Here is a 72,089-nt window from a genome sequence, read left to right as displayed (position 1 = left end):
CTTTTTCCTTAACTTACATTTTTATGCTTTTATATTTGCATGCATGTTACATAGATCACCAAAATGATAAATTATGAGATAATTTAATTTTATTAGAGAATCTAATATGGATCTATGATCTTTCAAGTGGTATCAGAGCTTAGGCTTGTAATTTGCATGTTGATTTTAAGCATATTAATAAATTATGAGATAATTTATAAAAACTCAAAAATTGTGTTAGAAGAGGTTTTAGCACGAAATTTTTGGGGCATGCACACCTACTGATCTCAAAAGATTTGTGGTAAAGTTTGGTGATTTATGAAGTTATTTTGCTATTTTTAATGATTTTTTGGTAGAAAACCGAGTCAAAATGCCGTAGTTTAGTTATAAATTGACTAAAAATAGTTAAATGATGATTAGGGCCATGGAATTTTTATGGTGTTTCATGCATGTTTTCTACTGATTGTATGCAAAATGTTGAAGGTTTGTTTGAAGTTTTGCATGTTTATTGATTTTATGAGATAAAAGTCGATAAAAGTGAAATAAATTAATCATAATTTTGAAACCTTTGTTCCTGCCCATGATAAATTTATGTACATTTTAAAATATTATTTAAAAGTTAAAAGTGAAATTTAAAATGTGATTTCACCTTGTTTTGATGTTTATTGGTTTTAGTGGTTAAAAACCGATAAATATCGATTTTTTTCTTCATATATTTTATCCGGATTTCTGGGGCAATTTTTCTGACATTTTCGTTTTCTTGGGAGTGTTCTAGAATACTAAAAAATTTTATTTCAATTTTTTGGGTAATTTTTCAATTATTTTGGATTTTTACTTAAAAATTATGATTTTACCGATTAAATTAGCAAAATATCACCAAATCAAACTAATTATTCATCATAAAATTAGCGAGGACTAATTTTGAGGTCCAAAACAGTTTGGACAGTTAGTTTGGACTTAAATGAGATTTAAGAGTTGATTATTGATTTTTACATGTTAAAAATCGATTAAATCCACAAACACCGAGATGGATACCAACGATTGATGGATAGGGCGATTTTGGCATCTTTTTACAGCATTTTAAGCATATTTATTTAAGTTTAATGAATGATTGTCATTTATTTAAAGTATTTATCTTGTTGTACCTAGTATGGCCTAGTTTATTTTAATCGTTATTACCCGAAATGAATGGGAATAGCGATTTGTTTGTAATTAAATACGATCTCGTATCGCCGGTTTGTAATTAATTAATAGTTTTATTTATTTTATTAATTAATGTATAATAGGAATAGCTATGTAATTTAGTTGTAATAGTTATTCTTACCGGCGTTTCCAAAAGACTGATTACATCGAGACGGAATCTATTTTTGGAAGGTGTTCCAAATCCCACAAGAAGGAGCCACTTTTGGAATGAAGAGGCAAGGGACCAAGGAGTTGGTTTCCGAAATGTAATAATCTACCTTTTATTAACTAGGTGGCCATACTAGGACTTTTTCATATGCTTACTTGCTTGCATGTTTTTATTTTCGCGCATGCCAAAATCGCCATTTACATGCATTTTATTTTCGCGGTTGTCAATTCACGTCATTTACATTCACCGACTTAGTTCACTTATAGGGAATTTATGACTAAATTGACAAGATCTCTCACATAACTAAAATTGAGATTAGCCTTACCAATTAGTAACACCTATGAATCTCTTGTTCATTAGAGCCACGCTCGCCCAAGCGGGGTGTTCTCTTTTTACCTTGGGTAAGTAGGGCGGTAAACGGTTATCACACGCTAAAATTGGTTGGACTCAACGGGATATAAGACGGTCTTGTGTTCCGGGGCTAGTAGTTGAATTTAAGGAAATTCGTCGACCAAGAGTTCTAGAGGTAGAATTAGTCAACGTGACTTACCAAATTTACACAATTATGGGATGTTTCGCCCAAGCGATGCTCATTTTTGTTTAAAATTTGGGTCTTGGAATCATTTATATAATTTAGTGGGAGATCATTATATAAATGCTAAAACTTGTTAAACATGTTTTCACAAGTAATTTTTAAAACAATGGATGTTAATTTTTCCTTTTTGTTGTAGTATTTTAATTCGCAATGACAACTTCTTCAACTCCATCGACTACTTCACTAGGCAAAGACTCATGGCTAAGGTCCGTAATGGACAAATGTATCTTAAAAGATGACGGTAGTAACTTTCTTGAATGGGAATCCAACATCAAAAGTGCCGCGTTGTCCGACAATGTGCTCACTTACTGACCGATGCTCCTCCCATCGAGCCCGGTCCAAGGGCTTCATGTTGGAATATGTGTCCTCCGACAATAATGCGATCACAACTGTTGATCATGATGATCACATGTTTAAGTCTCATTAAAATGAATACAATTGGGAAGTAATATTGTTACTGTCAACTGGTCAACATATATCGGTAATGATTGGCTTACTAGAGTTTGACATTACTGTCGTGTGACGGTGGTGATCAGTTGACCCCCTAGGTCATACCTAAAGGGCAACCCTCTTAATTGATTATTTAATTAATCGTATAATGTTACGAGTTAATTAAATTACTTGAAAATTGACGGACGATTTTGGAAGTAAAATTTACGTATCATATTGAAATGTGATTAAATAAGATACGGTCTGAGTAATCAAATTGTATAATTACTCGGATGAAATAAATTGTTTAATGTAACAATTAAATTTGAATGAACTATAAATACAATCATTGTGATTTATAAATGGTAAAATATTTTTGGCACAAGTAATCATGAAATTACTAAGTCAATTTTTGTATGTGACGTATTTTATTAATACGTTGATTTTTATATGATAAAAATTACATAACAAATATATGTGACATGTGACATGTAACATATAGACAATTGACAAAATAATATGGATACCATATTATCATATGGGCCGAAAATTAGAAGAGATTAAGCTAATTATATGTTATTTGTAATTAGTGGAAAACACAATGATTAAAAAGCCACCTAGCCATGCAAGGCTATTGTTCCTTGTGAAGAACAAAAACTTCATGCATTGGCTCCCCTATTGCCTCCTCTTACACGGTTTTGAGAAGAGAAAAGTGATCATTGTTTTTCTTTAAATTTTGCCTAATAATATACTAAAGGTAGTGTATTATTTTCATTCCAATCCATCATCCAAAATATAAGTTTTCTAGAGAAATAAAATCCTCCCTTTTATCTCTCATCAAAACCGAAAATATTCAAAGTGTTAACAATATTTTTGGTTCAATTTTCTCATAGATTAATATTATAACTAGTATTTGTAATATTAATTTAATTAAGAGGAGCCTTGGGTATTATATTTAGGGAGAGATCTTACTCTTAGATCTTTGTTCTTCCATTGGAATAAGCTCAAGAACAAAAGAGGAAGGTGACCTCTTTTGTGCCCAAATATCCGAAATTTAATATGTAAGGACATAATTTCTCCTCTATTCATTTTATTGTTTGCATGCATAAGATCCGTTTTAATTTATGACAAATTATTTTGACATATATGAGTATGTTATAATGTATATAAATCTACATTTCCTTCAATTGGTATCAGAGCCACGGTTGTTTGCATGCAAATTGGTTAAAAGTTTTTCCGAGTTATATGAATAACAAAATAAAACTTGTAAAATTTGTGTTATTATGATATATCACGAAATAATCACATGCATGTTAATATTTCTGGTCCTAAAGTGTTTTAGGATTTTTTGGTTAATTTTTCGGATTTTTATTGTTCATATTTAATAATAATGACATTTAAATGTGATTTTATGAGTAAAAATGTCATTTTTGGTCGAAAATTAGCTATACTTCGAATTTTCACTTGGTTTTTGGATATGTTGTTACATATATTATTTTGAGATAACCTGTAAATTTTCATAATTTTTGCACTTGTTATGCTCGGAAAATGAATTTTTCATTATTAAAATCGGATTTAAGAGAAAAAAAAATAGGTTAATAAGAGTTAAATTTCGAATCTGGTCATAGAAAATTTATATGTTGTCACATGCAATTTTACAAGATGTGTGTAAAATAATTGGCTATAAAGAAGTCTTTTAGCATGATTTATGAATTTTTGAAGAAAAATGACATAAATAGTGACATTATTAATGAAAATTAATAAAATATATTCTATGACTTAGGAGAAACGTCTAATGTTGCATTTTATTGTATTTTTCAGATATAAAATTGAAAAGTTAATGAAAATAATTTTTCCATGTTTTTATGATTATTTTATTAATTATCGATAAACCGCAACATTGTTTTTCCGGAAAATTTTCGAAATTTTTAACCTAAGATTTTGAACATTATGAGTGTCATGGAATTTTTCCAGAATGTTCATGAATTTAAATTTCAAATTTTGAATTTATTTGGAATTTTTGGATTTATTTGAAGTTTAATAGCTTAATTTTGTATTTTTGGCCCATTTATGAACAATTTTGTAAATAAAAGTTAATTATGGTCAAATTATTAGTGAAGACTATATTTTGAGTCCTAAGAGGTTAGGGTAATTAACTTATGCATAAATATGAGTTTATGTATTTTTGTGATTATAAACGTTGAAATCACACAAATCCGTAAAACCGAGTAATATACGATATTGGCTAATTAAAAGGCGATTTAGCATAAAAATTGAGCATGTTCATACATATTATAATGCTGCATTTTCTTTATGATTGTCATAATTTTAATTTATGTAATTTTGAATTATGTAATTTTACTTAGTATGGCCTTAGATTTTAATTGGTATTTCCCAAAATGTATGGGAATATCGATTCGGTTGTAATTTTTATTGTGATCTCGTATCACCGTTTTGTAATATTTAATAGATTTATTTTATTTTAGTTACAAATGTATAATAGGAAATTATGTAATTTATTATGTAATTTTATTCATTCCGGAGTTCCAAAAGACGGATTTCTTCAAGAATGGCGATACATAAAGACGGTGTTACCTAGAGATGCGTGCCACAAATCAAGTTCAAGGGACCAATGGAGTTGGTTTCCGAATATGTAATAGTTAAAGAGTTTTTCTATTTTAGGAAAGGCCATACTAGGATTTATTTATTTTATGCTTGCATTTTATTTTATGTCACATGCATCGCTAAATCGCCATAACTAAACATGCATTGTCTTTTATCGAGTTTTTCGACCATGTCAATTAGAATTATCGTAGTTCACCGCTTTAGTTCACTTAAAACGTGATAGATAATAAATTGACATGACCTCTCGCTAAAACTATCAATTGAGACATAGCCTTACCAAATAGTAGAAACCATGAAAACCTATTTCGTGAGGGAGTGCACTCGGCCACACCGGGGTACAAACCTTGTTACGTAGGGGAAGTGGGTGATGAATGTTAATCCACCGAATTCATGTTGATGAGGGATGTATCGGCCCCACCGTGCCCAAGTTAATGTGGGTTTGGATCATGGACACATTTATTCGAAATTTGGATTGAACTCAACAAAAGTATTTGATAAGGGATGTATCGGCCCCACCGTGCCCTTGTCGATGTGTTTTGGGCTATAGATAATTGTTAATGTAATATTATCGACCAAGAGTTCTAAAAGTAGAATCGATTAAACGTTAATCCACCGAGTTATATTGATGAAGGATGTATCGGCCCCACCGTGCCTAAATCGATATGAATTTGGGTCTTGGAATCATTTATCTAGTTGGGTAGAGGTCACTAGAAAAATGCTTATAACTTGTTTAAATCATACATTTTTACGAGTATAATTAAAACGACAATTGTTTTACTCCTTATATTTTGTTTTGTAGACCACTTCTTATTTATAACAATGGCAACACCAACTCCTAATGCTACACCACTCGCTACTTCATCTTGGCTCCGATCCTTTATGGATCGATGTAAACTTGAAAAGAATGGGTCAAATTTCTCCGAGTGGGATGCCCAACTCAAATTAGCCGCCGAGGGTGACGACAAGCTTCGTTACCTTACCGAGGCCTCTCCACCCGAGCCCTCCACTAGGTCCACCGCGGCCACTAGGGAAGCCTATGAGACTTACCAAAAGGAGTCCGCCGCAATGAAAAATGTATTAATATTTGCGATGGAGGCGGAGCTCCAAAGGAGAGCCTTCAAAATGGGCAATGCTAATGAGATTTACTCCAAACTTGTGACCATGTTTTCACAAACTCCGCGGATCGTCCAATATGAGGCGGCGCGGCATTCTTTGATCTCGACTTCAAAGAGGGCCAAAAGGTTAGCCCTCATGTGCTCAAACTCATGGAGCTTGTCGAGACCTTGAAGATTCAAAAAGTTGAAATCCCCAAAGAACTCATCGTAGATAGGATTCTACACTCCTTGTCTAAGGTTAAGGCATATGTGCAATTCCGGGTGAATTTCAATATGCAAGACAAGGATGTGTCTCTTGAGGAGTTGCACAAGTTACTTGTGCAAGCCGAAAGGGACATGGGGTTAAATGTGAACCCTCCCAAGGATGTGCTTAACATAAGCACAAAGAGTAAGGGGAAGTTCAAGAAGAATGGGAGAAAGGGCAAAAAGCAAGCTCCCACATTCACCAAAGCTAAGTCTTGTGAAGCTAGCACATCCAAAGTCAAGAAGGGTCCTCTTGACAAATGCCATTATTGTAATGGCATGGGACATTGGAAGAGGAATTGTTCCAAATACCTTGGTGATATCAAAGCTGGAAAGATCACTCAAGTAGGTAAATGACTAACCTTCTTTTATGTTTCTAATTCAACTATTGTATTATGATGCAAAGTTGTGATAATGTATCTCCCTTTTATTGTAAATAGGGCCTCCACCAAGCAAAGACAAGGGAAAAGAAAAACAAGCATGATGAACCATGGAGAAGCTAAGGATAGCTTTTATGGAGCTTTGTTTTTCATTGTCTTATTTTAAGTCGTGTTTTGAATTTTAGAACTTTAAGTTTCCGTGTTCGACATGGAAAGGTATTTTGGATAATGGTTTGTATTTTGGATGATGGTGACTTGGTTTGCAACCCAAGTCACCCGTTTTATCATTTATCCTTATGTTCTAAAATTTCATCCTTAAATGCTTGCGTTTTGAAACATAAGATAATTCACTTAAAAGTGATCCAATAGACAATTATAATGACGGGTTTCATTATATATCCACATGCTTAAGGCTTGTGTATGATCATTTATAAAGTGATTTTGAGTCTATGAACTCTCTTAAAGGTATGTCAATCACCAAGTACACATATGAAATCAATAACAATTAGTCAACCTATGAGGTAGTCCTCCTTATACTTCAACATCATTAATGTGTGTCTCATATGCTATCTTTGAATGCTTAGTGTATTCATTCTAAAGATAGAGTGGGAGAACAATGAGGACACAACACACAAGGCAAGATATAATTGTGTACTTGTGTAAATGAAGATCTACGCAAGAGAGAATGATTTGAATGAAGGTATATCTATTTACATAGTATACCAAATAGATGAGATCTATAGTCTCAAGTTAGTTCCAAATGACTTAAGAGACCAAGTGAAGTTATCATAAGAGTTTATTCTCAAGATTACTACACGAGGAGACCAAAAGAAGTTTTGGAAGAAAAATGACTAATGTAAAGTCTTAACAAGCTTTTGACTAAGGTTATGAATCATTTGACCAATAGTTTCAATCATGAGTTTTACTTAAGAGCCTAAATGAATCATAGAAACATACTAGTTATGATCAAGTTGCAAAGATTGATATTCCGATATCTTCAATAGCCAACGTTTTAACCACGCAAATGTCATTGTTTAACCTCGCTATGAAATGGTTAAACCTCCTTCCGAAAGGGTATTCCTAAGGACCTATTCTAAATATTATTTGTATTTGAATAATGACATTGCTACACATCATTATGACATGAGTGTGTTAGAGATTTAAAATCTCTTTCCGTAAGGTTGAGATGAGACCACTTCAAAATAGGCATTTTGAAAGGATATGATGGGAACATATATGGTTTTATCCTAGTAACTTGGCAAAGCGATTTATATTTATATTCTTGACAAACTTCGATTGAGAAGTCAATTTCGAAATATGTAGAATTGAGTGGGAGTTAGGAAATTCTCATGTGAAGACATGGGATTTAGTGGGAGCTATCATCCTTGAATGTATAAAACTCATTACTCATTAAAGAATGACGAGCTAATACCTTCTTTCATAAAGAAGCTTTCGAGTTTTCAATTATGGATGAAAATGGACAATGATGAATCCAATTACATCTTGGGATGTTGGATTAGTATTAAGAGATACACATCACATCAACAAACGCGTAGGTTATTCGTATGAATGAAAATGGGATTACCATTAGCAGTCATGGTAGTTCATTGAACCTAAGAACGGTTGATCTCATGATTATTAGTAACTAATGTTTCCGCCATTAGAATAATCATGTACATGTCAAATTTTGAATCGTATGCATAAGAGCATGATGATTGGTTGGTGAGCCATAACAGAAACGTCATGAATTCTCGAGTAGAATCCGATGAGCGATTTCAGTGATTGACGGAATGTTCCATTATGTGTTAAGAGGTTGCACATACTGCAGAAAATCCGAGCACATATGAGGATTTATGAGAATCCCAAATCTTTCAAGCCTAGAAAGAGAAATAAGAAGTTTAGGAAAGATACTTGGTTAAATAAGAGGTTATTCAAAACAATCTTTCCTGGTTAAGCTAGGACTTGTGAGAAGTACTAAGCTAATAATCTTGTCAATTGTTACAAGATTCTACGAAACATAAACCTAGTGCATTGTGTGTGGATGAAATACTTGATCGGTGCAAGTTGTATCATTCATCACAAATTCATTCGTTATGAGATGAGCAATGAGAAAGTTCTTTCAAGTTAAAGAACCAAAACCAAGGTCAAGAACCTTAATGTGTACTTGGTAAGATTCATGCTATGAGAACATGAATGTGAAGGAAATTGCAAGTGCAAGAAGTTTGAACACATGGACACATGGGATGTTAAACTTCTATTGCAATCAATGAGTGTTTACACCTAAGATATACATCACAAGGTTGTAATATGATATTGACTACCCGAGTGTGATGTCGACATTTGTCGTTTGAGTTATTATTAACTCACTTGGACATTGTTATATCCAAACGGGTTGTAGAGACAATTGAACCCCGTTAAAGTGAACATGGATTAACATTGTTTTTGCCCATAGTTACTTATATGAGGTGACGTCTCGAAGTGACTAGAGTGTGAGGCGATTGATGGCAAGTTCAAATGCCATAGAGTCATGTGAGATGACTAGTCGATCACATAGGCAGATTGTTAGGAACATTTTGTCGGGCCTTATGACCGCTTATAGAGTTCTGGCAAATTTATATAGCCTGGTCGTGGCGAGAGCTACTATAGTATTCAAATGAGTCGATTCTTTTGACTAAAGACTATTCGCCTAAGATGGCACAGTTTGATTAACTTTGATTTGTGTTACTACGACCTTCGTAAATGGGGTCAAATGGGCATATTTTGGGTTATGATGGCTGTGGCTAGTCGAAGGAATGAGTGCGATAGGAATTGTCCACCCCTAGTCAGGGTTATAACAATATCTCAGGGCCACTCGAGGAGTAATGAACTGGAAATGCGTGGCCACGCTCGGAAGGTATCCAGTGTGGATAAATCCGGTCAATCAGTTATTCTCCAGATCGAGGAAACCACTCTCGATATGATCACTTGCAAGTACGACCTGAAAGACACCTTGCATTGAGTGGGAGATAGTAATAGGACAAGAGAATTGGTGACGCACACTTGTCGAGGACAAGTGGGAGATTGTTGGAATATGTGTCCTCCGACAATAATGATCGATCACAATGTGATCATGATGATCACATGTTTAAGTCTCATTAAAATGAATACAATTGGGAAGTAATATTATTCTTGTCAATCGTCAACATATATCGGTAATGATTGGCTTACTAGAGTTTGACATTACTGTCGTGTGACGGTGGTGATCAGTTGACCCCCTAGGTCATACCTAAAGGGCAACCCTCTTAATTGATTATTTAATTAATCGTATAATGTTACGAGTTAATTAAATTACTTGAAAATTGACGGACGATTTTGGAAGTAAAATTTACGTATCATATTGAAATGTGATTAAATAAGATACGGTCTGAGTAATCAAATTGTATAATTACTCGGATGAAATAAATTGTTTAATGTAACAATTAAATTTGAATGAACTGTTATAAATACAATCTGTTGTGATTTATAAATGGTAAAATATTTTTGGCACAAGTAATCATGAAATTACTAAGTCAATTTTTGTATGTGACGTATTTTATTAATACGTTGATTTTTATATGATAAAAATTACATAACAAATATATGTGACATGTGACATGTAACATATAGACAATTGACAAAATAATATGGATACCATATTATCATATGGGCCGAAAATTAGAAGAGATTAAGCTAATTATATGTTATTTGTAATTAGTGGAAAACACAATGATTAAAAAGCCACCTAGCCATGCAAGGCTATTGTTCCTTGTGAAGAACAAAAACTTCATGCATTGGCTCCCCTATTGCCTCCTCTTACACGGTTTTGAGAAGAGAAAAGTGATCATTGTTTTTCTTTAAATTTTGCCTAATAATATACTAAAGGTAGTGTATTATTTTCATTCCAATCCATCATCCAAAATATAAGTTTTCTAGAGAAATAAAATCCTCCCTTTTATCTCTCATCAAAACCGAAAATATTCAAAGTGTTAACAATATTTTTGGTTCAATTTTCTCATAGATTAATATTATAACTAGTATTTGTAATATTAATTTAATTAAGAGGAGCCTTGGGTATTATATTTAGGGAGAGATCTTACTCTTAGATCTTTGTTCTTCCATTGGAATAAGCTCAAGAACAAAAGAGGAAGGTGACCTCTTTTGTGCCCAAATATCCGAAATTTAATATGTAAGGACATAATTTCTCCTCTATTCATTTTATTGTTTGCATGCATAAGATCCGTTTTAATTTATGACAAATTATTTTGACATATATGAGTATGTTATAATGTATATAAATCTACATTTCCTTCACTTCATCGGCGGTGCGGACCGCCTATGATGACCATGTGAGGATGTCGAATGATATCAAAAATGTGTTGATATGGTCGATGTCCCCAAAGCTCAAGCTATCATGCATTTCTTTAAATGCGTACGAGATATTCACTCGTATGATTACTATGTTTTCACAAACACCTAAAGTCCGTCAATACGATGCGGCGGCACGCTTCTTTGAAGCTAAGCTTGAGAGGGGCCAAAAGGTTGGTCCCCATGTACTCAAAATGGTCGAATATGTCGACATCCTAGAGCGTCTAGGGTGTAAGATTCCTAAGACTCTTGGGGTGGATCGAATCCTCCACTCACTTCCCACCAAGTTTGACCACTTTAGGGTGAACTACAACATGAATGGCATGGATAAGAGTTATCATGAAATTCATGCACTCCTCACCCAAGCGGAGAGGGATATGGAAGCTAGTGGGAGTGACAAAGGGGATGTTTTAACCATGAAGTTAAAGAACATGTCCCTTGGAGTTAAGAAAGGAAAAGGGAAGGAAAAGTCCCAATTCAAGAAATCGTCAAAGAAACATGACAAGGGAAAGGAGAAGGCCGTTGAGAATGGCAATCCCAAGGCAAAAAGTGTCAAACTCTCCGAGGCCGAATGTTTCCATTGTAATGGGAAGGGGCATTATAGGAGGAGTTGTCCCAAATATTTGGAGGATCTCAAGGAAGGGCGTGTGACGCCTATTGGTATGATTTCCTCTCTCTATGTGATAGACGTTAATTATGCTTGCACTTCCACTTGGGTACTTGATACCGGATGTGGCTCTCACCTTTGTAATCATTTGCAGGGTTTAAGGGACGTGCGAGCACTAGCAAAAGGTGATGTGGATCTCCGCATGGGCAATGGAGCTAGAGTAGCGGCCGTTTCCGTGGGGACCTATGTGCTCACTTGAGCTAGTGGTCTAGAGTTGTATTTCAATAAGTGTTATTTTGTACCAACTTTAACCAAGAACATCATCTCCATTTCCGCGTTAGACATGGAAGGCTTTTGTTTTATGATTAAGGACAATAGTTGTACTTTTTCTTTAAATGACGTGGTTTATGGCAAGGCCATTTCAATTGGAGGCATTTATGTTTTAAATGATGTTAATGACGTTTATCATATAGAAACTAAAAAGCTCAAAACGGGTGATCCAAACGAATCCTACCTTTGGCATTGTCGTTTAGGCCACATAAACGAAAGACGCATTAAGAGACTTGCTTCATCAAAAGTACTCAAACCATTTGGTTTCGAATCTTATGGTACATGCGAGTCTTGCCTTCTAGGCAAGATGACTCGTGCACCTTTTGCGGGAAAAGGGACACGAGCTAGTGAGGTTTTGGCTCTCATACATACGGATGTGTGTGGACCATTAACCATCACCGCTAGAGGAGGTTTTCACTACTTCATTACTTTTACTGATGACTTAAGTAGATATGGGTATGTCTACTTAATGAAGAACAAGAGTGAAGCCTTTGACAAGTTCAAAGAATTTCAAAATTAAGTAGAGAACCAATTGGATAAAAGGATTAAGACACTACGATCCGATCGTGGTGGTGAATACCTAAATTCTGAATTTGATTCACACCTGAAAGATTGTGGTATAGTATCATAATGGACTCCTCCTGGCACACCACAACTAAATGGTGTGGTCGAAAGGAGAAACCGAACTTTACTAGATATGGGTCGGTCTATGATGAGTCTAACCGAGCTTCCTAGTTCATTTTGGGGTTTTGCCCTCTTGTCTGCAACATTTTCATTAAATCGAAGCCCGACTAAAGCGGCCGATAAGACTCCATATGAGATATGGACAGGGAAAGTCCCTCATTTGTCATTCATGCGTATTTGGGGTTGCGAAGCGTACGTCAAGATCAAGTCTGACAATAAGCTTGCACCCAGGTCTGACAAATGTCTTTTTGTAGGATATCCAAGGGAAACACGTGGCTATTACTTCTACAATAAACACGAGAACAAAGTGTTTCTGGCTCATGATGCTGTCTTCCTAGAAAAGGAGTTTATTTCTAGGAGACAGAGTGGGGGAAAATTTGAACTTGACGAAGTTCGAGATCCACAAACCGAGAATGAGGTAGAGGAGAACGTGGAGGATAGCATTCCCTCTTCCTCTGAAACGGTAATTGTTCCTAGAAAGTCAAGTAGGATTTCTAATCCACCTGACCGCTACCTTGGTAACATCGAAGAGGATGGTGTTTTGTTACTTTTGGAAAGTGATGAACCCACTACCTACAAATCGACCATGTCTAGTCCCGACTCCTCGCTTTGGCTAGAAGCCATGCGATCCGAAATGGATTCCATGTACGAGAACCAAGTATGGGACTTGGTGGATTTACCTAAGGGAGTGCAACCCCTTCAGTGTAAATGGATATATAAAATTAAGCTCGGCGTGGATAAACATGTGGATGTTTACAAAGCTAGATTGGTAGCAAAAGGGTTCACCCAAGTTCATGGTTTACACTATGACGAAACCTTCGCTCCAGTCGCTATGCTTCGGTCCATTAGGATAATCTTAGCGGTTGCCGCATTTCATGATTATGAGATTTGGCAAATGGATGTCAAAACCGCCTTCTTGAATGGGATTCTAGAAGAAGAGGTGTACATGATACAACCTGAAGGTTTTTTGGATATATTTAACCCTAAGAAGGTGTGTAAGCTTAAAAAGTCCATCTATGGTCTTAAGCAAGCATCTAGGAGTTGGAATCATCGCTTTGATCATGTTATTAAACAATACAGTTTCACTAGAAGTGTGGAAGAACCGTGTTTATACATGAAGTTTAGTGGGAGTAAGGTTGCATTCCTTGTCCTATATGTGGATGACATATTGCTCATCGGGAATGATGTTCCATCGCTCACTTCCGTTAAGGAGTGGCAAGGGAAACACTTCCAGATGAAGGACTTGGGAGAGGCACAATGAATCTTGGGTATCCGGATCTATAGGTATAGGTCCAAGAGGATACTAGCATTGAGTCAAGAAGCTTATATTGACAAAGTTCTTGACCAGTTCAATATGAAAGACTCCAAGAGAGGATTTCTACCTATAGGCCAAGGGATTACTTTGAGCAAGTCATAGTCTCCCTCCACCCCTAAGGAAATTGAACACATGAAGACCGTCCCTTATGCTTCCGCTCTTGGGTCTATCGTGTATGCTATGATTTGCACTCGTCCCGACGTTGCGTATGCCTTGAGCATGACAAGTCGTTATCAAGCCAAGCCTGGTGAGAGTCACTGGATAGCCGTAAAGAACATCCTTAAGTACTTGAGAAGGACTAAGGATTAGTTCTTAGTGTTTGGAGGAGAAACTGAGTTGCATGTAAGAGGTTACACGGACGCAAGTTTCCAAACCGATCGGGATGATATGAAATCCCAATCCGGCTATGTATTTATGCTAAATGGAGGAGCTGTTTGCTGGAAGAGCTTCAAGCAAAGCGTTACTGCGGATTCTACAACAGAGGCTGAGTACCTTGCAGCGTCTGAGGCTGCGAAGGAAGCTTTTTGGATTAGGCAATTCATGGAGGGACTAGGAGTAGTCCATTCCGCCAAAGATCCTATCACTCTATATTATTGTGATAACAGTGGAGCTATTTTTCAAGCCAAAGAGCCGAAGTCCTCCACAATAGTGCGTTTACATAATAAATCTCATTAAAGGAATATCATCTGATATTTAATTATTTGATCCTCGTCAGTTGATTAACGTAAATCGATAACGGTTGGCTGACTAGAGTTTGACGTTATTGTCGTGAGACGGCGGTGATCAACTGACCCCTTTCGGTCACACCTATAGGAACGAACCCCAATTGATAACTAATTAATTGTATGAGATACAATTTATTTAGTCCCTTGATTTATAGACTAAGAGGTTAGTCGATTATTTTAGAGAGATTTCGAGTTGCGAACTCGAGGCACGGATGTTATTATTTAATTATGCGATAATTGAATAATAAATTTTGGGAGACGGGTTTTAGTTAATTAATTGTTAATTCACTAAAATTATACTAATTGATTAATGTGATTAATATTAGTACGTAAATAATATGTGTAGCGGTACACGTATATTTACGGAGTGATTTGAACGAAATTAATTATGGAAGTATTTAAACATGAAACGATGTTTAAAGTAGAATTACACATATTTGTGCGACAAATATAAGAACCGATTTGACCCGTAAATGGGCAATTGGACCGTGTAATATAGAGTGTTGTAGATGATTAAAAACATAATCATTTCACCTTACTTTATTTTCTTCCATAAGTTATCTTTTTGGTCGTGATCCCTCGTGAGGGTTTAGTTTTCGGCACTTGTCGTGAGGAGCACCTAGACCAAAACACAATTTATAACTCTACCAACAAGTCTTACAATTAGTAAAGAGGCAAGGAAAGGTCGGATCCCAAGGGACGTGAATTGAGATGAGATTTCTATTGCAACTAGTGGTGTCTAAGGGTGTCACAATTGGGGTTGAAGTAGAAGATCACTAAACTAAATAGCAATGAAAGTAAACAAGCAAGATGATTAAAAAGGGATGTAAACAATTGATAAAAGGCACTAGGGTGTCATGGGATCATAGGGGATTCATGGGAATTGATCATACAAACATATTCTCAAATTATAAGCAAGCAATTATTGTTGTGATGGATCGAGTTGGTTTATATCTTACAATCCTAGGAAAGTTTGGGTCCCGGAGCCGAATCGATTAGATTGTACAACACCTATAAGTCGACTTAATCTTCCCTACTCAACAACATGCATGGTCTAATAAGACTCGAGTTGGTTTATGTCTTACAAGTCTCATTGAAAAGATAGGTGATAGGTAAAAAATGCAATGATTCATAGGCTCGTATTTCATCAAACATAACATGTGCATGAGTTGAGAATCACAACAAGCAAGCAAATAAACTATGAAAACATATTAAATTAAGCATGAATCATTCCCCATGTTGGTTTCCCCTAATTACTCATTAACCCTAGCTAAGGAAACTAATCACTCATTATCATGTTGAGCATGCTAGAAAGGTTGTCAATCATACCAACAAAGTGAAACATGATGAATAAATGAAGATAATTAACAATAATTAAAAAGGAATTAAGAGAATACCTACTAATGATTCCAATAATAAAGCAAAGAATAATAGAAGTACTTGATGATTGATTGGAAGGTTGTCAATCTCCCAATAATAACCCAAATAATCTTCAATTACCCAAAATAAAGGATGAACAAGAGAGAGATTAAGGAAATAAAACTTGTATTAAGACTTGATTAATTGTTGATTACAAGATTAAAGAGAGATTTGATTGATATTAACTACACTAAAGATTGCTAAGAAGAACATGCTCTTCTAATTAGACTAATGGGGTATTTATAGTGGGGATTAGGTGCATGAATTAGGGTTAACTAAGGGCTTAAATGACGATTAAGTCTCTTGTTGAGGAATCGCCGGTCTCTAGGGAGACTCCGGTCTCTAGAAAAAGATGCGCATCCTTCCTTGAAGTTTGTAGAAGACGAAAGTACTGTCTGGGAATCCGGGCATTTTTTGCACGGGACGGGTGGATTTGGGCGTTTCTGGACGGGCGTCCAGAGGGGGAAGACGGGCGTCTTGTGGAGGTTTTGCCCGGGCGTCTTGTGGAGGAAGACGCTCGGATTGTGGGTGAGGGACGGGCGTCTTCAGGGCAATTCGCACGGATTGTCAAACAGTTTCATTCCTTCTTCTTTTCTTCCTTTTTCTTCATAAAATCCTTGAGGATTTCCTCGGGGATGCAAGGATCTTTTCTCATCATTGCCCATCTACTATAGTATGTACAAAGGCCTTCTAATCTTGTCTCTCCTTGATGCTTGGTCATTGAATTCAATCAATTTAGCCTCATTTTGCCATGAAAATGCAAGGTTTGCACTCCTTTCCTACCAAGGACACAAAACCTCAAAGAATATGCAAAACAAAGAACTAAAGACAATAAATGACCCAAATATGCACTAAAAAGCATCGGAACAAGGCTAATTCGGGGACTAAATATGCTCTAATTATGGTCACATCAAATATCCCCAAACCGAACCTTTGCTCGTCCCGAGTAAAGAGGTGACAAAGACTAGGACCGTTATTTAAACTAACCTAATAACATAGCCGATATGAGACAATTAGCGGGTCTCACTCCGCCCCTTCAACTCACAACAAGACAACCATGAGGTAGGATGCCTTCTTGCAAGGCAAGGTGAGTCTTGCCAAAATGGCGACACATCCAAACATTAAGCACACAAAATCAAGTAATGGATGCATCTACAAAAGAATAGCCACTTTCCTCATCTAAGTGGCGGAAATTATCTACAAGGGAAGCAATATAAGGGTACATACTCCTTCATAGATGCAATTTCTTCAAACTACTAAGCCTAGAAGGATACCAATAAATCACCTCCAAATTGTGTCAAGCTAGGGTACATTTGTCCTCAATCGTTAAATGCTTTTGTCAAGAGTAGACTCCCTATGGTGTTAGAAACACTTGAGGATCGCGGAATTCCCCCTCTTGTCTAGACAAGAAGAAGGGTCGTCCCCTCTCTACCATGCACAAAAATGGATACGATGGATAAAGGGATCGATAGATATTTGAGTTTCATTTGGGAGTTTGCTTTGTTGTTGTTTTTCCCCCAATTTCTTGTGGCATATAACATTTGAGAACACTTTCTTTTTGCCATTTCTTTTTGATTTTTGGCAATTCAACACTTGACAATTTTCAACTTTTCTTTGCATTTCTTTTTGAACATTTTCAAAGTCACCCCATATGTAGGGAGGGTGTCTTATATTTGAAGCTTTAGGAGTCTATTTTTGCTCCTCTTTTCTTTTGATGCATTTTTGCAAACTTTCTTTCACTTTTCTTTTCATTTTTTGAACTCAAATCGATTTCTTTTCGTGCCCATTCCCTTTGATGACAAAAATATGGTAGAACATGGATGATGGATACATGGTTTCAAGGGTCACCTTGGAATAAACGGTAGCCAAGGAGTTATCACACCACAAGGTACTCTTGACTAGGCCTTAATCCATGGGTCAAAGGATACTATCATGACACATCCTAGGGTGTTTTATAAGCATTCTAACAAGCAAAGTCTTAAGAACAAAAAGCATCTACTAGGGCCTATATACACTTGTCAAGCTTCCCAAGTAGACGGTTTCACAAAATTTTCTAACATGCAAACTACATGCCATGATGCAACTAACATTTATACATCCTAATGCATATGATTCTACCAACTAATATGCCATATATTCTAGATGCAAGTCCTAAATTCACATTGTTATACCGCATCAATCAAAATAAAGCCACATAGTCATTAACATAAAGATGAAAAAGGAGATTGGAAAGATCATACCATGCGGTCTTCAATATCCTCATGTCTCGGATGTGGCGTAGTCAATTAATGTGAATAAGGATAGAACAAACACAATATATACAATAATATATACATGACTATACTACAAAGGAAATGAACTTGTTTTTGGTTTTTCAAAATTTTCAAATTTTTATTGTTTTTCGAAATTTTTGATTTTTTTGGATTTTTGAATAAGAGTTAAGTTAGAATTCCCCATCCCCACACTAATATGAGCATTGTCCTCAATGGCCAAAATCATGGGAAATTATGCAAACATGATGCATGAATTCTACACTAAATGCAAGCTAAACTAATCTACATTACATGATGCATGGGTTTTTGTTTATGACGGAGAGCGTAATTTAGATTACCTCCCGTTGCGTATGCATGTACTTCCCCAAACCGAGATAGACATTATTTCTAATGTCATAAAGTTGGGTGTAGTTCATGCACACAAGATGCAATGCATGAAACTAAATTGTCATTTTGGATTTTCAAAAGTGGGAACAATGAAATAATAACACCTCAATGGGGCCGAGGTGTTAGTCCTCTATGTTGCTAGGACTCTCCAACCATGATCAAGATAAAAATAAATAAAACAAAGAAAGAAGTAGACAAACCTCAAGAGGGTAGGAGCCTCCAAAGCTTGCTAGTCTTCCACCATATCATCATTGTCATCATCTTCCTCAATAGAAGTGGACTCATCACCACTTCCCTCTTCACTTCCTTGCTCATCTTCTTCATCACTTCCTTGCTCATCTTCTTCTTCTTCATTTACCTCTTCAACAATGCCCTCATCAACAACCTCATCACCGACAACCTCATCGTCACCCGGTATCTCACCCCTAGATGCACTTGAAAAGAAGACTTCCCTATCCGCCCAACTAGGCAAAGGACATGAAGGATCAAGTAGTCCTTGCCTAGCTAAATGAAGGAGGGGTGGATATTGGGCTAAGTATGCATCTTCCCGATCCTTATGAGCTTGTTTGTGCATCTCTTGCATAAGTAGAGTCATGTAGTCATTTCTTGCTTCAACACCTTCGGGTTTGAACTCTTGATACTTGAATGGATAGGGTGGTGTGACAATGGAGGAGGAGGGCATTTCAATTTCGCCCCTTTGTTGACGGATGATATATTCGGCTTCTTTTAAGAGGGGAAGAAGGTAGTTCGTCCGATGGACACTCAAACGGCATATCTTGGAAGGCAAAGTAAAAGATCTAGCATCATTGGTGAGCCACCCATATTTGGTGTCAAGAGGATTATGGGTAATCCACTTGTACTTGTTAATCATAGTATCCATGCATGTCAATGAGATGACCCCCTTTCTTCGCCACATACTTGCCATCCTTGTTGAAATTCGGATCAAAGTACTTAGCCAAAAGAGTGACTAGACCTCCATTTACAATAAAAGTGGTGCCTTGCTTTCCACAATCAACATTTAGCCATCTTTCCACCAAAAGCCTTAGAGAATTGTAAGGCTTGGTGAATTCCCTTCCAATATTTAAGGCCGACTCAAGTAGAATACAATCGAGCTTGGTAAAGTGGTTAGTGTCTTTTCTTGCAATGATAGTATTCCCGATGACCTTGTGCCACACTCTAATGCCCGGATGGTGGACTAATAGAGCGCGACTAGCATGAAAGTTCTCAAATTTCCTCCCGGAAATCGCCTCCCAAAGAGGAGCGGGGTCATATTTTTCGGGCTTCTTGTAATAACTAGGTGAATCACTAAGACCTAATGCTTTACCCAATTAATCAAAGGTGATGCGCCTACTCACATTTGCAAGGCGGAACTCGATGTTTTCTCTAGTCTCTACCTTAGTTACTTTCAAAGAACTCAAGAATTCCAAAGTAAGGGAGGGGTATGTCAATTCTCTTGTAGCAAACAATTTTCCCAACCCCATGGCTTCAAAGAAGGCTTTCGTTTGTTCAAAGACACCCAATTTGTTCAAGGCATCTTCACATATGAATTTGGTGGGTAGAAAGGATTTCCTAGCATACTTGGCAAATGTATCCCTATGGGAGTTATAAATGAAAATTACCTCCGGATAGTTTGATAATTGAACAATTTCCGGAGTTGTTGATGTTGTTGCTTCCAAGGGAGGATTTTGTTGTTGTTGAACTTCCAAGTTTCCACTAGCTACCACCATAGCCAAAGAGGCTTTCTTTGCTTGAAGGCATTTTTGCCTTGTTGAGAGTGTCTTTGCCTTAGGTGCCTTTGTTGATCCTTTTATTCTTGCCATTGATGAAAATACCAAGAAAAGAGTGAAAATCTTCAATTTTCAAGTATACCCAAATCGATTTTAAGATGAAAGGCTTTGCCTTTGTAATTTTAAAAATCGACTCAAAGGTTGAAGATTTTGGTGCTTGGTTTGATTTTTGTTGGAAGAGGAGTGATTAATTGTTGTTAAAAGGAAGTTTGGATTTGATTTTGTTGAATTTGGTTGAGGAAATCTTATTTTGGTGATGGAGAGGATGAGGGTTTTTGAGTTTTTGGGGTTTATGGGTAGTGTTTTGAATGAATGAATGAAGAAATGAATGTGGGAGGGGTATTTAAAATACCCGAAAAATTTGAAACTGCAAGGGAAGACGGGCGTCTTTCCTTCGGGACGCTCGGATTCTGCCTATTCTGGGTTCAGGATTCTCGCCTAAAGACGGGCGTCTTTCAGCAAAGACGCTCGGATTTTTCAGTGCAGGACGAGCGGATTCTGCTGAAGACGGGCGGATTCTGATACAGCAAGCTTTCTTGGTTTACACAGACAAAAAGATGGGCGTCTTTCTGCAAAAACGGGCGTATTCTTCAAGACGAGCGTCTTCTCTGCCAGGACGCTCGGATTCTTCGACAGTCCCAAAATTTGAAATTTTCAGTTAAAATGGACGGGCGGATTTTGACGAAGATGCCCGGATTGCCTGAAGACGAGCGGATTCCCTTTGAAGACGCTCGGATTCTCCCTGGTTTACCCGGATTCAGTTCCATCCGTGCACTTGCATAACCCTTGTCATTTTTCATTCTTCAAATCCCGTGTTCCACATTGTAGGGGCACTACTAAGGCATGAATAGCCTAGGCAATTGCTATCCCCACACTAAGCTAAAGCACTACACATCAATTAAATCATTAGTCCCTCCCTCACTTCTCTCAAAAATGATAATTATCTTGATAAAAGCATAAAAATCCAAAAATAACAAAAATGCAATGTAAGAATTAAAATGCGAGTTAGGGAGTTATAAATATTTACAAATGGTGGTTTAGGGAGGACTCCACCAAACTCTCATCCTTAGTGAGATGTCATGGGGGCATGTCCAAGGTGTTGTTGATGTTGCTCAACACCTTGAAAAAGTAGTCAAAAGCTTGTTCATTGTTATGATAAAGATCCTCAATGGATCTTTCCACTTGTTGTCCTTCATATTGGTCTTGATCAATAGCATTACCAATATAGGGATTGAAAATCCCTTCAAACTCATCGTCCCAAAGACCACAAACTTCATCTACTTGGTCACTAAAGATCTCTTGAGTTGATAGAGACAACTCTCCCACTTTCTTGTCTTGGCCAATGAGGCCATCTTCTTCATTGCTTGACGTTGGTGAGCTTTTCAAGCTCTCTTTGTTACAATTCACTTGCTCTTTGAATGGAGCATCATCAACTTTCTTCTTCCATTGGAATTCCGACTTCTTCCTATCATCCTTCCGGCTATAATGATCAACCATAAAACATGGTTCATGCAAACGGGGAGCTCTCATGGTCTTGTCAAGATTGAAAGTTATGCTCTCATCTCCCACTTCTAGAGTGAGCTCTCCATGCTTCACATCAATCACCGCACCCGCGGTGTGTAAGAAAGGTCTTCCTAGAATGATTGGAATATTGGAGTCTTCTTCCATGTCAACAATGACAAAGTCCACCGGGATGAAAAATTTCCCAACTCTTACGGGAACATCTTCCCATATCCCTAATGGTGTCTTTGTCGATCTATCGGCCATTTGGAGTGTGATATTGGTGCATTTAAGCTCTCCCATCTCTAACCTTTTACTCACCGAGTACGGCATAACACTCACACTAGCCCCTAGATCACATAAGGCTTTGTTGATCGTGGTGTCGCCAATGGTACACGGTATTGAGAAGCTTCCCGGATCTTTAAGTTTTGGAGGTGAACTCCCTTGAAGTATTGCACTACTCACCTTAGTGAAGGCGATAGTCTCAAGCTTCCGGATCGACTTCTTCTTTGTGAGGATGTCTTTCATGTACTTTGCATAGGCCGGCACGTGATTGATTAATTCCGTGAAAGGAATCGAGACTTCTAAATTCTTCACAATTTCCATAAATTTTCCAAGTTGGTCATCAAATTTGGGCTTGGCTTGACGACTTGGAAAAGGAAGTCTAATCACAATGGGCTCCTTCTCCTTGGCCCTGTCTTCATTTTTCTTTGAAATTTCTTCTTTTGATTGTTCTCCATCCTTGGAGTTTTACACAATTTCTTCTCTATCACTAGCTTCCACAACTTCATCCTCAACTTGCTTCTTTGGTGCTTCATACCTTGTACCACTTCTCAAGTGAATGGCACTAACCGTTTCATGTCTTGGGGGATTACTTTGAGGTGGTAATTGCCCCTTTTGTCTTTGTGAGCTTGAAGATGCTAGTTGAGTCAATTGGGTTTCCAACATTTTGGTGTGAGCTAGGATGTTGTTGATGGTGATTTCCTTTGCTTGACTATCTTTTTGCATTTGAGTGAAAAACTCTTGTTGATTCTTTTGCATTTGGAGGACCGCTTTTTGAACATCAAAACCTTGGTCATTTTGTTGATTGTATGGAGTTTGATTTTGGTAACCTTGGTTTTGGTTGTAAAAGGGTCTTTAATTTTGGTTTCTCATGGGAGGTGGGGTGTATGTTGCTTGAGGGTTTTGAACATTTTGGCTTTTGTATGAGAGATTTGGGTGGAATTTGGTGTTCTCATTGTAATAGTTTGAATAAGGGGTACCACTCTTGTATGCTTGAAAAGCATTCACTTGTTCATTTGTTCCCCTACATTCACTTTGGTCATGTCCCAAAGTTCCACAATTCTCACATATCCCACTTGGGATTGATGAAGATGCCGTCATGGCATTGACATGATGCTTTGGTGATTTTGAGGCTTCTTCAAGTTTAGCCATTGCTTTCTCCAACTTCAAGTTAATGGTATCAATGTGAGCACTAAGTTGAGCACCCAATTGAGTAACGGAGTCCACTTCATGCTTTCCTCCTCTAGTAGCCTTACGAGGTCTACTATATTGTGAGTTATGGACCGCCATTTCCTTAATTTTGTTCCAAGTTTGATTGTCATCAACTTCGGTGAACATTCCATTTGATCCCATGTTGAGAATGTTTCTTGAATCTTCATAAAGACCGTTCCAAAATTGTTGTACCAAGAACCACTCGCTAAGTCCATGGTGAGGACATGAGCGACAAATTCCCTTGAATAGCTCCCAAGCTTCATACAAGGATTCTTCATCTCTTTTCTTAAAGCCCGTAATTTGAGCTCTTAGCATATTAGTCTTTTTCGGTGGATAGAACTTTTTGTAGAAAGCTAGAGCCAATTTCTTCCAAGAATCAATTCCGAGAGTAGCCTTATCAAGGCCTTGCAACCATTGTTTCGCTGTGCCAATTAGAGAAAAAGGAAATAAGACCCATCGAATTTGGTCTTGAGTTACACCGGTTTGAGAAATCGCATCACAATAGTCACAAAAAGCCTCCATATGAGAATGAGGGTCTTCACTAGGCATTCCCCCAAATTGGCTTTTTTCGACTAATTGGATAAATGCGGATTTGGCAATAAAATTTCCGGTTAGATGTTGTGGTGTGGGAGTACCATTGGGTAGGTTCTCCTCGGTGGGTACGGAATGTGATGAAAACTTAGGCATTGTGGGTTGATTTTGTGTTGGATTTTGTGTTGGGTTCTCCTCACCTTCTCTTGCAAAAGGGTTGATGAACTCAATAGTGTTTGGTTGAATAACCTCACCAATACCTCTCAAAGTTCCTCTAGCAAGTCTTCTATTTGTTGTCAAAGTCCTTTCAATTTCGTGATCAAAGGGTAACAAGTTACCTTGTGATCTTCTAGATATGCAAAATATCAAACAACTCGAAAATAATTAGAACAAACCTTGAGGAGTTTTACTTCACCAAGGCAAAGAAAGACACAACTAATAACAATACAAGAAAATCTAAATCAAGTTAACACCGTCCCCGGCAACGGTGCCATTTTTGGTCGTGATCCCTCGTGAGGGTTTAGTTTTCGGCACTTGTCGTGAGGAGCACCTAGACCAAAACACAATTTATAACTCTACCAACAACTCTTACAATTAGTAAAGAGGCAAGTAAAGGTCGGATCCCAAGGGACGGAAAATGAGATGAGATTTCTATTGCAACTAGTGGTGTCTAAGGGTGTCACAATTGGGGTTGAAGTAGAAGATCACTAAACTAAATAGCAATGAAAGTAAATAAGCAAGATGATTAAAAAGGGATGTAAACAATTGATAAAAGGCACTAGGGTGTCATGGGATCATAGGGGATTCATGGGAATTGATCATACAAACATATTCTCAAATTATAAGCAAGCAATTATTGTTGTGATGGATCGAGTTGGTTTATATCTTACAATCCTAGGAAAGTTTGGGTCCCGGAGCCGAATCGATTAGATTGTACAACACCTACAAGTCGACTTAATCTTCCCTACTCAACAACATGCATGGTCTAATGAGACTCGAGTTGGTTTATGTCTTACAAGTCCACTACTACAAATACAGGCAACTACAACGGCCCTTTAACAACGCTTATTCACGAAAATCATCAAAACACGTTGTAGAATTGATGCCGCGAATTTTACCAAACTTAATTACAACGGTTCTGTGTCGTTAACCGTTGTTATTGGTTTTAACAACGGGTCATACTTTCAAAACCGTTGTTAATATAAAAACTAATAACAACGGTTACATTTTAACCGTTGTTAATAATTTGGCGCAAAATTAGTGAAAAGTAATTAAAACGGTTTGTTTAGAACTCGTTTTTAATACGTTTTAACAACGGTTGTAGACTCAATAACCGTTGTTATTAATTTTATGAAGATCTTAAAAACAACAGATTGCTTTATTCTGCTATACGCTACAAAACACAAACAGAAGCATATACTGCTACTATATCATCCTCCATTCCTCCCTGATCGTCTCTCTGTCTTCATCTCCGTCACTGTTGTCACCGTCTTCTCTCCCTCATCGTGTTTATCAATCAGGTATATATATGTTTCTTAGCAACGCTTATAGATATAGGATTTTTTGGGTTATTATCTAATTTGTTGATAATTTAGCTTAATTGCTTTCCTGAATTTCGTTTATTTGTTTGCTTATTATTGTATTTTTTGAATTAGTTGCCTATTATTACGAATGTAGAATAATGACTCGAACTTGGATGATTGATGCAAATATGAGTGACCGCACCTACAAGGATGGTTTAGTTGAATTTTATGAATTCGTTTCGAACAATTTGAAAGGTTCTTCTAATATTGCATGTCCTTGTGAAAGATGTGGTAATATTAGCTATATGGCTTTTTCGGACGTTAAAATACACCTATAAAAGTGGAGATTTAGTCGATCCTATACACGTTGGATTTTTCATGGGGAATCATTAGAGGAAGAGAATAATTCTGAAGAAGATGATGTTGAGGTACACGAAAGGCTAACTGATGATCCTGAGTTTGCCGAGTTTTTTGAGTTGGAAGAGTTGGAAGTAGAGAAGTTGAATGTTGGGTCTATAGATAATGAAGAGAATGATGATGAGTCGATTGCTTTTGAAGATGTAGGTGATGACACTAGTAATTGGGATGACCTTAACAACATGTATGAGAAGTTGTGTGAGTCTGAAGCACCTCTGTATCCTGGTTGTAAGTTCACAAAAATGTCGGCTGTGGTGAAGTTGTATAATATCAAGGGGGCAAATGGGGTGAGTGACACGTGTTTCACTAGTTTTTTAGCCTTGATAAAGGAGTTGCTTCCTGATGGTAATGTTCTACCTGTTAAGACATATGAGGCGAAAAAACTAATAAGAGGAGTGGGCATGAAATATGAGAAAACACATGCATGTCCAAATGATTGCATATTGTATCGGAAATTATATCAAAACTTAACCAATTGCCCTAAATGTTTGTTGTGGCGTTATAAGGATAAGGAAGGGATCCCGGCTAAGGTGTTGTGGTATTTTCCATTGATACCAAGAGTCATAAGGATTTATGCGAATCCCGATGATTCAAAAATGTTAACTTGGCATGAAACAGGAAGAATAAATGATGGAAAGCTAAGACACCAAGACATGGTATGCAATGGAAATCGTTCGACGCTAAGTATCCCGAGTTCGGCAATGAACCTAGAAACTTACGTCTAGCGCTGTCCACTGATGGAATGAACCCACACGGAAACATGAGTAGCCAACATAGTACTTGGCCAGTAGTGTTGGCTATTTATAACTTACCTCCATATGTGTGCATGAAAAGAAAGTATTTGATGTTGTCGTTGTTAATTTCCGGCCCTAAACAACCTGGAAATGATATAGATGTATATTTGGAACCTCTTCTAGATGATTTGCGATTGTTGTGGGATATTGGGATAGAAGTATTTGATGCATATAAGAACGAAACTTTCAATTTGAGAGCGATGTTATTGTGTACAATAACTGACTATCCTACTTATGGCGAGCTTTCTCTCGGCACACGTTCATGGGAAAGAGGCTTGTCCATTGTGTGGGGAGGATATCGAGTCTGAATACTTGAAGTCTTCTCGTAAGTATGTGTATATGGGAAATAGGAGGTTCTTGTATCATGACCATTGTTATCGCAAGATGCAGAAAGCATTCAATGGAAGACAAGAACTTCGTCAACCTCCTAGAATTTTGAGTGGGCATGAAGTTTATCAGAAAGTAAAGCATATTGAGATAGATTATGGAAAGAAGAGCGACTCTAAATTGTCTACTCGTGGGTATAAGAAAAGATCCATATTTTTTGATAAACTTCCATATTGGCCGACTTGGAGGTCGCATTGCCTCGATTTCATGCACATTGAGAAAAATGTCTGTGATAATATTATCAATACCCTTCCGAATGTTCCTGGTAAAACAAAGGATAACGCCGCAGCTAGGGAAGATATGAAAATGATGGGTATTAGACTAGAGTTGGCACCACGAAGAGAGAGGTAATCGTACATTTTTACCGCCAGCAGCTTATACCCTTTCAAGGAAGGAGAAAAAAGAGTTTCGTGCATGCTTGAATGGAATTAAAGTGCCACATGGTTATTCGTCGAACATCAAAAGCCTAGTGTCGATGCAAGACCTAAAACTCACCGGGTTAAAGTCACATGATTGTCACACTTTGATGCAACAATTACTACCTGTGGCTATTCGTCCATTTTACCCGAAAAGGTAAGATATGCGATAACTAGATTACTCTTTTCTTCCAGTCCATATGCGAGAAAGTCATCGATCCCGATGACGCGGATTCATTGCAGGACCTCGTTGTAACCTCTCTTTGTCAGTTGGAAATGTATTTTCCACCCTCTTTCTTCACTATCATGATTCATCTGACCATTCACTTGGTTAGGGAGATTTTGTACCTTGGGCCCGTGTACTTCAGATACCAGTATCCTTTCGAAAGATTGATGAAAGTCTACAAGGACTATACATCTAATCGGTATCGTCCGAAAGGTTGTATTGCTAAACGCGCTATTTTAGACGAAGCTCTTTCATATTGTTACGCTCATCTCTCCCTGAGGAGTTGATTGGCGTTCTAAGAATCGTCATAGTGACTGGATGACCTAAAAGGTATTAGGGGCGGGTTGAAAAAATTGTGACACGTGAAATGTTGCATTTAGCACACACGTATGTGCTAAACAATGAAGATGAGGTGCAACCTTATATTCAACAACACAAAGATGAGCTCAAATACGATCACCCAAACAAGACCGAGAAGTGGATTGCGAACGAGCATACGAAGACGTTTGCAGAGTGGTTTAGGAATATTGCCTTAGAGTGTACGGATCAAACTGGTGATGACATCTCTCCTAGGTTACTGCGTCTTGGTTTAGGTCCAAATGCCAGGGTCACCTTTTACAACAGTTTTGCCATTAATGGATATACTTTTTACACCCGCGAGCAAGATGAGTTGAGAACAATGCAAAATAGTTGTGTGAGTTCTGAATTTGAGGCAATGCACTTTGCTACTTCAAAAGATAAAAAGCCTATTTGGGGAAAATGCCTCTATTATGGTGTTATTCAAGAAATATTGGTACTAGATTACATTGATTTCACAATGCCTTTGTTTCGATGTAACTGGGTTGATAACAACATCCATTGTGTCCGAAAGGATAAGATGGGATTTACGTTGGTCAATCTGGGTAAGGTTGGCAATAATAAGGATGATCCTTTCATAATGGCATCCCAAGCTAAACAAGTGTTCTATGTCACCGATCCTATGGATAATAAGTGGTCATTGTACTTTGTCTATAAGGAGTAGAAGGAGTAGTCCATCCGATAATGGTGATGATGATCAGGATGTCGTTTTTGAGGGAATGGATCACTCTACCACTGTATCTTATTTCGACGATGTTGACACTGATCATGAGGACACTGAAAGCATCTATATGTGTGATGACCATGGTGAAGGTATTTGGGTTAATGAAGAAACTATGACATCCAAGAAACGTCCCCGATCCTGAGATAGTTCATCAGGACACAGTGATATGGACGACCAACATTTTGAGTCATTTTCAGACCAATAATTTGATGGTTTAATTTATTGGTAAATCAATAATAGTCATTGTTAAATAAAAATTCCCAAATTTGCTGTAGCTTAGATATGCTTTGGTGTTGGTGTTGAAATTGTCTTGAATAATGTTGATCTTATTATTAGATGTGGATCTTTGGTGTTGAAATTGTTGAATAATGTTGCGATATATGGTGCTTCACCTGTTCATTATGATGTATTGTTACAGGTTTGGACTGTAATGGAATTACAGTAATTTAAAAAAAAAAAGAGGTTCAACAATAACAACGGTTATATTTAAATTACCCGTTGTTAATACTTTCAACAACGGTTATAGTTACATTACCCGTTGTTATTACAATCAACAACGGTTATTGTTACATTACCCGTTGTTATTACTTTCAAAAACAGGTGTAGTACCCCTACCTGTTGTCATTGATTTTTTTGACATATTTTATTTTGGCGCAAATTTGGTGAAAATATATTACAACGGGGATATTTTAACCGTTGTAATAAAGTTTTGACAACGGTTGACTTTTATTGACCCGTTGTTATTAACATATAACAACGGTTTTGCTTTGAGCACCCGTTGTCAATAGTTTGTCTTAATAAAAAACTAATTTACAAACACATACAGCATACCACACAAACACACACAACACCAGTTCAACCGTTGGTATCCTGAGTTTATTCTTCTCTCTTCCTCGCTTTCTACATTCTCGTTGCCGGCCGTCGCCCAGTTTCCGACGCCCAGATTCCGTTGCCTTCCCTTATCATCCTGCTCATTCTCTTTATCATCATCATCATCAGGTATGTTCACTTTAATTTTGTGTTTCGTCATTAGGGTTTTAAGACGATCATCTTTTTTCTTTTTCATGCATCTGTTTTTTTTTCGTCTTCTTTGTTATCTTTATCATCCCGCATCATCTACTTCACTCCTCTTATTAGGGTTTAGGATTTTATAAGCTCAATCTGTTGTTTTAAATTTTCATTCCTATTAGGGTTTAGGGTTTTAGATAATACTCTGCATTTACGTTGTTAAGTTGTTCATTTCCTATATCATTCATATTTGGGTTTTAGGATTATCATGGGTGAAAAACGGAAAAGAAGTCAAAATAATAATAAGCCTGAGGATAACAAGCCTGGTGAGAGGGGTGCTACGAAGTGCCCGAAAGTCCTTGCAGCTATAGCCGCTAAAGAGCCGATGGAAATAACATGGAGCTCGAAGGGTTTCCCTACTGGTCCAAATGCGGGTTATTTCTCCAGTTGGATTGGATGTTGCACAAGACAGTTTGTGCCTATCCATTTAGATGATGTTGGAAGTTTGAATCCAAAATTGGCGGAGTTATACTTGGCTCGTGTAAAGGAAAGATTTATTATACCCGATGAAAGCCATGATACGTATTTAATGCATAAGGCAGCGGATGTCCACAGGCAGTGGAGGTGTGACGTTGCTAGGGATTGGTTGTATGTGGACAAGGCAACGGGGAGATGCGTAAGAGCCCCGGAAAACAAGTGTCCCACCATCATCAGGAACAATGGGATCTTTTCAAAAAGATGAGAACTACGAGAAGTTTCGTGTTAAATATCCTCGCCTTTTAACGATTTACCTATCATTTTTTTAATTAATGAGTCCTTTATATAATCTTTTTATTATCTCATCTACTTGCGCTTTTATATAATTATTTGAAGGCCGTTAGCAGAAGAAATCGTGCTAACATTTCATGCAAGAAGGGGAAATGGTATGGTTCTCGAGGCGATTCTGAAAAGATAGAAGAGAACCTCGTAAGTAGCATGCATTATTCCCCTGTGAGACTTTATTTTTTTAATCACACTTGGACTTGCATTGATACACATTTACATGTATAAATGTTACCATGTTAATGTGTAGGTGGCAAAGGGAGTGACCAACTTGGATCGGCATGTAACTTATAAAGAAGGGCACACGCCTAAAGGATCCCTCGCGTGACAAATATGATGAGGAAGTGTTGGCCAACATAGTAAGCATTATTTTATTAAGACGAGTTCATTACTAACTTTATTATTTTAGTCACAAATATAATTTGAAGTTTATTTAATATATTATAGGACAACGTATTGAAAGAGGTAGAAGAAGGGAAATTCACTCCCAGTGGTCGTAATGACGTTCTTGCTAGAGCGATCGGCCGACCCGAACATCCAGGTCGTTTGAGGGGCGTCCTGTTACAGGTTGGAGTAACGAAATATTATGGGACAACTGCCCCGATAAAGAAGAAAAGGAAGACTAAGTCTGAGAAGGCTGACATGGTACCATTTATTCTATTATTTTCATTTAAGTTCAATTCACATGTTATTGTTGGGATAAAATTGCTGACACATTACATTCTTGGCACGCACTTGATTAATGGCATCCGTACTACTAAAGTTGAATGCTGGAGGCAAGCTTTCCGAAGAAGAAGTGAAGATGATGGAGGATGTCATTTATAAAGGGGGTAATAAGGTACAACAGATTGGTCAAGAGGCCGCTACTACCTTGGCAATACATGAGAAGGAAGTATCGGTCAACGAGATTCAGAAAGATCAGGTACCTAATGCTTCTGAAGTTGTAACAACTAAAGCCGATCAGGTACCACCTAATACTTCCTTATTTTTCTTTTCTTTTTTTTGGGGTAAGATCAGGGGGTGTGTTCCCTGCCAACTCTAATGCTATAACTTCTGACATCGTGCCATTGGTTAATTTTATTAGGTAAATAATGGGTCTGAAAAGGAGATGCAACTTGAGAAGACGGCTGATGGAAAACAGCATACATCCCCTTTAAGTCAGTTCCCTGTTTTCAGTAAGGTATGCATACATGAAGTGTTTAATTAGTTAAATTTATATGAATTCTATTAAATTTTGGGATATAATAATGTATGTGTATATTCTTCAGGCCGTAAACAAGAGGGTAGTAGTTATTCTTGCTGACCCTAAACTCGAAAATCCAAATGTGCGTGTTGGCCGGGGTCTTGTAGAAATGCACACCAAATCAGCCGCGGTAACTGTAGTAATTCATGGCGAAAAACTTTTGCCGAATCATAGAAAAGTAGAGATAACTACCGTCTTTCCAGGCCATGAAAACTTTCAACTGCCTGTCCCAATTCGTGACGACATTACCATTCTGGGAGATGCGGTTGGGAGTTTCATCCAATGGCCTGAAACTCACATCTACTTGGCTCGGTCGTCTCCGCCTCAAAGCACCTCAAAGCAAGTTGGGGTTAGAAGAAATACCTTTATATATATGTTACATTTTTAATTGTTGAATGTTTTTATATGTTAAATTTATATGTTATTTTTTTTTGTAGGGAACAAAAAAGCCGGCTTTGGCGGATAAACCTAATGTCCGGGGACTTGATGAGGTATTTAATTAACTTCTCCATTTTTATGAAAACCTCCCTTTAATTTTTTTTGTTTCTGTATTTCTAAAAAGCATGGAAATTTTTTGTATGTGTAGGGAATAGAAAATCCGGCTAAGGCGGATAAGCCTAAGTCCCCGGACATGCCAACTACCTCGTCCAGACAACAACTTGATGAGGTATTTAATTAACTTCTCCATTTTAATGAAAACCTCCCTTTAATTTTTTTTGTTTCTGTATTTCTAAAAAGCATGGAAATTTTTTGTATGTAGGGAATGAAAAGCCGCTAAGGCGGATAAGCCTAAGTCCCCTGGACATGCCAACTACCTCGTCGGGACAACAACTTGATGAGGTATTTAATTAACTTCTCCATTTTTTTAAAAACCTCGCTCCCTTATATTTTGTCTGTATTTCTAAAAAGCATGCATGGTAATTTTGTGTAGGGGACAAAAAAGACTGATAAGCCTAAGTCCCCAGTAGTCATACCTGCTACTACTACCTCATCATTGAAAGAGCAGGTTGACGAGGTATTTAGTTAAGTACGCTTTTATTTTTATTACTCCAACTAGGATATGTTACCTTTGGATTTTTTATTATTTTAATTATCTACATGTGTAGGCTGGTGGTAGTAGCACAAAATCAAAGAATCATTATTTCCCCGACCTGAAAGAATTTGGAGTTTAAACTCCACACAATATACTGGGAAGGATTACATGCAAAAAGTAAGAACGGTGACGATGAGGAAACTGCATGAGGAGGCTTGCCGTCGCATAGCAACCGAGCAATTGATAATTATTCCGCTCGAGGAGGATTTTCTAGGGGTTGAGCGCGAAGCACTTATGTCATGGGATATGCTAGCCATTTGGGCTGGCCTAGACCAGATTGATGTCCAACACCTATTTGTTTGGATGAAGTAAGTTTCTTAATAAATAATTTCATATTCTAATATTCTGACTACTAGATAGTGTTTTAATTAAATACCGGAATTAATACCGTAATAATGTAGGATATTGAAATTGAGAGTGATCCCCGAGAAGAACATTCCAGTTGATCAATACGGATTCTTGTGCCCCTATGTTTTATCTTTATTTATTCCGGAATTCTCGTTCGAAAATCGGGTAGATTATATTGCTCAAAGAATTGGCGACAACCAAGAAGTTGATTTTTGGCGCTTATAATGAAAAAGGGTAATAAACAAATTAATATTACGTTTCCCCCTACAATTGCATTTTCATAACTAATATATGTACTTGTTAATAATGATGATGTCTCTTGATGTAGGACTCATTGGGTGCTAGCAGCCATCATGCCGACAAAGAAGAAAGTTTTTTGGTTGGACTCTTTACATAATCAACCAAGCGAGACTTTTAAGCGCTTGATTAATAAGTAAGTTTATAATACTGATTTATTTATAATAACATTAAGTTTCAATTTTTATTTATAGAAAAAAGCTCATTTTTGCCCCTAAAAAAATGAGTGTCTGCCTCCTTTTTTTTAAAAAAAAAAGGCCTTTGAGAAGAGAAGAGCTAACGAGCAGAATCAACCCACGAAAGATTCTGATGATGGCCCTGATTTTATTATGATAACAGGGGTACGTGCTCAAATACAATACATTAAGTGCAAAAATCTGTGTTTAATACTAATACAATACCTAAAGTTCAAGATTCTGATGTGAGCCTTCTCTCGTCTCTGTTTGTTTTATGTAATAATAGGCCCTCGCCAAAGGATAGCATACAATGTGGATACTACGTTTGTCGGTTCATGTTGGAGATTATTAGGCGAAGATATATCCTTATTCCAGAAAAGGTTAGTAATTTAATAATGTGTTTATTACTTTTTTAAATTAGAGCGATGTTGTCTTGCTTGTCGCTATACCATGATGTTGCTATGCACGATTTGATGTTGTTACAATAATGTCTTGTCTTTAATTTGTTTTTTCCGCAGAATGTAATCAACCCGTCACGAGATATTCAGCAGTACTCAAGTGTAGATATAGACGAGGTAAGGGACATGTTGGGCAAATACGTCTTAGAAAATAGAAATGCATGATACTCAGAGTTTAGATCAGCTTATTAGTAAATTTTTTGTTGAAGGGAATTCTGATTAGTTCATGTAAATTTAACTCCTTGTAAGTATATATATATATATATATATATATGATGCTGCTGTTGTGGTTGAATTGAATCTATTGAGTTCTGATGAACCCAGCTGTGATTTATCTTTGGTCTTTGGTATATGGTGCTGCTGATATATGCAGGTTTTTGAATGGCATGAAACAAATTTAATTTTTAAAAACATTAGGAGTTCGTAATAAAAACGGTTACTAAAAAAAAACCGTTGTGAAGACCTTTCACAACGGTTACTAAAAAAAAACCGTTGTGAATACCTTTCACAAATACCGCGCATAATATTCAACAACAGGTTTTAAACGAAGAACCGTTGTTAAAAGTCTTCACAATTTTGATGGGAAAGTTACAACAACGGGTTTTAAACTAAGAACCGTTGTTACTACAATTGTCAACAATGGGTATGTAGCATATACCCGTTGTTACTACAAATTTCAATTTTGGAGGGAAAGTTACAACAACGGTTATACATATGACAACCGTTGTTATATTATTCCCACCAAATTTTTGAAACACTTTCCACAACGGCTTACACGCAACAACAACGGCTTTTAACCGTGGTTAATACTTTAGACAACGGTTGAAGTAAATAACCTAACCGTTGTAAATACCTTTTACAACGGCCGCTTTAACAACGTCCGCTTTTTGTTTTTACAACGGTTTTTACCCGTTGTTATAGCCTGTATCTGTAGTAGTGGTCTCATTGAAAAGATAGGTGATGGGTAAAAAATGCAAGGATTCATAGGCTCGCATTTCATCAAACATAACATGTGCATGAGTTGAGAATCACAACAAGCAAGCAAATAAACTATGAAAACATATTAAATTAAGCATGAATCATTCCCCATGTTGGTTTCCCCTAATTACCCATTAACCCTAGCTAAGGAAACTACTCACTCATTATCATGTTGAGCATGCTAGAAAGGTTGTCAATCATACCAACAAAGTGAAACATGATGAATAAATGAAGATAATTAACAATAATTAAAAAGGGATTAAGAGAATACCTACTAATGATTCCAATAATAAAAGCAAAGAATAATAGAAGTACTTGATGATTGATTGGAAGGTTGTCAATCTCCCAATAATAACCCAAATAATCTTCAATTACCCAAAATAAAGGATGAACAAGAGAGAGATTAAGGAAATAAAACTTGTATTAAGACTTGATTAATTGTTGATTACAAGATTAAAGAGAGATTTGATTGATATTAACTACACTAAATATTGCTAAGAAGAACATGCTCTTCTAATTAGACTAATGGGGTATTTATAGTGGGGATTAGGTGCATGAATTAGGGTTAACTAAGGGCTTAAATGACGATTAAGTCCCTTGTTGAGGAATCACCGGTCTCTAGGGAGACTCCGGTCTCTAGAAAAAGATGCGCATCCTTCCTTGAAGTTTGTAGAAGACGAAAGTATTGTCTGGGAATCCGAGCGTTTTTGGCACGGGACGGGCGGATTTGGGCGTTTCTGGACGGGCGTCCAGAGGGGGAAGACGGGCGTCTTGTGGAGGTTTTGCCCGGGCGTCTTGTGGAGGAAGACGCTCGGATTGTGGGTGAGGGACGGGCGTCTTCAGGGCAATCCGCACGGATTGTCAAACAGTTTCATTCCTTCTTCTTTTCTTCCTTTTTCTTCATAAAATCCTTGAGGATTTCCTCGGGGATGCAAGGATCTTTTCTCATCATTGCCCATCTACTATAGTATGTACAAAGGCCTTCTAATCTTGTCTCTCCTTGATGCTTGGTCATTGAATTCAATCAATTTAGCCTCATTTTGCCATGAAAATGCAAGGTTTGCACTCCTTTCCTACCAAGGACACAAAACCTCAAAGAATATGCAAAACAAAGAACTAAAGTTAATAAATGACCCAAATATGCACTAAAAAGCATGGGAACAAGGCTAATTCGGGGACTAAATATGCTCTAATTATGGTCACATCACTTTTGTCATAAAAGATTGGACAAAATTTGAGCAAAGTCACTCCCTCACTCCACCCTCTTCTACCCGTCCAACTCCCTCCTTTTATGCCAACATTTGCTCAACTTTTCCACTTACTTGAGTTCAGTTTTGCATGTGAGGAAATTGAGTTGGCTTACCTCTCTAAAATAAATATCATCTCTTACTAAGATTGTTAGTATACAAAATATATTATTACTAAGATTGTTAATAATATTCACATATTATCAAGGGTTAAGTTTTACAAATATCTAGTTAATATTTGTAAGATTATTTGGGTGATTTGCTCTTGGGTGCAACTTGAAGGAGACTTTCTTTTTGAAAGTTTTTCAAGGAGGATCATCCATTTCTTTTTAGCTCAAGAACAAACTAGATAGGTGATCTATTTTGTGCCCATATTACCATAAAAATCTATGTAAGGAAATTCTTTTTCCTTAACTTTCATTTTTATGCTTTTATATTTGCATGCATGTTGCATAGATCACCAAAATGATAAATTATGAGATAATTTATTTTTTATTAGAGAGTCTAATATGGATCTATGATCTTTCAGTATGAACTATTTATGATTGAGTTAGTGAACTGCCATGGTGAACCGAATTCCTGACATATCTCTCTTTATCTGATCACATATCTTGCTTTTTCTTGCCTTACTGCTTTTTCCTTTGTTTCTCTTGCGTTAAACCTTTATTAGTGTAGAAATCATTTTAAAAACCTCCATTTGTTACTAGACAGACGTAATTAGCAGATAGATACATTAACCTCCCTGTGGAGATCGACCCTACTTCCGCTAACTTCTGTTAGTTGTCCTAGGTAATTATTTTTGGTACTGAAACGACGGTATCAATTGCCATTGCCAATATCGCCTTCCATTGGTGATGTTAAGGAGAGGATTTGGGATGGTGGGATGACCAAGTGACGGGTTGGGGGGATGTGAAGTAGGGAGGATGCCGGGATCATGATGGTGAATTGTAGTTGGAACCAAAGGGCAACTCGTTTTTTTATGAATATTATGAGACACTTTGCATGATAACGAATTCTTTTTCAGAGATTCTTTGCTATAGGAAGAGATATTAACTGATTTATAAGGAATAGAATTTGGAGTAATATTAGGATTATTATTAGGAATAAAAGAAGAGGACTCAATCTTGCGATTAACCAATGATGACGAATTTTGTGGGATTTGCGGAGATATGGATTTTGAGGGAATAACAGGCTAAATTGTAACACCCCCATTTATTTAAGGGCCTGAACTAGGACTCCTCAGATAAATGACGGTGTTACCATCTCGGAAACCTGAGGCAGTAGTTAACAAAGGAAAGAAACACAGTACTTTATTAAAATGTTTATAGTGAGATTACAACTGGAATTAAACAAAGCCTCTGTTTCTCTCTTACCACCACCGCAACCAACAACTACCCACTGCCCAAACAACCACCATTCGACTCGCCATTAAGCAGCGCACCCAGACACAGTGGCACCACCATTTCGACCTCCCCCAAGTCCACGGTGGCGCCACCCCAAAACTACCCATCTAAACCCGTCTGAAAACCGTGTATAAACCCGTTGCTACCCCCCCTGTCGCTGCCGCCTTTCACGGCCACTACCACCTCCTAAAACCACCCTAACCACCACCACTACATTCGTCACATACCACCCATTTCCCCTACCCCGTCAACAACCACCATAAACGCCCCTATCAGACACGAAACAACCACCCAAAACCACGACATAAACAATAAAAACAGAGAAGGGTTGCTCTTACCTTTTCCTGCCGCCATAACAGCCACCACGGTCGTCTATGGTCGTCGCCAATCACCCCTAGCTCTTCCTTGCTGTGCCGTCAACCACCCACGGCCACTCTATCTCTCTCTCTATGCGGATTCGTGATGATTGGTGTTGATGAAGGAGGGAGGCGGGTTGAGGGAGTGAGAAATGAGGGAGGCGGGTTAAGGGGTAGGGTTTGTAGGTTTAGGGTATACTATTAGGGTTAGGGTTTAGGGTTAAGGGTAATTGGGCTGGACATGTTATTGGGCCAGCTCACAATTCGTATTTCTTATAAACCCGTCTCAATTAACTCACGATAGCTTAACGTAATTACCGACTAACATTTAACCCGACATAATTAGTAATATAAATTGTATAATAATTAATATATAATAATATCCATTTAATTTATTATATAAAAATACGGGGTATTACAGTCTTCCCCCCTTAAAATGAACTTCGTCCCGAAGTTCGCTCCCGTACCCAAATCTCAGAAGGGTATTGCATATCGTATTCACGGACGTCACGCATTTCTAACACGGTTAACACCCACTTTTGACACATCAATTAAACATGACAAATACGGAATGTTACATTCCGCCCTCCTAAAAATAAACTTCGTCCCGAAGTTTAACTCATCATTACTTAACCAACTAATTATAACTAATAACTACCTGAGAACACAAATGTATAACAACTAAATATTCATCTGAGAACACCGTCATCTTCCATCTAAATTCCGATCTCAACTCGAGTAACTCAATAATCATGGTCTCACTGGACCGCAAACGTAACTCGGCACAAAGGCCCCACAACTCATAACTCCATACCAGTAGTTTAACTACACTCTTCTTTTACGCCTCAACCAACTAACAGAAGTAGGAACACACATATAAAACTCATTTGTATAGGTACCCCACAACTAAACATGAACTCGGTCAACTATAACCTACGAACGAGTGCAAATTAAGCATCAAGATTTTACAATCCTACCCAACTAGAAACATGGTTACGTCCTCGTAACCTTCATTATTATAACCAAAGTTCTCAACTACTGCTAACAACTGAAAGAGGATAAAAGATTCACAACTCACGCTCAAGTTAACTAATCCCTACCAAAGACAATCCACATACAAGCTCTCTCAAGGAAGCTACCGTTACCAGTAAAATCATTATTAATTATTCCTTTGACCAATCATTGTAATCTCATACCTTAGAAACATAGGGGATTAATCATCCTAAGAAAGGAATTAGGCTCAAAACTTAATAAATCGATTTATGAAAATTTATAACCTAATAGGTTCAGTCTGACTTTTCTTTACTTAATTGTACGGATTTAGGTTAAGAAACAGAATCAATAAAATGAAGACAACCAGTTTCGCAGTACTTATCATCCTAGAAATATTTTTAATCCTCATAACAAAGGGTTTAGGATTTATTCACGTATGACGAATGCACCTGGATTGGTCAATTTTTACAAACTTATTGGTCGAGTCAAACAAGCGAGTAAACAGCGATATTGGGAAGTTAACATACAAGACTATCATACATAAAATTTCGTTCTTGGTATTAAATATATTTAAACTGCACCCAACACAATGACATAAAAGATTAATGTATTTAACTACGCTAATATTAACATACCATGTTGACACACAACTCACTTAAATCACCACATTACATTTCCCGTCTTGACATTCGTAATTAATCACAACCCACCAATTTGCTATATGAACGAACAACATGACTAAATTAACTCACTACTTATGACTCCGTTCTAGTTTCATTCCTCCAGACTTAGCAATTATCAGGACCCATACAACCAGACACTGGCTGGACATCTCATTCCGAATTTATACTCTCACGACAAAATTTTACTTCATTTTCAAAACTTTTACTTTCATACAGGACGGTGAATAGTTTTCTCGACATAATCTTATAACAGAGTCGTCCAGAGAATCCATTTACAGCTTACTACGAAACTCAAAATCAGATAACCTTAATTCAATTCCTTCAACAAAACGAGCTTAGGTGTCGACTCATATATCGTAATTTACAGGTTAATCTTATTCATTTCAGTCCTATCTTTATTAATAACGACTATTACCTCAATCATCAGGATTTTAGTTGCACTTCTTTATTCAGTTATATTCACGGCTCAATTAAACGTAACTATAACTACTATCATTTAAACCAACGCATATCATGTGAATCATCAAAGGGTTATCCCATTGTAATTGCTAATATAATTATCATAAACAATCTTTATTAAAATATAATTGATAGTAACGACTCGAGAATATAGATATGTCAAATGTCGTGCTGAAATTGCAAAAATCATTTTAGCATTTTATGACAATATAATAACAAACATATTCAATAATGAATAACAACACGGTTTATTATCATGTTATAGGTTTTAGGTTCAATTGAAATAACTTAATGTAATGAAAGTAATAAGTATAACTTTAGGCACACAACTCACATGAAAGTCTTTAAAACTCAGATGACATCCTATATGGGTGGACATTTAGACACGATCATTACTACCATCCATGTGTAAACATTTAAACATAATTATTATAATTATTCATGCGAGTATATTAGAACAATCAAATTAACTTTTAACGCCATCAACTTACCAAGATATGACAATATAGTTTTATATTTATATATATCCGACCATTATGCAAATATTATGAACACACCAGAGATATTACAACATGTCAAATGTATATAAAATATGCAAACAACTGGACTCTTCTAAACTTTCACCCTCGATTAAAATCAAATTAAGCTATCCAATTTACTCATACTATCATGCCAACAATGTTATCAACTAAGTTTTAATTTTATCACTTGTTAAGATACATAACTACTGAACATGCGTGCTACTATCGTCATATAAAACATTAAAAATTCACATTACTAAGGCTCATGAATTAATCAAACAACTGTATGAAAACTCAACCTAGAACACACATTTTACAAGTCATGATTCACGTGGTAACTTTCAAAGATCACGAATAAATAACCGTTCGATTAAAACTTGATTCATATTATTTTTATAAAACACAGAGAGTTAAAAACACAGGGGAAAAAGAATTAGGTCTAAAGCATAAGAATTCCATTTTTAAAGAATTTTGCAACTCAGTTGGTCCAAACAAACATGTGACAGCAATTGGTCCAAAACTTGGGTCAGTTTGCAAAACTTTTTATTTAATATTGAGACATCAAGATTTTTCGTGGCTTATCAATTTGAAAACATATGCGAATTTTATGATCGATGGAGTTGGAATTATGCAAAAATTATTAATACAATTTAATGAGGATTTTTACAAAATCGTTGGTCAGACATCACTGCACAGGAACTTCCTAACCACAGTTCACTAAAGTATTTATTACTCCTAATCCGTATATCATATAAGCATGAAACCAACGTCAAACGAACACTAACTCACGGGGCTATCTCTCGTAAAATTTTCATCCATAAGCAATAAACAGAAAAGAAATGGCAGTAAGGTCAATTAAAGAGTAAAATCAAACAAAACGAGTTTCAGCACTATGTCATTCATTTCCTATGTTCCAAACTCTTACGACCATTCTATCGGTACTAACTCATCCTAACTTAAATCTCACACTGTACTTACGTAACCATCTATCCCATAGAATCCCTTCGCATCTCGATCTACTCCTTACATCTAAATCACGATTGCTACGACGAAAACATGTAATTCAATAGTGTTTCTAATTACTATCACAATACTATACTAGCATGGCTTCGGGATCACATAACCGCATATTACTGAGTCATAGTAGTACTATCAACACATCATTCATACAAAATACTTACCGTAGCGTTGTCCTGCATAATGGTTAGAATATATGGGCCTCAAAGTATACATCAACTCGATTATGCAATAATCAATGTATCAATCAGTTAACACTTAGGCAACGATATAGGAATTTCATGCGCAACCTCAAGCAACTCTTCTACCCTTTCTCTCATATACACTTAGGGTTTCCGGGTCAAACTGAGAGGGCCGCTGGTTCGGTGTGAGGGGGCCCCTAACTCATACCTTACCTTAGTGTGCTCCTAACAGTTCTATCCCGGGGTTCATTTTATTTAGACTCTTCCTATGTTCATTGGGCTCATTGGTTTAGGCCTGAGGATCGTTCGCTCTGATACCACTTTGTAACACCCCCATTTATTTAAGGGCCTGAACTAGGACTCCTCAGATAAATGACGGTGTTACCATCTCGGAAACCCGAGGCAGTAGTTAACAAAGGAAAGAAACACAGTACTTTATTAAAATGTTTATAGTGAGATTACAACTGGAATTAAACAAAGCCTCTGTTTCTCTCTTACCACCACCGCAACCAACAACTACCCACTGCCCAAACAACCACCATTCGACTCGCCATTAAGCAGCGCACCCAGACACAGTGGCACCACCGTTTCGACCTCCCCCAAGTCCACGGTGGCGCCACCCCAAAACTACCCATCTAAACCCGTCTGAAAACCGTGTATAAACCCGTTGCTACCCCCACTCGCGCCGCCTTTCACGGCCACTACCACCTCCTAAAACCACCCTAACCACCACCACTACATTCGTCACATACCACCCATTTCCCCTACCCCGTCAACAACCACCATAAACGCCCCTATCAGACACGAAACAACCACCCAAAACCCCGACATAAACAATGAAAACAGAGAAGGGTTGCTCTTACCTTTTCCTGCCGCCATAACAGCCACCACGGTTGTCTATGGTCGTCGCCAATCACCCCTAGCTCTTCCTTGCTGTGCCGTCAACCACCCACGGCCACTCTCTCTCTCTCTCTATGCGGATTCGTGATGATTGGTGTTGATGAAGGAGGGAGGCGGGTTGAGGGAGTGAGAAATGAGGGAGGCGGGTTAAGGGGTAGGGTTTGTAGGTTTAGGGTATACTATTAGGGTTAGGGTTTAGGGTTAAGGGTAATTGGGCTGGACATGTTATTGGGCCAGCTCAAATGGGTCAGCTCACAATTCGTATTTCTTATAAACCCGTCTCAATTAACTCACGATAGCTTAACGTAATTATCGACTAACATTTAACCCGACATAATTAGTAATATAAATTGTATAATAATTAATATATAATAATATCCATTTAATTTATTATATAAAAATACGGGGTATTACATAAATATTCTGAACCTTCGAAATAGGAGAGTTATCTCTCAAGGAATTATCAATATTATTTCTTTCCAAAACTATTATAGGGATTAAAATATTGCTTGTGATTGAATTTTCCAAATTGAGGGAAATATTGTTTAAAGATTTTGGACTCTCCTCCACTTCTACCTCCATATCCATCGACCTCACCAGATTCACATCCGGGTTGGGCCCAAGCAGACTCTCGTCCACTACATTCACATCACCCGTTAGTGTATCAACTCGACCTATACCATCCTCTTCGACATCCAGTGCCTCGAACCTTGAACCCGAATTCCGACTAGGATTTTTGAGAATTTGAACTGGTTGTTCTTGAGCTGGCTGAGCACGATCAATCAATTCCTTCTCCTTTTCAATACGACCTCCTTTGCGGCGGGTCGGTTTCCTAACATGCATCCATGAACCATAAGCTTCATTAACCTTCGCATTATTTCCCACTCTCTCCTCAGTAGACCCCTTAGCATTCTGCTCCTCATGAGGTCCATGACCCCCTTTGCTTATCCCATCGTCCATAATACTTCCGAAAACAGGACATTTGGTGTCATTGTGGCCAAGCCTTCCAGATTTATAACAAATTTGTCTAAGACCTTCATATTGAATAATCCAGACTTTTCCATTCTCTCAAAAACGTGATAAAAGCGGCTTCGTAAGATTAATCTCAACGCTCATTCTAATAAACTGGCCCCTCTCTGCCAAAGCAGTAGGCTTGTCGATTCGAATAACCTTACCCACCATACCGCCATACTTCCGTAGAATCTCCTCTTGGTAGTACTCGACGGATAAGTTAGGGATTCGAATCCAAGTAGTAAGAACGCGCATCGGTTCATCAGTGCCAATGAAATTCGGGATCCATTTTCTAATAGTGAGATAATGGTCCCCAATCATCCATGGCCCTTGGGCGAGAAGAAACTCATAATCATCCCTATTTGTGAATCTGACCACATAATAAGAATAACCTACATCCGTAATGTAACACCCCCATACTCCAAGTGCCTTACCAGGACCACTTAAGGCGTGGAAGTGCTACCCTCTCGGTTACCCGAGGCAATGATAATCAAAAGACAATTAGGAAACATACTTAAATAGTAATAACGTTTAAAGTGATACATGCCAAACTCCAAAACTGATAAAAGGAAATACAAGGTTCTCAAAACTGTCTACTATCAAAACTATAAAATGTTCGACACAGCGGAAGACTTCTAAACTGCAACGTGGTGACTCATCCCACCTATCCCATACGCATCGTCTCATAACTACTCAATAACTGCTCACCACCCCCGAATGGATCACCAAAGTTTTCAAAACATTTAAACGGGGTCAGTACTAATTACACAAAATCAACAGCTACAATAAAACGATAATACATACAACTCAATTCCAACATCTCAGTCACCACAACTCCACCCCATCTCCACATATCTGACTACACACTGAAGTGTGTAGTCCTGCCAGAGTAACCGTCGCAACAATTACTCCTCACCGCCAGTGGGGGACCGCAGCCATTCCCACCTAAGTCCCGCTCATCTTATCTGAGCGATAAACCCATATCCATTAATGTGCACATCCTTTTTGTGGCGGGTTCCATAGAAGCCGAATCAAGGGCGTGAAGCCACTCCCGCAAGTGACTCCACTCAGCCAGGGACGCACCCCGAAGATCATAGACAGTTATACGATAATCACAATACTCTACAAACAATCACCAAATCAGAATCCAATACGATAATTACTCAACAACTACATCAATAACAACATCAACACCAACAAAGTCATGTAACTAATACTGAGTAGGGAAACCCTACCTGAAACGCAAACACCACAGACGGTCTTAGCAGCTAATCAGAATCTTTCCTCTACGAAACCTCCTCCTATAACAAACATTCATACAATTACCACCACATACATACTAATCACCCAAAACCCCCAAAATCACCCAATTAGGGTTTTAAAGGAATTCAACGAAACCCAACATAAATGGTACAAGGAACTTACCCTCGACACGACGATCGCAACGATATAAAGAATAAGATGATCCAACGAACGTAGCCTTGGGGATTTTCTAATGATGCGATGAAAGCAACTTACGTAACTCCTCTACTTCTCAATTAGGTTTTTAGAATGTCAAAAGGATTAGAAAAAGTGACGGTCATCATTATATATTAATCTCGCATCATTAACAAAACCCGTCAAAACTCAGCCCGTAAACTCACTTACTCGATCGAGTAAGGCACTTACTCGATCGCGTCGCCAACTCACTTGATCGAGTACCCTACAGGCAGTCTACTGTTTTGCGTCAAAAACTACTTACTCGACATAGTAAGCCTCACTCGATAGAGTACCCAAAGACTCATAAAACCGTAGTATTACAGTCTTCCCTCCTTAAAAAGAACTTCGTCCCCGAAGTTCAACCCATAAACAAAAACAAAACATACCAACACTACTCCGACATAACCACACGACCAAAACTCTCGAAACAAAACTCAAAACACAACTCCAACACAACACTCAACTCGACTCAAGACAACTACTAACTGTACCAAACCAACATAAGACATGCAAAAACTTGTAAAAACTCTATGCAATCATCTCCTACCCCCCTAAAAGAAACATGGTTACGTCCCCGTAACCACACATACCTGATAAAAAAGAGACGGATACCGCGCTCTCATAGCCTCCTCCGCCTCCCAAGTAGCCTCCTCAACCTCATGGTTAGACTAAAGAACCTTAAGCAAAACCGTTTCCCCATGTCTAGTTTTCCTATCCTTGCGAGCAAGAATCTATTTCGGCACCTCAAGATAAGACAAGGACTCATCCAACTCAATGTTCTCAACCTCTAACACATGTGAAGGGTCACTCACATACTTCCGCAGCTGAGACACATGAAATACATTATGCACTCTATCCAAAGCAACTGGTAAAGCTAACCGGTATGCAACCTCACCCACACTGTAACACCCCCTCATACCAAGGTACCTTACCAGGACTACCCCAGCATGAAAGGCTATTACCATCTCGGTTGCCCGAGGTTAGTACATATCAAAAGAAACAGTCCAAACAGATTTATTAATAAACGGAAATTATCAAAGTTACATTGTCTCAAAATCCAACCAAAGTAATATCCAAATGCTAACAACTACCAAAACGACAACTAAGACTCGTGACGGTGACAACTAATCCAGCGTGGTGACTCTCCCATGACTGCCCCCAAGCTCAATAAGCGCATCACCTGTCACAATCTGCTCACCATCCCCGAATGGATCACCACAGATTTTACAAAACACAACGGGGTACGTTACTGCATAATTAAAATAAGACAAGTAAATAAAGTAACCAGCTGATCATCCTCCAACCCCAGTCTCCCGATCTCATATAGTTGAAGGAAATGTAGATTCATATACATATTTAACATACTCATATATTTCTAAACTAATTTGTCATAAAATTAAAACGGATCTTATGCATGCAAACATTAATAAAAGAGAAGAGAAATAATGTCCTTACATATTGAATTTCGGTTATTTGGGCACAAAAGAGATCACCTTTCTCTTTTGTTCTTGAGCTTATTCCAATGGAAGAATGAAGATCTAAGTGTAAGATCTCTCCCTATGTATTATACCCAAGGCTCCTCTTAATTAAAATTAATATTACAAGTACTAGTTATAATATTAAATTTAGAAGAAAATTGAACCAAAAACTTTATAAAACCCTTATGTGTTTTCGTTTTTAGAGAGAAGAAGAGAGGATTTTATTTCTCTAGAAAATCTCTATTTTTGATGATGGAATTGGAATGAATCCACTACTAAACATTTTTAGTGTTATTAGGTGGAAAAATAGGAAAAACAATGATGGCATTTTACTTCCCAAAACCGTGTAAGAGGAGAAGGAAAAGGAAGCCAATGCATGGAGAAATTGTTCTTCACAAGGAACAATAGGTTTGCATGGCTAGGGATGCCTTTAATCATTGTGTTTTCCACTAATTATAAACAACATATAATTAGCTAAGCACCTTCTAATTTTCGGCCCCTTTGCATAATATGGTGACCATATTATTTTTGTCAATTGTCTATATGTTACATGTCACATGTCACATATATTTGTTTATGTATTTTTTATCATATTAAAAATCAACGTATTAATAAAAATACGTCACATACAAAAACCGACTTAGTAATTTCATAATTACTTGTGCCAAAATATTTTACCAATTGTAAATCACAACAATTTGTATTTATAACAATTCATTCAAATTTAATTGTTACATTAAACAATTTATTTCATCCGAGTAATTATACAATTTAATTACTCAGACCGTATCTTATTTAATCACATTTCAATATGATACGTAAATTTTTACTTCCAAAATCGTCCGTCAATTTTCAAGTAATTTAATTAACTCGTAACATTATACGATTAATTAAATAATCAATTAAGAGTGTTGCCCTTTAGGTATGACCTAGGGGTCAATCGATCACCACCGTCACACGACAGTAATGTCAAACTCTAGTCACCAATCATTACCGATATATGTTGACCAAATTGACAAGAATAATATTACTTCCCAATTGTATTCATTTTAATGAGACTTAAACATGTGATCATCATGATCAACAGTCGTGATCGCATTATTGTCGGAGGACACATATTCCAACAATCTCCCACTTGTCCTCGACAAGTGTGCGTCACCAATTCTCTTGTCCTATTACTATCTCCCACTCAATGCAAGGTGTCTTTCGGTCGTACTTGCAAGTGATCATATCGAGAGTGGTTTCCTCGATCCGAGAATAATCGATTGACCGGATTTATCCACTCGGATATCTTCCGAGCGTGGCCACGCATTTCCGATTCATTGCTCCTCGAGTGGCCCTGAGATATTGTTATAACCCTGACAAGGGGTGGACAATTCCTATCGCACTCATTCCCTTCGACTAGCCACAGCCATCATAACCCAAAATATGCCCATTTGACCCCATTTACGAAGGTCGTAGTAACACAAATCAAAGTTAATCTGAAACTGTGCCATCTTAGGAGAATAGTCTTTAGTCAAAAGAATCGACTCATTTGAATACTATAGTAGCTCTCGCCACGACCAGGCTATATAAATTTGCCGAACTCTATAAGCGGTCATAAGGCCCGACAAAATGTTCCTAACAATCCGCCTATGTGATCGACTAGTCATCTCACATGACTCTATGGCACTTGAACTTGCCATCAATCGCCTCACACTCTAGTCACTTCGAGACGTCACCTCATATAAGTAACTATTGGCAAAAACAATGTTAATCCATGTTCACTTTAACGGGGTTCAATTGTCTCTACAACCCGTTTGGATATAACAATGTTCAAAGTGAGTTAATAATAACTCAAACGACAAATGTCGACATCACACTCGGGTAGTCAATATCATATTACTACCTTGTGACGTTTATCATAAGTGTAAATACTTATTGATTGCAATAGAAGTTTAACATCCCATGTGTCCATGTGTTCAAACTTCTTACACTTGCATTTTCCTTCACATTCATGTTTTCTCTCATAGCATGAATCTTACCAAGTACACATCAAGGTTCTTGACCTTGGTTTTGGTTCTTTAACTTGAAAGAACTTTCTCATCGCTCATCTCATAACGAACGAATTTGCGATGAATAATATAACTTGTACCGATCAAGTATTCCATCCACACACAATGCACTAGGTATATGTTTTGTAGAATCTTGTAACAATTGACAAGATTATTAGCTTAGTACTTCTCACAAGTCCTAGCTTTATTAGGAAAGATTGTTTTGAATAACCTCTTACTTAACCAAGCATCTTTCCAAAACTTCTCATTTCTCTTTTACGAGCTTGAAAGATTTGGGATTCTCATAAATCCTCATATGTGTTCGGATTTTCTACAATATGTGCAACCTCTTGACACACAATAGAACATTCCGTCAAACACTGAAATCGCTCATCGGATTCTACTTGAGAATTCATGACGTTTCTATTTTGGCTTACCAAGTCTGTCATCATGCTCTTATGCATATGATTTATAATTGGACATGTACATGATTATTCTAATGGCGGAAACATTAGTTACTAATAATCATGAGATCAACCGTTCTTAGGTTCAATGAACTACCATGACTGCTAATGGTAATCCCATTTTCATTCATACGAATAACCTACGCGTATGTTGATGTGATGTGTATCTCTTAATACTAATCCAACATCCCATGATGTAATTGGATTCATCATTGTCCATTTTCATCCAGAATTGAAAACTCGAAAGCTTCTTTATGAAAGAAGGTATTAGCTCGTCATTCTTTAATGAGTAATGAGTTTTATACATTCAAGGATGATAGCTCCCACTAAATCCCATGTCTTCACATGAGAATTTCCTAACTCCCACTCAATTCTACATATTTCGAAATTGACTTCTCAATCGAAATTTGTCAAGAATATAAATATAAATCGCTTTGCCAAGTTACTAGGATAAAACCATATATGTTCCCATCATATCCTTTCAAAATGCCTATTTTGAAGTGGTCTCATCTCAACCTTACGGAAAGAGATTTTAAATCTCTAACACACTCATGTCATAATGATGTGTAGCAATGTCATTATTCAAATACAAATAATATTTAGAATAGGTCCTTTGGAATACCCTTTCGGAAGGAGGTTTAACCATTTCATAGCGAGGTTAAACAATGACATTTGCGTGGTTAAAACGTTGGCTATTGAAGATGTCGGAATATCAATCTTTGCAACTTGATCATAACTAGTATGTTACTATGATTCATTTAGGCTCTTAAGTAAAACTCATGATTGAAACTATTGGTCAAATGATTCATAATCTTAGTCAAAAGCTTGTTAAGACTTTACATTAGTCATTTTTCTTCCAAAACTTCTTTTGGTCTCCTCGTGTAGTTATCTTGAGAATAAACTCTTATGATTACTTCACTTGGTCTCTTAAGTCATTTAGAACTAACTTGAGACTATAGATCTCATCTATTTGGTATACTATGTAAATAGATATACCTTCATTCAAATCATTCTCTCTTGCGTAGATCTTCATTTACACAAGTACACAATTATATCTTGCCTTGTGTGTTGTGTCCTCATTTTTCTCCCACTCTATCTTTAGAATGAATACACTAAGCATTCAAAGATAGCATATGAGACACAAATTAATGATGTTGAAGTATAAGGAGGACTACCTCATAGGTTGACTAATCGTTATTGATTTCATATGTGTACTTGGTGTTTGACATACCTTTAAGAGAGTTCATAGACTCAAAGTCACTTTATAAATGATCATACACAAGCCTTAAGCATGTGGACATATAATGAAACCCGTCATTATAATTGTCTATTAGATCACTTTTAGTGAATAATCTTATGTTTCAAAACGCAAGCATTTAAAGATGAAATTTAGAACATTAAAAGGATAAATGATAAAACGGGTGACTTGGGTTGCAAACCAAGTCACCATCATCCAAAATACAAACCATTATCCAAAATACCTTTCCATGTCGAACACGGAAACTTAAAGTTCTAAAAATTCAAGACATAACTTTAAAATAAGACAATGGAAAAACAAAGCTCCATAAAAGCTATCCATAGCTTCATCATGGTTTCTTATGCTTGCTTTTCCTTTCCTTTGTCTTTGCTTGGTGGAGGCCCTATTTACAATAAAAAGGGAGATACATTATCACAACTTTGCATCATATTACCTTAGTTGAACTTGAAACATAAAAGAAGGTTAGTCATTTACCTACTGGAGTGATCTTTCCAGCTTTGATATCACCAAGGTATTTGGAACAATTCCTCTTCCAATGTCCCATGCCATTACAATAATGGCATTTGTCAAGAGGACCCTTCTTGACTTTGGAGGTGCTAGCTTCACAAGACTTAGCTTTGGTGAATGTGGGAGCTTGCTTCTTGCCCTTTCTCCCATTCTTCTTGAACTTCCCCTTACTCTTTGTGCTTATGTTAAGCACATCCTTGGGAGGGTTCACATTTAACCCCATGTCCCTCTCGGCTTGCACAAGTAACTTGTGCAACTCCTCAAGAGACACGTCCTTGTCTTGCATGTTGAAATTCACCCGGAATTGCACATATGCCTTAACCTTAGACAAGGAGTGTAGAATCCTATCTACGATGAGTTCTTTGGGGATTTCAACCTTTTGAATTTTCAAGGTCTCGACAAGCTCCATGAGTTTGAGCACATGAGGGCTAACCTTTTGGCCCTCTTTGAAGTCGAGATCAAAGAATGCCGCGGCCGCCTCATATTGGACGATCCGCGGAGTTTGTGAAAACATGGTCACAAGTTTGGAGTAAATCTCATTAGCATTGCCCATTTTGAAGGCTCTCCTTTGGAGTTCCGCCTCCATCGCAAATATTAAGACATTTTTCATTGCGGCGGACTCCTTTTGGTAAGTCTCATAGGCTTCCCTCGTGGCCGCGGTGGACCTAGTGGAGGGTTCGGGTGGAGAGGCCTCGGTAAGGTAACGAAGCTTGTCGTCACCCTCGGCGGCTAATTTGAGTTGGGCATCCCACTCGGAGAAATTTGACCCATTCTTTTCAAGTTTACATCGATCCATAAAGGATCGGAGCCAAGATGAAGTAGCGAGTGGTGTAGCATTAGGAGTTGGTGTTGCCATTTGTTATGAATAAGAAGTGGTCTACAAAACAAAATATAAGGAGTAAAACAATTGTCGTTTTAATTATACTCGTAAAAATGAATGATTTAAACAAGTTTTATGCATTTTTCTAGTGACCTCTACCCAACTAGAATAAATGATTCCAAGACCCAAGTTCATATCAACTTAGGCACGGGGTAGCCGATGCAACCTTCATTAATATAACTCGGTAGATTAACCTTTTAATCGATTCTACTTTTAGAACTCTTGGTCGATAAAATTACTCTAATGTTTATCTATAGCCCAAAACACATCAACAAGGGCACGGGGTAGCCGATACATCCCTTATCAATAACTTTTGTTGAGTTCAATCCAAATTTCGAATGAATGTGTCCATTATCCAAACCCACATCAACTTGGGCACGGGGTAGCCGATACATCCCTTATCAACATGAATTCGGTGGATTAACATTCATCACCCACTTCCCCTACGTAACAAGGTTTGTACCCCGGGGTAGCCGAGTGCACTCCCTCGCGAAATAGGTTTTCATGGTTTCTACTATTTGGTAAGGCTATGTCTCAATTAGTTGTTTTAGCGAGAGGTCATGTCAATTTATTATCTATCACGTTTTAAGTGAACTAAAGCGGTGAACTACGATAATTCGAATTGACACGGTCGATAAACTCGATAAAATAACAATGCATGTTTAGTTATGGCGATTTAGCGATGCATGTGACATAAAATAAAATGCAAGCATAAAAGTAAATAAATCCTAGTATGGCCTTCCCTAAAATAGAAAAACTATTAATCTATTACATATTCGGAAACCAACTCCATTGGTCCCTTGAACTTCGGTTGTGGCACGCATCTCGAGGTAACACCGTCTTTATGTATCGCCATTCTTGAAGAAATCCGTCTTTTGGAACTCCGGAATGAATAAAATTACATAATAAATTACATAATTTCCTATTATACATTTGTAACTAAAACAAAATAAATCTATTAAATATTACAAAACGGTGATACGAGATCACAATAAAAATTACAACCGAATCGATATTCCCATACATTTCGGGAAATACCAATTAAAATCTAAGGCCATACTAAGTAAAATTACATAATTCAAAATTACATAAATTAAAATTATGACAATCATAAAGAAAATGCAGCATTATAATATGTATGAACATGCTCAATTTTTATGCTAAATCGCCTTTTAAATAGCCAATATCGTATATTACTCGGTTTTTACGGATTTGCGTGATTTCAACATTTTATAATCACAAAAATACATAAACTCATATTTATGCATAAGTTAATTACCCTAACCTCTTAGGACTCAAAATATAGTCTTCACTAATTATTTTGACCATAATTAACTTTTATTTACAAAATTGCTCATAAATGGACCAAAATAACAAAAATAAGCTATTAAACTTCAAATAAATCCAAAAATTTCAAATAAATTCAAAATTTGAAATTTAAATTCATGAACATTCTGGAAAAATTCCATGACACTCATAATGTTCAAAATCTTAGGTTAAAAATTTCGAAAATTTTCCGGAAAAACAATGTTGCGGTTTATCGATGTTTAATAAAATAATCATAAAAACATGGAAAAAATTATTTTCATTAACTTTTCAATTTTAGATCTGAAAAATACAATAAAATGCAACATTAGACGTTTTTCCTAAGTCATAGAATATATTTTATTAATTTTCACTAATAATGTCACTATTTATGTCATTTTTCTTCAAAAATTCATAAATCATGCTAAAAGACTTCTTTATAGCCAATTATTTTACACACATCTTGTAAAATTGCATGTGACAACATATAAATTTTCTATGACCAGATTCGAAATTTAACTCATATTAACCTATTTTTCTCTTAAATCCGAATTTAATAATGAAAAATTCATTTTTCGAGCATAACAAATGCAAAAATTATGAAAAATTACAGGTTATCTCAAAATAATATATGTGATAACATATCCAAAGATCAACTTAAAATTCGAAGTATAGCTAATTTTCGACCAAAAATGACATTTTTACTCATAAAATCACATTTAAATGCCATTTTAGTAAATTATGAACAATAAAAATCCGAAAAATTAACCAAAATACCCTAAAACACGTTAGGACCAGAAATATTAACATGCATGTAATAATTTCGTGATATATCATAATAACACAAATTTTACAAGTTTTATTTGTTATTCTTATAACTCCGAAAAACTTTTAACCAATTTGCATGCAAACAACCGTGGCTCTTGATACCGATTGAAGGAAATGTAGATTCATATACATATTTAACATACTCATATATTTCTAAACTAATTTGTCATAAAATTAAAACGGATCTTATGCATGCAAACATTAATAAAAGAGAAGAGAAATAATGTCCTTACATATTGAATTTCGGTTATTTGGGCACAAAAGAGATCACCTTTCTCTTTTGTTCTTGAGCTTATTCCAATGGAAGAATGAAGATCTAAGTGTAAGATCTCTCCCTATGTATTATACCCAAGGCTCCTCTTAATTAAAATTAATATTACAAGTACTAGTTATAATATTAAATTTAGAAGAAAATTGAACCAAAAACTTTATAAAACCCTTATGTGTTTTCGGTTTTAGAGAGAAGAAGAGAGGATTTTATTTCTCTAGAAAATCTCTATTTTTGATGATGGAATTGGAATGAATCCACTACTAAACATTTTTAGTGTTATTAGGTGGAAAAATAGGAAAAACAATGATGGCATTTTACTTCCCAAAACCGTGTAAGAGGAGAAGGAAAAGGAAGCCAATGCATGGAGAAATTGTTCTTCACAAGGAACAATAGGTTTGCATGGCTAGGGATGCCTTTAATCATTGTGTTTTCCACTAATTATAAACAACATATAATTAGCTAAGCACCTTCTAATTTTCGGCCCCTTTGCATAATATGGTGACCATATTATTTTTGTCAATTGTCTATATGTTACATGTCACATGTCACATATATTTGTTTATGTATTTTTATCATATTAAAAATCAACGTATTAATAAAAAATACGTCACATACAAAAACTGACTTAGTAATTTCATAATTACTTGTGCCAAAATATTTTACCAATTGTAAATCACAACAGATTGTATTTATAACAATTCATTCAAATTTAATTGTTACATTAAACAATTTATTTCATCCGAGTAATTATACAATTTAATTACTCAGACCGTATCTTATTTAATCACATTTCAATATGATACGTAAATTTTTACTTCCAAAATCGTCCGTCAATTTTCAAGTAATTTAATTAACTCGTAACATTATACGATTAATTAAATAATCAATTAAGAGTGTTGCCCTTTAGGTATGACCTAGGGGGTCAACTGATCACCACCGTCACACGACAGTAATGTCAAACTCTAGTCAGCCAATCATTACCGATATATGTTGACCAGTTGACAGTAACAATATTACTTCCCAATTGCATTCATTTTAATGAGACTTAAACATGTGATCATCATGATCAACAGTCGTGATCGCATTATTGTCGGAGGACACATATTCCAACAATAGTAACCGACTACACACCAAAGTGTGTAGCCCTGCCAGACTACCCATCGCAACAGGTAGCCCTCGCCGCCAGTGGGGGACTGCAGCCAATCCCTACCTAAGTCCCGCTCATCAACGAGCGAAAACCCTATCCCTTAATGTGCACATCCCCTCCCGTAACGGGTTCCACGGAGGGCGAACTAGGGCGTGAAGCCACTCCCGCAAGTGACTCCACCACACCAACACTCCGATGATCAGCAGACAACAATCATACACAGTACAATCACAACATCTCAAATTAATAAAACACAACTGAGTAGGGAAACCCTACCTTAGCACAACAGCAAGGAGTGCGAGCAAGCAAACTAGAACGGCTCCTCTACGAAGTCTCCGCCTAAACAACAATCACATAACACAATAACTAGTTGCAAAACCCCATTTCCCCCAAGTCATAATCAAAGACAACCCTAGAAATATAAACCATTGCATATGAGAATAAGAACTTACCGACGAAGAATTAAGGGAATGAATGCACTTGCTAATGATCACAGACACTTTAGGGAGAGATTTGGAGGTGATTAGAGCGTCGTATGATGTTTTAGGTTTTGTAAAACGTAATTAGAAACTGTTTAGTGAAATATATAACGCCCTAATCATTTCCAAATCAAACCGCGGAAATATTACCCGTCAGACCGGATACTCGGTCGAGTATAGAGTATACTCGGCCGAGTACCCTCTACTCGGTCGAGTATTCCTCATACTCGGTCGAGTTTTCCTGGGCAGTAGCCAAATAGGATACACATCACACTTTACTCGACCGAGTAGGCTATACTCGGTCGAGTAATAGCCTATAAAATCCGTAGTATTACAGTCTTCCCCCCTTAAAAAGAACTTCGTCCCCAAAGTTCACACTCTACCAAAAACAAACCACAACCAAACGACCTCCCGACACTACATACCAAACAATACACTAGCACAAAACATCACGAAACACCATTAACTCGACTCAAACTACCCAAAAACACACATGCGACCATCTCCTACCCCCCTAGAAAGACAACAGTTACGTCCCCGTAACCAACCATACCTGATCAAAAAGGTTAGGAAAACGCTCTCGCATAGCCTCCTCTAGTTCCCATGTGGCCTCCTCCACATTATGATTAGACCAAAGCACCTTGAGTAAGAAGGTCTCACCATTCCTTGTATTGCGTACCTTGCGGCCTAGGATCTCTTTAGGAACCTCAGCATAGGACAAGGACTCATCAAGCTCGATGTTCTCAACCTCAAGCACATGTGACGGATCACTCACATACTTCCGGAGCTGTGAAACATGGAAGACATTGTGGACTCTATCCAAAGCTGGTGGCAAAGCTAACCTGTAAGCTACCTCGCCTACACAATCCAAAATTTCGTAAGGACCTATAAACTTCTGGCTTAACTTGCCCTTCTTTCCAAATCTCATCACTCCCCGCATTGGTGACACTTTCAAAAGGACCTTGTCACCTACTGCGAACTCAATGTCTCTGCGGTGCAAGTTGGCATAACTCTTCTGGCGATCCTGAGCTGCTTTCATATTTTGACGAATTAACCGAACCTGTGCAACCATATCTTGTACCAACTGTGGTCCTAAAACCACTGCCTCTGAACCGTCGTCCCAACAAACTAGACTTCGGCACTTTCGACCATACAAAGCCTCGAAAGGTGCGATCCCGATACTAGTATGGTAACTGTTGTTGTACGAAAACTCGATCAGATCCAGTCTGTCCTCCCAGCTTCCCCCAAACTCCATGGCACATGCTCTCAACATGTCCTCCAAGGTCTTGATAGTCCTCTCGGTCGACCATCGATTCTTGGATGAAAAGCTATACTCATCTTCAAGGTAGTACCCATCAAGTCCTGCAGTTCTTGCCAAAACTTGGATATAAACCTCGCATCTCGGTCAGACACTATATCCTTAGGTATACCATGTAACCGGACCACATGTCTCCTGTAACCCAAGGCCAGCTGCATCTTAGACCCTGTATCCTTCATAGGAACGAAATGAGTTGACTTTGTTAACCGGTCAACAATCACCCAGATCATATTGTTACCTTGTTGTGACCTAGGTAACCCCACGATAAAGTCCATAAAGATCGACTCCCACTTCCACTCAGGTACCTCAAGGGATTGAATCTTACCTTGTGGTCTCCGCTGCTCACCCTTGACCCTCTGACAGGTCAAACATCTAGCCACGAACTCAGCCACATCTCTCTTCATGTTGGGCCACCAAAAAGTCTTCTTAAGGTCTTTATACAGCTTGTCACCTTCTGGGTGAACCGAATAAGGAGTGAAATGAGCCTCCATCAGGATCACTCTCCTCAAATCTGTATCATCAGGAACACACCATCTCCCATCAAAACGAACACTCCCATCTGTGTGGATAGAAAACCTGGAAACTGTGCCACTCTACACTCTAGACTTCCACTCTTGAATCTTAGGATCAAGCTCTTGCTTACTCTTGATGTTCACATACAAATCCGGCTCGATCGTCAAATCCCCGATGGCATTTCCTTTCCTTATCATATAGATCCCCATCTTGGACATCTCATCCCTCATCTTCAGCAAAGACATAGCTGTACATAGCGAATGAACGCTCTTCCTACTCAGAGCATCTGCAACAACGTTAGCCTTACCCTCGTGATAGATAATCTCCATATCGTAGTCCCCAATCAGCTCCATCCATCGTCTCTGTCGCATGTTAAGCTCCCTCTGAGTTTAGATGTACTTCAGACTCTTATGATCTGAAAACACCTTAAAGGTTGCCCCATAAAGGTAGTGCCTCCAAATCTTAAGAGCAAAGACAACTGCACCCAGTTCCAAATCATAAGTAGGGTAATTCTCCTCATATGGCTTCAGCTGCCTCGACGCATAAGCTATAACCTTCCCATCCTACATTTAGATTCTATAGCAACACTTTGCTATTGTTGCATAATGTCATATAAATGTTGCAATAGAGTTTATGCAACACTTAATCAAGTGCTACATCAGGTCTTGTTGCATTAGGTAATTGCAACGCTTAATGCAACACTTTTTAATCTGAAGCAACACTTTTGAAAAGTGTTGCATTGGTCATGTTTATGCAACGCTTTTTCAATTGCAAAGGCAACATTTTTTATCTTCTAATGCAACATTTCTTATGTAAAAAAAGCAACACTTCCTGAACTAATGCAATACTTTTCATGTTGATAAGCAACACTTTTATGAAATTAATGCAACATTTTTATTAGAGAGTCTACATTGGTTACGTCCCAAAACAACACTTATAATAAACAAATGCAACACTAATTTATTCAAAAACAACACTTAATAAAGTGCAACGACATAAGGACTTGTAAGGCACGCAACAATTGTAATTCTCTCTAATTGTGCATTCAATTGATTCAGTCTCAAAAATATATGTCAATTACATTTCAAAAAAGGATCAAAAGTAGAACTTCGATCGCAAATGTTCAATTATTTAACTAAAACAAATATAACAAATGTTTAAATAGAACAAATAATAATTCTTAACGACTATTTGAAAGCTACTAATTATAAGTCTTCATTCTTGTATTGTGAGCATATATATGTTGCCAACCGGACAAAAAATCAACCCGTCATCATTGTTAATACCTCAAATGCAACCTGTAACATAAAAAATAGAACATTATTAGATTTGAGGATTCAAAGGCTCAATAGGCATAGATGATACGTCACACTTAATTATCACGAAATAATAAATAATGCATTAAAGAACAACTAATTAACAAGGACGTGCAGAAAATAGAGTACGTGATTGTACACAAGGTGTAGCCTATGTGATACGTTTGAGTTTGATCTGCAAAGGTAGGCATGTCCAGCCATAATAATCACACCAAAGACTCAGAGACCCTCTGTTCTCGAGATGACTTACAGCAGCCTGTTACTCTTCCTAGAGGAGTATCCATATCTACACCATTGCTTTTGACATAATTTTATTTTATTTTACTGATTGAATGACAATGAAGCATCAAGAGTGTTATACTTGAGTAAATACTTAGCAAAAGTATTTGAAACATTTCAAAGGGTTCATCATTAAATTTAGGGTTTACCACTAATAGTAAAGTCTGTTCGTAAATCAAGATAACCATGCCATTGTTGTTCAACAAATTTAATAATAAACCATGTACCAAAAGGTCCGAAAAGCATAAAAAGAACGGCTTATGATTCAAATGCATAGCATAAATATATGATAGACAAAGACGCTCATAGCTTCCACGCGTAACTTGTTACCAGGCCCATTGTGAATACTGTTTAACTCTAATAATTCTGCATCATAAGTTCCAATCATAGCAACCCTATTGACTACTCTATCTACCTACGAATTTACTCTAACTACCTACTCGCCTCATGCTACTAATAAGGTTTATCAATGGTCCGAATGGTCCGAGGTACACAAGCATGCACCAAAGATAGGTGACCTGGTACAACAATGCCTGGAATGGGTGGGTTAGTTGTGCCAAAAATCAGTTTATGGGATGACAATATGCACTAGAAGCTCTAAATACGAATGACAAATGACAAACTGATCAAGTATGACATGGATATTGAGGATAGATGCTACTTTTGTGGGCAAGCTGAGGAATGTATATCTCACATCTACTTTGAGTGTGCTTATAACAAGAGAGTTGTTCGGTGCGTGCACGAACCAGAAACTAATCGGAGATTCCATGTGAGCAAACTAACTGAGATTCCTTGGGTACCAAAAAGGAGTACAGCAAAGATTGGTTATGGGACAAATGTAAACATGATTGTGTGCTCAAATTTCCAAAGAAGATCGAGAGTGGATACACAAGATGAAGTTAAATGGTGGCTAGGATCTAGAGCTAGAAATGATTTAGCACATCTAGGGATAGGGAGCTAAATGGTGATCGAGGACTCACAGACTAACTAATTTAACATAAAATTCACAGACAACACAGATTCAGGCTAAGCGTAAGGGTATTTCCCACACAGGGCACATATTCAAGCCTTAGAGATGATTCTCGCATCAACTACTAACTGTCCACACAGGTATTTTCAACAACAATTTAAGAAAGCAACACAAAGAACACCTCTGCCAAATAGAACGCACTTTTCGAAAAATAAATTAAAATTACAGGAGAAAATTAGAGACAAAAAGAATGAACAATGAAGGAATATATATACTTCATGTTAAGTACTCCTTGACAACATCTGGAGGTAGTCTTCCAATTATCTTTGTCAGTATTTGGTCTCTCATTAACTCTCTTTCATTTTCAATATCTTTTTGCATGCTTTCTAACTCCGCCTTCTTCTTGAGATGTTCTGCTTCATGTTCTTTGATTCGTTTACTCATTTCGCAGTCCATGTCTTTTCGCCAATCTTCACGTAGAGTAGTTTTCAACGACTCCAAAACCTCCACTGGAACCACATAAGAGGGTTGTGTACCATTCACCACCTTTAACTTTTTATTAGACACACCCCTACCAAATAATCTACGACGGTCGTCATATTCCTTGCCCATGACATGCAAAAAGGGGTCTGTTGGGCATTCTCCATCATCAGGTACATAATTTTTCATGTTTGCCTATAATTAGACTTATGATTAGACTTTCACTCGTCAAAAAATTTTGAATGCATCGAATAATTATAATGAGCCAACCGTAAAATTAATTAACTTACTATCTTTCCTTCTGTATCATCATACGGCTCTTTATACTTTTTTCCAATTTTTCTTGCACGAGTATGCTCAAACAATTTAGCAAGAGAAGGTGGCTCTTTGTCTGGATTTTCATTTTTCTGTAAAATGAGGAATAGCATAATATATACTTCAATAAAAATGATCTATCTATAGTTCATAACTGATGACATCCATTTAAATTACCAGTTCCTCTCGTATAATTGCAAAACTTTTTGGCCCAGCCGTGTGCATATTTTTCTGAGCCAACCGACGATCACGGTTACGAGAGCATCGTTGCTGCACATTAGATAAATGCATAGAAATAGTGAACCACACTTGCGTAATTAAAGACGATTTATATATATATACAGCCAAAAACATTATGAGTTATAAATTCAAGTATAAGGAGATGAATATCACCTTCTCAGACTTTTTTTTCCATGTGGCAAGTAATTTTAGAAAGTCCTCATCAGGAACTAGTTTAGATCTATTTCGCCACCTACTTTTATCATCTTTATAGCGGTAGAAATGTTTTCTCTTGAAACGACATTTGTGGACTCTCCATGCATCTCTAACAGTCTTCATTACCCAGTCTTTACCGTCATCTGGTACTATATATTTTCCATGCATAGAATATAACGGTTTTGTATAATTTTGAAAAATAAAATAATGAAGGCGCTACTGAATTCAAGTAAGCTATAATTAAAAGGAGGCATACCAAGATATAATCCCACTGTTTATCTTTGTTAGGGACTTTCCGCCAAGAGTCAAAGGATAAGGGTACATAGTCATAATCCTGAGCTAATGTACCTAAAAAACGAGAAAATTCACCTACAATGTCTTGCTTCTCCAATATGGGACCAATTGGTTGCCCAAACTCATTTAGAATGATGGCCACCCTTTTCTCCAACGGTCGCGTGTGTACATGGTGTAACATTGTTCGTCCTCTTGTACCGCCTTCCGAGATAGCTACAAGCAGTATATAATTAAATATCCATATAATATACAAAATATATTTATATATGTAATATAAAAAAAATACAAGAAATAAACTAATATTAATTTACCATCTAGTTCAAGATCTTGAATATCCAAGTTTATTTCCTCACTCTCATCTTCATGATATTCCTCTTCGAGCTATGTGTCTCGCCTTCGATTACTATCGCTTAATGGATCTCCTCCAAAACATGTTGCTATAAGTTCATCTCGTTCGGCTTGAGATGAATTTTCGTAGTGAACCGCATTTTTTAATAAGTTGAATGAAAAAACTAAATAGTGTAAAGGATGATAATTATAAAATTAAAATATCTTACCCTACACATTATGATATGGTACAGTTACCTCCCATCGTATCTCCCTGAGTAGGCGAAGGCTGGATATAAGTTTCATGCGTCTTTGAGCCAATGTTTAAGTCTTCTCTGGTAGGGGTGAAATGTGATGATTGACCAAAATCAGTACTCATTTCTTTTTATTTTTGCATCTGGTTTCTCATCAAGATCATGTCAGCCATAGTCATGTTTCTCCTCACATTGATTTCCCCTGTCTGATCTTTGTCAAGGTGTTGCCGAGTCGAACCGTTGTTGGTTTTTGTTAGCTTGACATTGATTTCTCAATCTAGTCACCGACCTAGGTGGTATATATTGTGCACGTTGCCGACTACCGACCAAAGAAAACCGCATATACATTAGTAGGTAGACATGTAATAAAAAAATTGAATGATAAGAGAAAAAAAATGTACAGATCGGACAAAATATATGAACAAATCGGTGTTGCTTGATTAGAGAAAAAATGTACTTGTATGGATCGTAGAAACCCGCATATTCGGATCGAGAAAAACAGAGAAACCTTTTTATGACGAACTTCGGCATTTACATGATCATCATTCTCAGACTCAGTGTTGCTAGGAACATAATTCAGATCTTCTTTGTCAGAATGATTTGTTCTTCCTAATTTATTTTGTTTTCCTCTTTTGTTCTTGCTACTTTCAACCAGGCTTTTTGACGATCGTACAATATTCTCGTATCCCCAACTCTTCCATCCTTGCCTGATTTTGTGCAATTTTTTCAATGCGAACTCTCTCATATTCATTCAAGCTTCCTTTCATACTTCAATTGCAGTAATGTTAACATCAGAACAAAAAAAAATTCAGACAAAAGATCTAATTCATTATAAATGAAATTTAGTTAGATCAAATTCGGCAAAAGATCAAAAAAAAAAACCCGACAGAAATGTAAGATAAAAGATAAAAATATTCGGACAAACAATTCAGGCATAATAATCATCAATGAAAGACACTACAAATGTATACAATTTTTTCTCTTGTCACTACTCATTAGTCCTCATCATTATGTTCTTCCTCAGCTTGCATCCAGTCCCATAATGTGTCATCATTGTCATCACTGTCATTATTTAAATCAAACAAATTATTAGTGTTGACCAATACAGTATTTGCATCAACAACCGTAGGATCTATATCTTCTCTTCACAATCTGATATTCTCTTCAGGTTCCACATGTCGAGAATGCATTATAAGGTCATTATTAGGTTCTGCAATTTCAATGTCATAATCAAATATGTCTCTTGGAACCTTAGTCATGACATATTGCAACCCATCTAAGATTGGATCTGCCACATAAAATACTTGATGCACTTGGGATGGCATGACAAACGGATCATCCACTGAACAGTATTTGTTCACATTAACACAAGTAATCCCATATTCATCTTTCTCCACTTGATACCACTCACAACGAAACAACACAAGAGTAAACTTAGACCAATAGTTCAGCTCAATTATTTCTAGAATTGAACCATAATAGGTAACATCCCCATCAACAGGATTTTTGTCTTTAGAGCTAGCAAAACTTGAAGTTAAAGCAGAAAGGGTTACACCACTATTTTGTGTTTTGCATCTGACATCACGTGATTTGGTATAGAACTCATAACCATTTGCATAATAACCCTTGAACCTTTTGGCTGTAGGACTAGGTCCTTTAGCAAGCCAAAATATTTGTTCAGAGACACCGTTTTGGCTCGCCTTTTCTTTCAACCAGTTTGGGAAATCATGACCGTGATTACGTGCACGTTTCCATTTGCTTTTCCTACTCTGACAGTTTACGAAAGCTTCATGTTCTCTACATAAACCAGTGAAACAATAAATTCAGAAATTAAAGAAGTAAACGTAATTAAAAATCTATAAGGTCAAAAAAGTTTTGAAAACTGGTTTTCTTACTTTGAATCAAGTTTGCGTGTTCCTTATGACATTCATAAGGTTTATAAGTGGCGCTAGGTGATTATGTTAAAGTGTGCGCTTTGTGGTAATGGTCGAAAACTCGTGCATAATTTGTTTTTTAATTGTGAATATAGTAGGCAATGCTTGTTGTTGGTTCAAGGATGACAGTAATGGATGTATATGTTGGGTGTAAATAGATGGATTTGATTATTAATGAGAAGTTTACATTTCACCAAAAAAATAAAAAACGTAATTATAAAAATTAATGCTTATGATATAATGTTAGTAATCAAATTATATGATAAAGTTACTTACTTTATGCACTGATCAACTTCTTGACTATCTGAATTGAATAAGGCGTAGCGATGCGCCTGCGCAGCTAATTTGGTGTCCAGAGTGAACAGCCGTCCATTTCTTTGCTTCTTTCCTCCCAAAGGATGACCACAATTACCAAATATTGTAGTGTTAAGTTCCTCTGTTTCATTAGCTGACATGTCACATGTGGTTTTGTCATATCTTGTGTTGCCTCCGTCCACGTACCGAGAGCAAAAGTTCATGCATTCCTCAATCAAATAACCTTCTGCAATAGATCCTTCTGGACGACCTCTATTGCGCACATATGATTTCAATTTACATAAATATCTTTCAATGAAAAACATCCCTCTCCCTTGCACAGGACCCCCAAGCCTAATTTCCTCTACTAGGTGAATGGGCAGATGTACCATGATGTCGAAGAAGCTTGGGAGAAATATTTTTTCTAAGTCACATAATATTTGGATGATTTCAGATTCTAAGAAATCAAGTTCTTGTGGATTTAGCACTTTACTGTACAGTTTTCGGAAATAATTTCCTAATCTAATCAATGGAAGCGCCACATGCTTGGGAAGGCACCTTCTCACAGCAACTTGAAGCAAGTAATGTAATATGCTATAAGCATCATGACTTTTATATCCTGAAACTTTCCTTTGCGCTAAATTCACACATCGCGAAATATTAGAGCCGAAGCCATAAGGAAGTTTTGCTCCTTTCAAAGCACGACAGAATATATCCTTCTTTTGTAGACATTGAATAACATGCCTTTGGGAAGAAGACATGTCTCTGGTCTTGTGACAGTTGAGGATGTAGGTCATGTTTGATACCCATATCTAATAGGTCAGAGCGAGCATTGGAGTGATCCTTACTTTTACCAGAAATATCCAATAAAGTTCCCAGTACATTGTCAAAAACATTTTTTTCAATGTGCATCACGTCCAGGTTATGTCGACATTTATTGTGTTTCCAGTAAGGCAATTCAAAAAATATAGACTTCTTCTTCCATGGGGAGTCACTTTTGTTCTTTTGCTTCTCTTTCTTCCCAAAAGAATTCACAAATTCAGACAACTCATCTAAGACATGAAATCCTATTAGGGGTCTGGGACGGGTTCTTAGTTCAACTTTACCATTAAAAGACTTCTTATCACGTCGCAATGGATCATTAACATCTAAAAATATGCGACCACCCATATAACACATTTTTTTGCTGTGTTTCAGATATAAGGACTCTGTTTCATGGTTACAACTTGGACAAGCAAACTTCCCTTTTGTTTTCCATCCCGATAACATTGAATTCCTAGGAAAATCACTAATTGTCCATGTCAAAGCAGCATGTAACTTAAATGTTTCATTCCTAAATTTATCATATGTTTCAAGCCCTACATTCCATAAGTCTTTTAATTCCTCAATCAAAGGCTGTAAGTATATGTCAATATTATTCCCAGGACCCTCGGACCGGAATGAGCAATGATAGCATAAAATTTTCCTAAGCCATGAACATCCAAGGTGGCAAATTGTAATTGACCAACACAACGGGCCATGTACTGTGAGATACACTCATAGTTCGAAATGGATTGAACCCATCGTGAAGCCGATCCCTAACCTTACATTTCTAGGTTCATTAGCAAATAAAGGGAATAGAGAATCAAAGTCCTTCCAAGCTAACCCGTCTGCAGGGTGTCTTAGATACCCATCTTTTGGACGTTTATCGGATGCCATGTCATAGCTTCTCAGCTTTCAATTCATATATACTCTTTGTAGCCTAGGTTCTAGTGGAAAATGCCATAAGACCTTTGCAGGTATACGGCGACTATTCGAAGTCTTTGAAGTCTTATTAGATGAATTTGCTTCGCATTTTTTCCATTTCGAGGCATGACATTTATAACACTCTTCAGTATTTTCAAACTCTTTCCAATATAGCATACAATCGTTAGGACACGCACATATTTTTTTATAATCAAGACCCAAATCCCTCACAATTTTCTTAGCTTCAGTGAAGTTTCCCGGAATTTTAGCTTCCGGGACCATGTCTCTTAGCAATTGGAGGAGATCATTGAATGCCACATTACTAATTCCATGAAGTGTCTTGTACAAAAATAGTCGAATGACAAAAGACAGTTTTGAAAATTTCTTACAGCCAGGGAATAATTCTTGTTGACCCTCTTCTAGCAACTTATAAAACTTTTTAGCTTCATCATTGGGACCATTTTGTACGTTAGTGTCACCTTCTAAACAACTTCTAAATCTATCGTCTAACAATGTATTGGTATTGTCATTGAAATTTTCTTCTTCATTAAGGGTTTCAACTATGGTTTCAGTTGATAAAGGATCCTCTCCATGAAAAGTCCAAACATAATAATCCTCAATAAAACCAAATGCTTTTAAATGATCATACACCTCATGTCTTCGTAACCAATATCGGTTTAAACACCTCTTACATGGACATCTTATTTGACTCCCATGAGCAGCCTTAGAAAATGACACATTCAGGAACTCAATGACTCCATTTTCAAACTCAGGCAAACGACTAGCTATATACATCCAACTTCTACCATTCCTCATCCTCTGAATTCTGAATTAAATAAGCACAAATTATAAATTTAACAATGTAATTACTCGACAAAGTTGACTGTAATTGAAACAGACTCATTCCTACTTTAATTTTGTCTGGTGATATCGGGAATCCGTAAAAATGATAGAACAGGTAGTTTATTAGAATAGGCTAGTTTATTAGAATAGGGTATTTGTCTCTATTTTAAGGAACTCTGTTTTATGGATATTTGTCTCTATTTTAAGGAACTCACATCGTTAGTCATGTACTTTCATTTCTCGTGATTACTTTCAATTTTTGTTCATCTTTCAAACTCATGCTATGTGCTCAGGTACAAAGTATCAGATAATATTTCGCTCCCTGTTCCACTGTAAACATGTCTAATAAACTACCTTATTCTAATAAACTACCATATTCTAATAAACTACCCTAAATCACTCAACAAAGAACAACATCAATCATATCAACAACAACAGCATCAATCATATAAACATTGAAATTCAATAAAAACACAAAATTAACAGGAATGAAAATAGTTAATTAGATGCAGAAAACAATAGTCGACAGCAACAATTCAATACTCATACACAAAATTTGAACAATATCGAAAAAACAACTTAAAAATGATAAAAACAATTGAAATAGGAGTATCATACCTTTCGACAAATCCCAATCAGAAAATGACTTCAATCCAAATAATATGACTTCACCGGGTTTCGACAGAATCCAATCAAATTTGAGATTGAGTGAAGAAGAGACGGTGGAATTGAACGAATGAATGAGAAAGGAAAAGAGATAGACGGTGGAATGAATAAAGAATGAATGAATTGAGGCGGTGATGGATTACTGTAACATTGACATTGAATGGATGAATGTGTGAGTTGGCGCCACAAAATGTGGTTTTTTAATTTGTAATTTTTCATTTCACAATACTTAAGCGGTAAAACCAAAAAGTTAAAAATTTTAGGGTATATATTACTTATGTGACAAAAGTGTTGCTCAAGTGTTGCTACAAAATGCAACATTTGTATAAGACCGTTGCATTTACGGTAATACATTGCAACACTTATCTCAAAGTGATGCCTTATATAAGTAAAAGCAACATTTTTAATTAAAGCGTTGCTTAATTAACTAAAAATTGCAACACAAACCGTAAGTGTTGCATACAAAATGTTGCATTACGTCTATTTTTGTAGTAGTGAAAACACAACCCAGACCATTCTTTGAAGCATCGGTATATACTTCAAAGTTCTCGCATCCCTCTGGCAAAGCTAGAATAGGAGTTGTGGTCAAATGCTCCTTTAAGGTCTGGAACGCCGTCTCACAACTCTCATCCCAAACAAATCTGGTCTATTTCCTCATCAAAGCAGTTATAGGCCGTGTTATAGTGGAAAAGTCTTTCACGAACCTCCTGTAGTAACCAGCAAGGCCCAAGAAACTCCGAACCTCAGCAACACTCTTTGGTGATTCCCACTTGGTCACTGCATCAATCTTGCTAGGATCCACGGACACCCCCTTCCTAGATATCACATGACCCAGAAAAGCCACCTCCTCTAACCAGAACTCATACTTATATAGCTTGGCATAAAGTTGGTTCTCTCGCAGAGTCTGCAAAACTATCCTTAAGTGCTCCTCAGGATCCTCCTTAGTCTTAGAGTAGACTAAGATGTCATTAATGAAGACAACCACAAACTTGTCTAAGAACGGCCTGAAAATCCGATTCATCAGATCCATGAAAGCTGTTGGTGCATTAGTCAAACCAAAAGGCATTACCACATACTCATAGTGGCCATAACGAGACCGGAAAGCTGTCTTGGGAATGTCCTCATCTGCTATCCTCAACTGGTGATAACCTGACCTCAGATCGATCTTAGAGAACACCCATGCTCCACTCAGCTGGTAAAAAAGATCATCAATCCTTGGCAAAGGATACTTGTTCTTCACTGTAACATGGTTAAGCTCTCTGTAGTCGATACATAGCCTCATACTCCCATCTTTCTTCGTTACAAACAAAACTAGAGCTCCCCACGGTGACACACTTAGCCGGATATACCTCTTCTCTAACCGCTCATGTAGCTGTTTCTTCAACTCTGCTAACTCTTTAGGTGCCATACGGTATGGTGCTTTAGATATAAGACATGTTCCCGGTTTAAGCTCCACGTTGAAGTCAACATCTCTCTTTGGCGGCAACCCCGGTATCTCCTCTTGAAAGACATCATCAAACTCTCCCACCACCGTTATATCAGAAGTTGTCTGCGGCTCTACTCGGAGATCTCTCACTTGACAAAGAATCAAGGGACACTTCTTCCTCAAGCACGACTTTAAGGTCATTACCGCGATGAACTTAAACTTAGGTCTCACAACAAACCCCTTGTAAGACACCCTTATACCCTTAGGACCCTTTAAAGACACTTTCTTTTGCCGACAATCTATCTTGGCATCATACTTAACCAACCAATCCATCCCGACAATAACCTCAAACCCATCCATAGGAAACTCTAGCAAGTCTACCGGTAAGTCTACCCCTCCAACCAACATAAACACACCCTTATACAACTTAACACACGACACCGACTCCCCATAAGGTATAAATACATCATCTTTTACAAGTTCAAACTCCCCCAAGCCCATAGACAAAGCATGACTGCTAGACACGAAAGAGTGTGTTGCCCCCGAGTCAAACAAAACAAATGACGGTGTATTATGAACAAGAAAGGTACCGGTAACTACATGTGCATGGTCCTGAGCTTCTTGCTTGTCCATCATAAAGAGCTTCCCCCACTGCTTTTCTGACCTCCTCCCTGGACCGAGGCATTAGAAGTACTCGGCTTAGCTGCCGAATCTTGGGTAGCACTGTTGTTCGGGCGCTGGTAAGACCCTCCACTGTTGCGGTTAAAACCGCCATTGTTGCTATGTCCACCATGGTTACCTCATGACCCACCTTGCCGGTTGCTAGCAAAGCTCTGACTCGGACCCTGTGAGAAGTTTCCTTGAAAAGTTCCCGAGCCTACTCCAGTCCTGGCACCCGTGCAATCACGTCTCTTGTGGCCTATGCCACCACAGTTGAAGCATGATAGGTTGGAGTTGTCACTCACACTCCGACCACCACCTCTACCCCATCCTCAAGATCCTCCAGAGAAACCAGCTCCACCAGAAAAAGCCTTAGTCTGATTGAAGTTGCCCTTCTTGTTACCCGACTGATTGTTGTTCCCACTTTCAGCTTTTCTTTTCTCTGCAGCAGTTCTCTCGGTAGCTTCCTTGGAGAGATCTACCAACCTCTCAGCTTGACCAGCCCTCAGATACACATCCTTAAGATCAGTGATAACTCCAGCTGGTAAACGGTTCATGATCTTAGCTAACAAACCCCTCTCAAAGCGAAGAGCCAAACCCCTCTGTCCTAGATGCATGTCCTCCGCATAGCGAGACAACTCAAGGAACCGGTGATAGTACTCAGTGACTGTCATATCATCGGTCATAGTGAAGGAATCGAACTCAGATCTCAACTTGTGACGGATATGCTCCGGCGCAAACTGCTCCCTCATGGCACTCTTTAGACCTGACTATGGTATAGCCCCTAGACCCTCAGCCTGGTAGTAAGCCCTGGCGTCCTCCTTGACGTTCTGCCACTATACAGCGGCCTCGCCCCTCAGGTAGTACACTACGTGCTCGACTATCATCTCTGGTGGACACTTAACAACTTCCATGTGACTCTCCATCTCACGATGCCAGTTCTCGAGCAACTTGGGTTCCCCGACGCCCTCATACGTAGGTGGGTTAAAGCGAGCGATGATGATGCTAAGTTGGGTAGCATCCACAGGTTTCTCCGCACCCTTACCCACATTCTTAAGAGCCTCATGTTGCTCGATCATGCGAGCTATCTCATCGATAGTCATCTCAGATGCTTGAATTTGCTCGACGGTCCTCTTTGGCGGCATTTTGAGCTGATAAGAGGTAAAGAAACGTAAGCACAAAAGTCGACGGCCCAAAATGTAAATGACCCTCCGCCAAAGAAGTACTCGGCCGAGTGTATAGCGACACTCGGTCGAGTAAGGACTACTCGGTCGAGTATCACTGATACTCGGTCGAGTAATCCACTCCAGTAGCCAGCGTCAAAATCACAAGAATCATACTCGGTCGAGTATAAACCATACTCGATCGAGTATGCTCTACTCGCTCGAGTATGCTAAGATACTCGGTCGAGTAAACACTTCCAGTAGCTACTGCTGCTTACTGCCAAACATTACTCGGTCGAGTGCTTGGTTACTCGGCCGAGTACCCCCTACTCGGTCGAGTACCTGCCCTGCTCGGCCGAGTCATGCAAAAACGAGCTAAAACAGTACAAGGACACATCCTATTATGCCTTTCTACCCACCCAAAGTTAAGCATATTACGTCATCAATCTTAAAGCCATATAATAAACACATAACATGCCAATACATTTCATGTCAAATCCATTTCAACCAATTTCACCATGTCTTACACATATTTCCACACATAACACCTTCTACCA

At 37.4% G+C, this 72,089-nt stretch overlaps 2 protein-coding genes and 1 non-coding gene across 3 annotated transcripts; 2 read left to right on the top strand and 1 right to left on the bottom strand.

Moving 5' to 3' along the window:
* Positions 1-11,052: 11,052 nt before the first annotated feature.
* Positions 11,053-11,944, top strand: LOC141652261 (uncharacterized). The gene is made up of 2 exons (XM_074459799.1): positions 11,053-11,760; positions 11,862-11,944. Exons 1-2 carry the CDS (start codon positions 11,088-11,090, stop codon positions 11,894-11,896), a joined length of 708 nt encoding a protein of 235 aa, XP_074315900.1. The 5' UTR covers positions 11,053-11,087; the 3' UTR covers positions 11,897-11,944.
* Positions 11,945-23,829: 11,885 nt separating this feature from the next.
* Positions 23,830-23,936, top strand: LOC141654406 (small nucleolar RNA R71). The gene has a single exon (XR_012547967.1). It is a non-coding gene; the product is annotated as a small nucleolar RNA R71 (small nucleolar RNA).
* Positions 23,937-63,816: 39,880 nt separating this feature from the next.
* Positions 63,817-66,747, bottom strand: LOC141651578 (uncharacterized). Its single transcript, XM_074459282.1, has 5 exons — positions 66,632-66,747; positions 65,856-66,514; positions 65,032-65,686; positions 63,971-64,618; positions 63,817-63,883 (listed from the first exon to the last, which is right to left on the bottom strand). Exons 1-5 carry the CDS (start codon positions 66,745-66,747, stop codon positions 63,817-63,819), a joined length of 2,145 nt encoding a protein of 714 aa, XP_074315383.1.
* Between the last annotated feature and the right edge of the window lie 5,342 nt (positions 66,748-72,089).

This window comes from Silene latifolia, chromosome 4, assembly GCF_048544455.1.
Source record: "Silene latifolia isolate original U9 population chromosome 4, ASM4854445v1, whole genome shotgun sequence".
Lineage (NCBI taxonomy): Eukaryota > Viridiplantae > Streptophyta > Magnoliopsida > Caryophyllales > Caryophyllaceae > Silene > Silene latifolia.
The sequence above is the reverse complement of the archived record's forward strand: the minus strand, read 5'-3'. Positions and strand labels throughout refer to the sequence as shown.

Bases quoted from the DNA above. Each gene is read 5' to 3' on its own strand.
- LOC141651578 (XM_074459282.1), bottom strand. From the start codon at position 66,747: ATGGCATCCGATAAACGTCCAAAAGATGGGTATCTAAGACACCCTGCA. The intron at 66,515-66,631 runs GTTAGGGATCGG...TTCATGGCTTAG, and splicing joins AATGAACCTAGAAATGTAAG to GAAAATTTTATGCTATCATT. The intron at 63,884-63,970 runs GTGAAGAGAAGA...AAATAATGACAG, and splicing joins CCTGAAGAGAATATCAGATT to TGATGACAATGATGACACAT.
- LOC141652261 (XM_074459799.1), top strand. From the start codon at position 11,088: ATGTCGAATGATATCAAAAATGTGTTGATATGGTCGATGTCCCCAAAG. The intron at 11,761-11,861 runs GTATGATTTCCT...AATCATTTGCAG, and splicing joins AGGGCGTGTGACGCCTATTG to GGTTTAAGGGACGTGCGAGC.